This window comes from Schistocerca cancellata, chromosome 9, assembly GCF_023864275.1.
Source record: "Schistocerca cancellata isolate TAMUIC-IGC-003103 chromosome 9, iqSchCanc2.1, whole genome shotgun sequence".
Taxonomy (NCBI): domain Eukaryota; kingdom Metazoa; phylum Arthropoda; class Insecta; order Orthoptera; family Acrididae; genus Schistocerca; species Schistocerca cancellata.
Window position 1 is genome coordinate 136737783 of NC_064634.1, and position 72089 is coordinate 136809871.

At 39.6% G+C, this 72089-nt stretch overlaps 1 protein-coding gene across 1 annotated transcript; it reads right to left on the minus strand.

The window, feature by feature from the left end:
- Positions 1–22869: 22869 nt before the first annotated feature.
- LOC126101559 (actin-related protein 2/3 complex subunit 3) lies at positions 22870–59706 on the minus strand. Its single transcript, XM_049912197.1, has 4 exons — positions 59554–59706; positions 59247–59420; positions 35384–35579; positions 22870–25202 (listed from the first exon to the last, which is right to left on the minus strand). Exons 1-4 carry the CDS (start codon positions 59557–59559, stop codon positions 25045–25047), a joined length of 534 nt encoding a protein of 177 aa, XP_049768154.1. The 5' UTR covers positions 59560–59706; the 3' UTR covers positions 22870–25044.
- Positions 59707–72089: the final 12383 nt, after the last annotated feature.

Consider the following 72089-nt stretch of genomic DNA (forward strand, 5'->3'; position numbering starts at 1 on the left):
TACTTTCTTAGCGAATACCAATGTCAATGATATAACAGATTGCAAATCATCTTTCTACTTTCAAAAGTCAGCTAAGGTGTTACTCATGTCTTGAGAACTCTCAAACATCTCTTACAGCTGTCTTTCACCGTCTAGATCAGGGGTCTCCAAACTACGGCCCGCGGGCTGAAAGCGGCCTGCGAGGGCCGGCAAACCGGCCCACGTTAGCTGGCCGGACATCCCCAGTATCTGGCCCGCCAAATATTTGAGGTGGTACCTACACTGCCAACAATTGAGTTTCGAGGCCTATCACGACCAATACACCGCGACATTGTCGGAGCTCTATCTTTACAAAGCGGAATGTCTTGGTTAAACTTGTGGATATCCACAATAAACAGACAGACCATTCTCGATGCGATAGTGAAAAAAAGAACTGTTAACAGACTAGTTTGGCGAGTAAAAAAATTCTTTGCATTTTAGTCTACTCACGAGTCTGGTGCAAGTCTTTCAAATGGACGCAACTTCGGCGACTAGCCTTAGTAATCAATAATTACGGAAGAAGTGAGGTTTCACTTCCTTTTGATTACGTTGCAAAATACACATAGCAAGTAAATCGTACAAATATTTTTATTTAAAGGCATTTTAAAGAAAATACAATACCTGGTGTAGCCTACATAATGATATTGGATATTTTAGTTGTAACTGATGTATAAAAATAACTGTAATTAATTTATATCTTGAAAACTCACAGTGTTAGAGGATTCGCGTAAAGAAATTTAACATCTTAGTGATAATTAGTGACTTTTATGTAGCTGTAACTTTCCTTTCATAATTACCTCCAGTTGTGGATAATCATCAGACAATCATCAGCGACTTGAAATGCTCATCACTTAATTTTGATCTGTAAATACTTTTTGCATGTTTCATTTTAAAGAAAGGTTTTTTCACAGAACTTAGTAGTGACAAAAGCGGAAAAAAACCCATGGGCAAATTTATGTAAATTTGGGAAGTATGGATGGAAGGCAATTATAAAATTCCAGTAATGTTGACTTTGAATGTTTTTTACCGCGATGCAGTTCTGCGGTAACGCTTCTACATCGACGTCAAAGGGATTTTGAAATATCTTTATGTCGTTTGAATTTGCATCGAAATCTGAAAAACGTGATTCAAAATTAATTTTTAAAGCGCCCAAAGCTCCAATTGTGAAAGTTACAGGAAACGGAATCTCAGTTTGCTGACTGAATGTTTGGCATGTATTAAAATGCGTGCATACTTTGTTCAGCTGAGATTGAAACAAAGCAATCTTTTGTCAAAAGGACTTAACATGCATGTATAAATCAGGCAGAAGCTGGTTTTCACCTTGCAATTTTAAATTAAGGTCATTCATATGTTTAGTTAAGTCTGTATAAAATGCTAGCTTCCATAACCACTCACCGTTCCGTAACTCAGCCAGAGGGCGATTCCTTTCGTTCAAAAAAATTTCAATTACTGTTCGGAGTTTAAAAAAAAACGGGTCAGAACTTTACCGCAGCTAAGCCAGCACACTGTAGTATAATATGGCAAGTCGCTTTCCTCAGTATCTCCAAGAAACTCGCGGAACTTGCGATGACTGAGTGCATGGGATCTGATGTAATTAACAACTCAAATAACTGGCTTTAAAACGTCTTGACATATCTAAATGTTTTCCATACAAAGACTGTTGGTGAATAATACAGTGCACTACTAATGCTTTTGAGCCACCGTCATTTTCTACTGCCTTAGAATGGATAGCAACAACACCTTTATTTTTCCCACACATGTTTTTGACACCATCAGTTGTAATACATTTTAATTTCTTCCACTGAAGATTGTTTTTCTGAACTGCCCTTTCAACTCCTTTAAAAATATCTTCGCCAGTGGTCATCCCGTGAATACTGTGAACATCAAGGAGTTCTTCATACACTTCATAATTTTTGTCAATCCCTCGAATAAAAAGTAGTACTTGAGCAGTATCTGATACATCTGTTGACTCATCCACGGCCAAAGAGAACCAGTCTAAGTCTTGAATTTTGTCACGCAGTTATGCTGATATATTTTGTGTAATGTCATCTATTCTTCGAGCCACAGTGTTTACTGACAAACTTATGTTTTTCGATAAATTAACTTTTTCTGGACACATTTCTTCTGCTGTTGCAATAATGCAGTTCTTAATTAATTCATCATAAATTCCATCATAAAATCTTTAAAATCAAAAACATCTAGTGGGTATGATGAAATATCAACAAAGTTAATTAAAGAATGTGATTCTGAGCTAAGTAACATATTAAGCTATCTGTGTAACCAGTCGTTTATCAGTGGAATATTTCCTGAATGGCTGAAATAAGCTGAAGTTAAGCCACTGTTTAAGAAGGGAGATAAAGAAATAGCATCAAATTTCCGTCCAATTTCACTGTTGCCAGCATTCTCAAAAATATTCGAAAAAGTAATGTACAGTCGTCTTTATAACCATCTTATCTCAAATAACATACTGTCAAAGTCACAGTTTGGATTTCTAAAAGGTTCTGATATTGAGAAGGCTATCTTCACTTACAGTGAAAATGTGCTTAATTCATTAGACAAAAAATTGCAGGCAACTGGTATATTTTGTGATCTGTCAAAGGCATTTGACTGTGTAAATCACAATATCCTTTTAAGTAAACTAGAATATTATAGTGTAACAGGAAATGCTGCAAAATGGTTCAGATCTTATATCTCTGGCAGGAAACAAAAGGTGTTATTAGGAAAGAGACATGTATCAAGCTATCAGGCATCATCCAACTGGGAACTAATTACATGTGGGGTCCCACAAGGTTCCATTTTGGGGCCCTTACTTTTCCTTGTGTATATCAATGACCTTTCATCAGTAACATTACCAGATGCCAAGTTTGTTTTGTCTGCCGATGATACAAACATTGCAATAAATAGCAAATCAAGTGTAGTCTTAGAAAGATCAGCCAATAAAATATTTGTGGACATTAATCACTGGTTCCTAGCCAATTCTTTGTCACTAAACTTTGAAAAAACACACTACATGCAGTTAATAACTTGTAAGGGGTGTCCCAAGAGTATATGTCTAACATACAATGACAAGAAGATAGAAGAAGTGGACAGTGTTAAATTCTTGGGATTACAGCTTGATAATAAATTCAACTGGGAGGAGCACACCACAGAACTGCTGAAGCGTCTTAACAAGTCTCTGTTTGCAATGCGAATTTTGTCAGACATAGGGGATATAAAAATGAAAAAGCTGGCATACTATGCTTACTTTCATTCCATAATGTCATATGGGATTATTTTTTGGGGTAATTCATCAAGCCAAGCTAAAGTTTTCCGTGCACAAAAACGTGCAGTAAGAATTATATGTGGTGTGAACTCAAGAACATCCTGCAGAAGCCTGTTTAGGGAACTAGGGATACTAACTACAGCTTCCCAATATATTTATTCCTTAACGAAATTTGTCATTAAAAATATATCACTTTTTCCAACCAACAGCTCAATTCATGGAATCAATACTAGAAATAAGAATAATCTTGACAAGGATTTAAAGTCACTTAGTCTTGTACGAAAAGGTGTGCATTATTCAGGAACACACATTTTCAATAACTTGCCAGCAGCCATAAAAAGCTTAACAACCAATGAAATTCAGTTTAAGAGAAGCCTAAAGGATTTATTGGTGGCCAACTCCTTCTACTCCATTGATGAATTTCTTAGTAAAACCAACTGATTTATATATAAATACAACATAACTTCTGCACAATTTCAGTGCAGTAATGTGTTCACTGAAAATTTGTGTGCGTGTGTGTGTGTGTGTGTGTGTGTGTGTGTGTGTGTGTGTGTGTGTGTGGAATTTCTTAGTAAAACCAACTGATTTATATATAAATACAACATAACTTCTGCACAATTTCAGTGCAGTAATGTGTTCACTGAAAATTTGTGTGTGTTTGTGTGTGTGTGTGCGTGTGTGTGTGTGTGTGTGTGTGTGTGTTTGTAAGTATAATCTAACTTCTGCACCATTTCAGTGCAGTAATGTGTTCATTGTAAATAAGTATTACAGTAGTTGTATTACATGTTTATTACCTTATAAATAAATAAAAAACTTTATTTTAAATTCAGTGCAGTAGTATTTATAAAATGACTCTTAGTGGTCATTAAAAAATGACGATCATTCCACTTGGGACCTGTGGAATGGTACATTAGCTTATTTGTTTTAGTTGCAAATATTTGTCATGTATTGTTGTTTTTCTGACATGTTCCACATCCTGGAGGACCTCCTCACTATGGATCAATTGGAATGAAAGTAAATCTAATCTAATCTAATCACCGTCGGTAAATGGCTTACACTGTTTCGCTACTAAATGAGCTACACGAAAACTAGCACGAGTTGCTGCATGTGGTCCAGCATTTACTTTCTTAAACAGCGACTGCTGGGTTTTTAGCTGGCGTTTCAGAGACTCATACATTTCTGATCGTTTGCATCCTGTAAACTTGGAATAATTTTGAGAGTGCTTAGTCTCATAATGACGTTTTATATTGTATTCTTTGAAGACTTCATTGCAAATAATACACATTGGTTTGTTGCTCGACTCCACCACGAAATATCGACATCCCCCCTGCTCTTTAAAAATTCTACATTCACTGTCAACCTTTCGTTTCTTTTCGATATTTGTACAGGGCTTCACAAAAGATTGTAACCTGAAAATAAAATTGAGCTATTTAATACTAATAAAACCAGGGAGTAGTCTGCCTAAACAAAACGCAATGAATTTATTTTAAGGTACTTTAATTACTGAATTAAATACAATTACACTGTAGTTCCACTAAAAAATGCAGTGAAAAAATACTCAAGTCGTGCTATACGTATTTGTCTCTTCGAATTCAAACTTTGAATTGTCCCACACTTCGTCGTCTCACCTATAGTACAGCGCATAAAACACTAAAAAACTCGTGAGGCACTCGCAACATAGGCACAATCACGCAACAGAACTATCAAATATATGCTCTGGCTCTGCTACACGCTACAAGACTACATAATTAAACTTATTGTTGCGCCGCTTGAAATAACAATGCGTTGACATACTCTACCTCTGTTACGTCTTGCAGTAATAGTGTTGCTAACAATGATTTTGAGATTTCGTTAACTATGCAGGACGCTTTCGTGAGGAATGTGTAGTGACCTACTTTTTTGTCGGTGAAATTCGCCAGAATAAAATATGCCAGAATTTCGGTTAGGTACTTCCACCAATCAAAATTATGTAATTAAATAAAAATCGTACTTCGTTTCAGTGCTAGCTATTCCCACAACCTTAGATTTTTGCGATTTCATCTTTCCTTTAGCCTTACATTAAGGTTATCATGGAGTGCTAGTGTGCTTTAATCCCACTAGGTAGATCTTGGCCCTTATGACTTCGTGGAGGAGTCAATGTGGCCTGCGGACTAAAAAGTTTGGAGACCCCTGGTCTAGATGAACACACCACAAACGATGTTCTCTCAACCAAATAAAGATGGTAAATGTGTCAGTCAACCACATAATTTTCATGGAAGGAAATAACTGACCAGTGCAAATACATGCCCATATTGAAGCTTCTCAAATTTTCACAGACAACACAAGCAATCATTGGGGCTGCCCAATCCATATTGCATATTAGTGCGCCATTCACCCACCTAAAGGGAGACACAATTAGGTCAGCTGCAATATTGCACTCCGCGCTCCCGCATCCAAGAGAGAATGGTCCTAGTAAATGTGACTGGCAAAAACGTGATTTCAGGGCAGCACTCATCTTCAGGACATAAATACCAACTAGCGCCTGATTCAAGCATTCTTTCCATTTTCATGCTATTTCTATCAGAAGATCTGTTGAAATTTATAGCGCTTGAAACGAACCGATTTTTCAGTTTCACCATGGCAAATAAGTCAGAATCGGTTCACTCTCGACTATCCACCTGGAAAGATACAGGTTTTGAGGAAATCTATAGCTTCATTGGTATTTGGATTCTCATGTCTCATGTTAAAAAGTTGAGAATAAAGGAATATTGGTCCAGAGATGTACTTATGAGTACTCCAATTTTTGGCAACGTTATGTCCCGTGACCATTTTATGTTACTTTTGAGAATGTTGCATTTTAGTGACAACTCAGCCAATCGTGGAGATACAGTTTGATTAAAATTAGGAAAATAATTGCAACAGTTCATGTGGGATTCCGCAGTGTATTTAATCCATACAGAAAACTTTGTGTCGATGAAACCCTGTAATTGTTCAAAGGTCACTTATCTTTTAAACAATACATTCCTTCGAAATGAAGTAGATACGGAATCAAAACATTCGTGTTGTGCGACTGTAAAACTGGATATGGCTTGTATTTCATTGTATACACAGGCAAAACAACAGAAATTGAAGTCCATAATTTGGGGAAATTTGGTGATATTGTGGCAACACTAATGAAGCCGTATGTAGGAACAGGTGCAACTTTCCAAAGCTACAAAAGAAACTGAAACGAGGAGAAGCTGAGTTTATGTCAACAGACGCAATGTTTCCCATCAAGTGGTGCGACAAGAGAGAAGTGTTCATGCTGACAACCTGCAACACTACAGAAATGCGTGACATAGGAAAGACAAATAGGACAACTGGCGAAAAAGTAATGAAGCCGCAATGTGTTGTTGATTACAATGCCAATATGGGAGCAGTAGACCACTCCAATATGCTATGAAGCTCTGTTGCATCTGTGCGTAAATCTGTTAAATGGTACAATAAGTTTTTTTTATGTTGTGGACCTTTGTGTTTTGAATGCTCACACTCTTCATAGATCAGTGACAGGGAGTAAAAATTAGCAAATTTTCATTATGTCTGGTAAGAGAACTTGTGGAAAAATTTGCTACAGAACAGAGAAGAGATAGGAAAGGAACACACTCTGATGATGAGAATCCTCTCCGCTTTACTGGGAGGCACTTTCCACATGTCATTCCAAGTGACCAGTCCAAGAAACGTGGACTATGGCGTAGATGCGCAGTCTGCTCGAAACAGAATGCGCATCGAGAAACGAAATGTGAATGCAAAACATGCAATGTACCTTTTTTTGTTGACCCATGTTTTGAAACATACCACACAAAGAAGAACTTACAGCCAAGTGGCTACAGCTGGAAGATGAAATGAAGCCCTTACTTCTGAAAAAATTACGTAAAAATTTAAAAAAATTTAAATAATTACAAAAATTTAAAAAAATATTTTTAACTTTTCCGTTGATGGTCCAAAGGCCAGATGAAAAAGAAGGATGGGAAATATAACAGTGCAAAAAAAAAAAAAATATCGGCAAATTATCTGAGCTTGAAGAGCCTCTCCAGATGAAATACTTTGCTGACAAACACCTTATGTGCGAACATGTAAAACATTCAGTCTGTGCTGACAAACACAGACTGGATGCTTCAAATGTTCAACGGAAAGAGCAAAAATAAAAACTTAGTACAAATTTATGGATTCTTCCATAACTTCTTGGTAGAAGCTAAACCTTAACTTTGTGCAAATATCATTAATTAAACAAAAAATTCTAGCATTATGATTACAACAAAATTGCAGCCTGGGTTGTGGCAAAAGATACTTATTTAAGCGGCAACTAGTTTCGAGCGAATCCGATTTTCAAACCACCAAGTAAAACAAAGACTGTGACAACCACATTATAGCTGTTAATAAAGCCATAGAAGATGGATAGCTATCGACATTCTATGGTTTTATTAAAAGCTAAAATGTGTTTGTCACATTCCTTTTTGACATGGTTGTTTGAAAACGGGCTTCGCCAGAAACTAGACACTGCTTAAATAAACAACTTTTATCGCAATCCAGGCTACAATTTTCTGGCAACATTCAGTAACAGATTGCTGTCCTATTTATCCAGGACACTGGATTTGTGAAAAAATTCTAGGCCTACACTTGGAAAGGGTGTCTTGGCACACTTTAGTCAGTTGCACACACTCGCCTGTTACTGAAGCACAAAAGGTCATTAGGAATTAAAGGTGACATATAATTAGGTAGTTTAGAAACATGAGTATTTCCTTATCTAATTCTTAAACAAAAGTTATAAATCATTGTTTATTTCTACTACACAATAACAATTGCATCCCATGTACAAATAATTCAGAATTGAATTTTTGATTTTGTAGTTTCCTTGGGGATAATTTATTGGGTTAATGGTCTCAAAATATAGTGATTAGTTTCAAAAGTGTGTCTCAGCAACCAGACACCTCCCTTGAAAGTTGTCTGTGGGCGAATTATTGCGCTAGTACAGAAGAATGTCAATGTTTGGTCGTTGCGGACTCTACAGCATTTACATCATAAGTTTTGTACAAAAATCTGATAATTAAGTATCAGTATGCCAAATAAAACACAGATGTATACTGGAACCTTATGACGTTTCTAAAGAACTAATTGCAAATGAAAGAAAGCCTTTGATGAGGAGTTATATGTTAGCAGCGTAAGCAGTTTCAGTGTACATTAGCTCCGTTGAGCAATTCATCTCCAGATTCAAAGCTATGGAATAAGTATCCAGATATCCTGCATTTATTTGTAATGCCGGTGATCACATTAACTGCAAGACTGTCATGGCCGCCGTGGTTCCAGAAATACTCGGGCCAGAGCGAGGACGGCCAAGTGGAGAGCTCAGGCACACACAGTAGTCCGCGGAAGTGACTGCCAGCGCAGGGACAGAGATTAGGGAGCCGCAAGGGCAGGCTTGACATGCACGGACAGCTGCACTTGCTGGTGCAGCAGTCGTAGTGTTAACTGGAAGGTCCTCCATGTTGTGCTTAGGTGGCAGTCACTGTCCACGTTGTGGCTGTTGTTCTGCTGACATGCTAGGCGGCGACCATGTTGAACAGGGTACGGTTAGGCGGCTGCCAGTATGAACTGGCGTAAATGACTGTTCACTTTATAACCAAACTCGAAGGAGGTACACTTGTCCACACATGGTCACAATCAGCAGAAAAATGGGGCCCATTACACTTGCACCGAAAGTCACAGGTAGATCCATTGTGGCGTAAACAATGCAGCCTGGCACGCAATGTGAGTGAATGATGAAAACAAGTAAAAACAACACTGGATGAGACATCGATGGTGTCGGGATCACCACTGTGGTTATCACGGAAGATTAGTTGAGAGATAACGCACTTCAATATAAAATACACATTTATCGATCATTCATACATATAACAATTATGGCTCTTACACATCTTAACCACCGAAAGTTCACACAAGAATAAACTAGTCCAAAGAAGAAAAGTGCAAAAGATAGGGGGCACTCTGTGCCAGAGACGTGTAACTGGGTAACCTCTTTTGATGCTAGTCAATTGTCAGGATGAGCATTACTGCAAAGGGCATTTGATTCTAAAGCATTATGTCAGGGTGAGAAACACTAAATAAATTCCTTTTTCTCTCTTAACCACATGTGGTCAGGGTGGGTTCTTCCTTGGCTCGGGTATGAGGTAGAATGAAACAGTATTGTTACATAAGATAACTTTTATTGAAGATTTGTACAATGGTTTCCTTACTGGATTGTTCTGGCTGCAAGAGCGGCAGCTGTGTCATTTGCGAAGCCTTCTGCTGCGGCAGCGGCAGCGTCTGATTACACCTGGTGGTGTGTATCTCGTGTCACCATCTCACCCAGCTGACTGGAGATGCGCACCGTGCAGTGGCCCATTTAATTATTGAGAACGAAGTCGTGAATCAGATGGTGATACCTTGGATGTGGCGTCCCAGTGTTTCTCTTCTCTATGATGCTGCGTGTGACAGTGTTGTGCGTCGGCCAGTGGAGCAGCACGGTGGGGGAAAGCCAGTGTCCCGGACTCAAACAATGGACTCCAGCTTGCCCGTCTTTGGTTGTCAGATCTTCATCCCAGCTCACAGGTGGCTGCTGATGTGAGGCTGTCTCCTTCCCGTCCTCATGACCAGGTACGTAAAAATCAGTCTTCAAATATCTTCTAACTTCTGTCTTCTGGCGGCGAGGCTGCTGCCTGCTATTCCATTACAGCGACGGACTTGGTGCTTCTGTGTACGATGTAGTCTCTTCCTGCATGATGGTCTTCAGCACCGACTGAACTGTACTGGAATTGAACTGAAAAACTACTCTGTTGGGCCCACTGCGTCTCGCTTATTTATTTACTTCAGTTCACTGGATGTGAACGACTTCACGGTCATTGCCGCTTCTGTCACATTGAAAAGCTTCTCGAAGAATCTTCTTAACGTCGGTCATTGGCTCTTGGAATGTAGGCGAGGGCTTTTGATCACATGTGACAATTGAGAAACACGTGAGCCGGTTGGGAATTGCCCTGAGGGCTGAATCAACAGCGTCTGCTTATGTGGGGAGGGCGATGGCTTCTCCTGAATGTGCTGACTTCACGGTCATTGCCTCTTCTGCTCTGCCCGGTGTTTGTCAGTGCATAACTCTTCTAAACTAAACTAAGATTTTCATTTATTTTCTAATTTCTACTTCACTTCACATTGATTTCACTCATTTATTTACCTATCTTAAGTACCACTCAACATCCCTCCACTCTTCGGCGAAATTCGCCCTCGAATTTACCACTCAACAATCCTCCACTCTTCACACGGCAAAAGCACTAACACAAGCAATGAAAACTCTCGACTTAGACAATTACACATGGGTCACATTAAGTATGTTGAAATAGATTTACTAAAGCACTGTATGCTCATGAATCACATAGTTCACACATAAATCGTTATAATAAGTGTAACAAATCTTGATGACAAAGAATAAACAAAAATAGATATTTCACTTAGAAAATTATATAGCAACACCTGTTTAATCTACCCTATATTAATGCAAGAATATCTATTCTACAGTATTGTTTATTTTAATATGAGACTGTTTAATAAAGACTGAAGTACAATAAACAAAATTAACACACTAATGCTCAAAAGTAACCACTGAAGTACACCAGTGTGGTATCCAATTAACAGGGGGTGTATTATTATTTGGCTTATTTCTTGTCTTAAATTAAACAAACTGTACAAAGCAGAAACACCTACACAAAGGTTCCAGATATACCCATTCCTAGCATTATAATTTTAGTTTTGTGTTCACTTTTTAACTTTAAGACATGTTGCATCATAACATTGGCATCAATTTTGCCTTGCTGTCAGTTTATGAACATATCTAATGACTTCAGAAGGGAACTGTCAAGGGAGTCGTTGAGGTAGGATAGGTTTTGTGTAGGAAATGTTTGCATGGCGTTTTCTGCCCAATAAATTAGAAGTTATGGACCTACCAACCTAGTAAAAACAAAAACAAAGAAAATAAGGGATACATTGTTAACTACAAGATCTAAATGTTTCTACGTTCAACTTTTTTTCTTAAATAATAAACCATTACCACTTATTAATTATTTACATTTGTATACTATCCACAGTCTATTATGATTCAACTAGGACATTCGCACCCTTGGTTGAAGATTGTATGGCGCCATGCCTGTATGTTGTGCTGGCGTGGCCACCCTTTTTCCTTTTCAGGCACTTCCTCCACCCTTCGGAAAAGCAGACACTATTGTTGAAGGAATTACATCTGGAGCGCCCTTAAAAGACTTGCATGGACAATAGTAGTTCGGGTGGGCAGTTGCAGTTTAACGCTGACTGGTGACGTGATCTCAATAATTTGATAAGGACCTCTGTAGTTACTAATTTCTTCATTTTTCCTTTTGCAATGTATGGGGTTGACAGTATCACCCACTGGCCGATTTTGTAATTTGGATATTTAGCTTGGGCATTACCTAATCTTTCCTGTCGTTCCAAAGCCTTTGTGTTACATTTTTCTACTTTTTTCAGTACATCCTTCATCATTCGGCAGAAATATTTTACTGTTTCTCCGACTTTTCCGTTTTTCTGCCTGATGACATCAAAAGGGGATGGCATTTTTCTCCCATTGACCACTTCATAAGGTGACATGGCAGTTGCTTCATGTGTTTGGTGTTGTATACCGACACGATTATTGGTAAATATGTATCCCAATTAGAATGTTGTTCGTCAATATAATAACTAAGCATCTTGCCAATTGTCAGATGAACTCTTTCTGTGCATCCGTTTCACCGAGGGTGTAACAGAGTTGTGCGTAATTTACGTATTTTTACTAAGTGGCATAGCTGTTTCATTAATTTAGACATAAAATTGGATCCCTGATCTGTCATAACAGCTTCAGGTACGCCAAATTTAAGTATCTAGTTGTTAACTAAAGCTTGGGCAACTGTATTTGCTTGCTGATCTAGGAGACTCTGCATAGCTAGATAGTGTGAAAAGTGATCTATAATCATAAGAACATATTTATTACCAGCAGGTGTTTTATGAAATGGTCCGTAGATATCTACTCCACAGATTTGAAATGGACATGAAGCCTCAGGGAGTCTCTGTAAGGATATTTTTAAACGAGAAAGTTCAGCTCATTGTGCGCACAAAATGCAATTACGAACATACTGCGCAACATCCTGCTTTCTGGTTTGCCACCAAAATCGCTCTGCTACGGTTCTTTCGGTTGTCCGCTGTCCACCGTGTCCTGCAAGGATATGATAGTGGGCCTCTGCCATTATTTCTTGTCCAAGGTGTTGGGGAACAACAATTCGTGGTCCAGGTTTTGTTTTACCGCATAAAACACCATCTTCAAAGCAAAATTGCTTTTGAGTTGCATATTTTTTGCATTCTGTATCCTCATCTTGTGCCTTTCTCCAGTCCTCAGTATCTCGGCCTGTTGCTTCCAAAAGTGCTATTTTCCGACTTACGTAATCTGCATTCCTGTGTTTTTTGCCTGGTTTATGGATAACTTCGAAATCCATTCCGGAAAGACATAGGGCCCAACGGGTGAGACGACTAGATGGATCCTTTAACCCAAGCCATTTTAAAGCTGCGTGGTCTGTAATAACCTTGAATTTCCTACCATACAAGTAGCATTTAAAGTATTTGATGCCACAAAAACACTTAACAATTCTTTCTCCATTGTGGAATAATTTCTTTCTGCCGTTGTTAGTTGTCTCGAAGTGTAGGCTATGGGGTGTTCTGCGCCATTAATATTCTGACACAAAATAACTCCTACTGAATGACCACTTGCGTCACAGGATAAAATAAATTCTTTATTACGATCTGGGTAGGCTAATACTGAAATGCTGATTCACAATCTTCAGACCAATGAAATTTTGCACCCTTTTTCAATAATTGGGTTAAGAGTCGGGTAATTTCAGCAAAATTTTGAACATATTTTCAGTAATACGATGCGAGACCAATGAAACTTTGTACTTCCTTAATGCCTTGTCGTGTTGGGAAGTCCTTAACTGCTGAATTCAATCGAGGATCTGTTTTAATTCCTTTTTCACTAGTGACATGCCCTAGGTATGTAACCTCTGTCAATGCAAAACTACATTTTTCCATATTTAATGTTAATTTAGCTTTTCTAAGTCCCTGAAAAACGTTACGCAGACCCACAGCATGTTCATTAATGTCTTTGTAGAATACAATAATATCGTCTAGATATACATAGCATTGCTGAGTTTTTAGTCCTCGCAGTACTCCATTGAGTAGTCTTTCAAAAGTTGCAGGTGCATTTTTCAAAACGAAAAGCATTCTTTTAAATTGCCAGTGGCCTCCAGGGGTAGAAAATGCTGTTTTATGCCTATCCTCAGGTGCAACTTCCAATTGATGATATTCGGTACATAAATGGATTGTTGAAAAGTATTTACTGTTACCCAAACTGTCAATGATATCTGTAATGTTTGGAAGAGGATAAACATCTGTGAGAGTTTGTTTGTTAAGGTGTCTGTAGTCACAACAAAATCTATATCGTTTCATACTGTCGGGAGGCTTCTTTTGAATAATTACAATATTTGAATTATAAGGCAAATCAGAATATTCTATAATTCCATCTTTTTAGATGCTGTTCTAAAAATTCATCCAGTACTGGCTGTAAGTGATGCGGAACTCAATAAGGCTTCCTATAAGCTGGGGGGGGGGGGGGAGGCTATTTCCTGTTGTAATCCTATGCTGTGTGATATCTGTTGCTGGCATTAAATAAATCTTGGAACTCAAACAAAACTGCTTCTACCGCGTTTCTATCATTTCCTTTCAATCTTCTGGCATAATGCGGTTTTATAGGCGTCTGGTTTCTAACCATCAGTAATATCTGAGCAAATGAAATCTTCTTCTTCAAAAGTACTGACTGTAGCTACTAATATTCCCTTATGCAACTCTCTGTCCTCCACTCCGAAACTGTCAAGATGTACCGGTACTTTTCCTACTCCCTCAACGTCTTGAACCCGTACAACACTTCTACGTACAAAACAATGTGATACATCTAATTCCTCATTTGCCTCTAATGGCTCTATTAGACACACTGTATCTGTAGGTACCTCGGGGTCAATGGTCATCCAGAAAAGTTTTCCTGAGCCAAATGGTATCTTATCCCGCGAATCAACCTTCGAGGATGTTGCACGCAGTGTAGTTGATTTTGCCTTCTGGTTGGGGAAATCTTGCAGCAGCGGGCCCTTTGCAGCGGTGTCACCTAGCTGAAACACTATTCCGTTAAGTTCTACAGTTTGCTGTCTGAGGTAGATTTTAGCGTGATGTTTATTCAGGAAATCCAGCCCTAGGATCGCATCGTACCCGTCAGTTACCTTTGTTATCACTTCTACATCTTCTTCAAATTGTACACCGTGAATATAGAAAATCAATTATGTACATCCTAATGACTTCACTGTACCTCCTCCTACTCCACTCAATCTATATCTTGGAGGGTCATATTTCTTTTCTCCAATGCATTCATTATTCACTATTGATACGTTTGCGCCTGTATCCACCAGTATCCTTGCCTCTTTATTCTGTATGGTAGCAGATAACCAGCATTCCGCCTTCACATTCACCATAATGGCATGAAATTTTATTGGGAACGCCTCGCGGTGGCTCCGACATTCCCGTTTGAGTTTAACTGATTTCTATTTCCAAAAACTTTCTTAGACCTGCATTCCTTGAATGTGTGAGCTATTCTTTGACAATTAGTGCATTGAGGTTGTATGCAGTTTTTTGCTATATGTCCCTGTTGATCACACCTAAAACATCGTACTCCTGCTGAAAATACATTTCGCTTCCCCTTGTATCTGGTGGCAATGTCTATTTCTTCGAAAACCGTCGCCACAGATAAAGCTTCTACTGAATTTTTAGGGAACTCCGCCCTGACACGACGGGACGTTTCAGGAGGTAACCCATGTAAAAATGTATCCAGAGCTCTATCTTCTGCCTCTTGTAAAATAACTTTATTTGCTTCATCACTAGTTGTCAACTGATAGGTGTTAATATTAACTTTTCTAATCCTATCTACAAAGCTTTCTAACGACTCATTTTGCCTCTGAGTGATAGTGTTTAATTTTTCCCTATAAAATCTACAGCTGTTCTGTTTCTGAAAATGTTTAAGTAATCCTTTCTTCAATTCCTCAAATGTTGGAGCATTCCGTAGTTCTTCATGGTATAATACTTGTACTTTAGCCTCTCCTATCAATCTTAACTTTGGCATTTGTAAGATCTGTTCACCTGACCATGATCCTAACTTTGCAGCAGCTATTAAATCATCAAAAAAGGCTGTTATGTCCTCGCCAGGTTCACCTGAAAAAGGAGTTACCAAGGCTGCTGCTGAGGAATCTAGGGTGGGAGCAATTGAACTGGTTTGCCTAACCTCACACAACTGTTTAAATAATGTATTATTATCATTTTTAAGCTGTGCTATTTGATTAACAAAGCTCTAAATAGCTTCCTCAGTAGAAACCGCTTGTGGTGCTGACTCTGACTTTGTTCGATTTCGTGTCATCATTTTACACACTATTAGTTACACAATCTTACTACTAAGAATTAAAAAGTTTAAATATTTTCGACAAACACTTAAAATTATGAGAGAAAATACACTTCTAAATAAAAAAAATATTATGACTGCTATGCAAACCTCTATCCTTTCACACATTAAAAAATACTAACTGTGAACCTTTAGTACTGTCATTCACACCTCATATTGAGCCAAGGGTTTTTTCTCTGGCACCAAACGTACCTGTGTTTTTTCTTTTGGTGCTAGTCAATTGTCAGGATGAGCATTACTGCAAAGGGCATTTGATTCTAAAGCATTATGTCAGGGTGAGAAACACTAAATAAATTACTTTTTCTCTCTTAACCACATGTGGGCAGGGTGGGTTCTTCCTTGGCTCGGGTATGAGGTAGAATGAAACAGCATTGTTACATAAGATAACTTTTATTGAAGATTTGTACAATGGTTTCCTTACTGGATTGTTCTGGCTGGGAGAGCGGCAGCTATGTCGTTTGTGAAGCCTTCTGCTGCGGCAGCGGTGGCGTCTGATTACGCCTGGTGGTGTGTATCTCGTGTCACCGTCTCACCCAGCTGACTGGAGATGCGCACCATGCGGTGGCCCATTTACTTATTGAGAACGAAGTCATGAATCAGATGGTGACACCTTGGATGTGGCGTCCCAGTGTTTCTCTTCTCTATGCGGCCACATGTGACAGTGTTGTGCGTCGGCCAGTGGAGCGGTGCAGTGGGGGGAAGGCCAGTGTCCCGGACTCGACAACGGACTCCAGCTTGCTGGTCTTCGGCTGTCAGATCTTCATCTCAGCTCACAGGTGACTGCTGATGTGAGGCCGTCTCCATCCCTTCCTCGTAAGTCACCCGGGTATGTAAAAATCAGTCTTCAAATATCTTCTAACTTCTGTCTTCTGGCGGCGAAGCTGCTGCTTGCTATTCCATTACAGCGGCGGACTTGTTGCTTCTGTGTACGATGTAGTCTCTTCCTGCATAAAGGGCTTCAGCACCAACTGAACTGTACTGGAATTGAACTGAAAAACTACTCTGTTGGGCCCACTGCGCCTCGCTTATTTATTTACTTCAGTTCACTGGACGTGAACGACTTCACGGTCATTGCCGCTTCTGTCACGTTGAAAAGCTTCTCGAAGAATCTTCTTAACATCGGTCATTGGCTCTTGGAATGTAGGCGAGGGTTTTTGATCACATGTGACAATTGAGAAACACGTGAGCCGGTTGGGAATTGCCCTGACGGCTGAATCGACAGTGTCCACTTATGTGGGGAGGGTGATGGCTTCTCCTGAATGTGCTGACTTCACGGTCATTGCCTCTTCTGCTCTGCCCGGTGTTTGTCAGTGTGTAACTCCTCTAAACTAAACTAAGATTTTCATTTATTTTCTAATTTCTACTTCACTTCACATTTCTTTCACTCATTTATTTACCTATCTTAAGTACCACTCACCAGACACACCAAGTACAAGTTTATACACCAACTAGCTCCACAGATGATGCAGAGATTGAAAGAATTTATTATGAGATAATAGGAATTATAGTTAAAAAGAAATGAAAATTTACTTGTGATGGGAGACTGGAATTTGAGAATAAAAAAAAGGAACAGAAGGAGAGTACAGGAAAAATGGATTGGGGGACAGAATGAAAGAGGAGGCCTCCTGGTAGATTTTTGTGCAGAGCATAATTTAACTATCACTAATACTTAGTTTACAAAGCATGAATAAAGGTTGTATACTTGAGAAAGACTTGAAGACAAAGAAAGACTTCAAATAGATTACATAATAAAAGACAAGAGGTTTCAGAGATTTTTAACTGCAAAACATTTCCAAGGACAGATTTGACAATGACAATAATTTATTGATTACGAACTGCAGATTCTGCAGATTACAGCTGAAGAAATTGCAGAAAGGTAGCAAATTAATTAGATGGGATTTAGATAAGATTAATGAGCCATGGGTTGATGAGAGTTTCAAAGGAGCGTTAGGCAATGATAAGTTGAAAAAGAAGTAATAACACAAAATAACATGGCTGGGTAGCTTTGAAAGAAGAAATAGTGAAGGCAGTAGAGGGTCAAATATGAATAAAGACAAAGCCTAGTAGTAATCCTTGGATATTACAGGAGATATTGAATTTATTGATGATTTAAGGAGATATATAAAAAAAACAGCAAATGAAGCAGATGAAAGGGATATGAGACTGACAGAAAAGAGAAGGTGCCAGTGGCCTTGCCAAAGTGGTACCACTGGTTCCCATCAGATCACCGAAGTTAAGTGCTGTCAGGCTGGATTAGCACTTAGACAGGTGGCCATCCAGTCTGACAAGTGCTGTTGGTAAGTGGGGTACACTCAGCCCTTGTGAGGCAAACTGAGGTGCTACTTGACTGATGAGTAGCAACTCCAGTCTCATAAACTGATACATGGCTGGAAGAGCAGCGTGCTGACCACATGCCACTCCATATCACCATCCAGTGATGCCTGTGGGCTGAGAATGACAATCAGTACAAAGCAAAGAAGGGAATGCTGAAACATGGAAGGAGTATATAGAAAGGATATACAATGGAAATGAACTTGAAAATAGTATTATGGAAAGAAAAGGTAAAGTACATGAAGAGGAGCTGGGAGATGTGATACTGCGAAGAGAAAATTTTATGGAGTACTGATAGAACTAAGTCGAAACAGGGCCCCTGTAGTAGATGACATTCCCTCAGAATTAGTGTGATCCTCAAAAGAACCAGCCACGACAAGTATTCCACATGGTGTGCAGAATACAAGGATACACTAGGCAGGCAAAATATACTGAAACTTTAAGAATAGTGTAATAATTCCAACTCCAAAGAAGATAGGTACTTGGTTGGTTTGGGGAAGGAGACCAGACAGCGTGGTCGTCGGTCTCATTGGATTAGGGAAGGATGGGGAAGGAAGTCGGCTGTGCCCTTTCAGAGGAACCATCCCGGCATTTGCCTGGAGCGATTTAGGGAAATCACGGAAAACCTAAATCAGGATGGCCGGACATGGGATTGAACCGTCGTCCTCCCGAATGCAAGTCCAGTGTCTAACCACTGTGCCACCCCGCTCGGTAAGGTAGGTACTGACAGAGGTGAATACTTTCAAACTATTATTAGTGCTAGTTCTGCAAGGTTCGCAGGAGAGCTTCTGTAATGTTGGGAAGGTAGGTGGCAAGGTACTGGCAGAAGTAAATCTGTGAGGATGGGGCGTGAGTCGTGCTTGGGTAGCTCAGTCGGTAAAGCACTTGCCCGCGAAAGGCAAAGGTCCCGAGTTCGAGTCTCGGTCCGGCACACAGTTTTAATCTGCCAGGAAGTTTCATATCAGTGCACACTCCGCTGCAGAGTAAAAATCTCATTCTGGAAACATCCCCCAGGCTGTGGCTAAGCCATTTCTCCGCAATATTCTTTCTTTCAGGAGTGCTAGTTCTGCAAGGTTCGCAAGAGAGCTTCTGTAAAGTTTGGAAGGTAGGAGGCGAGGTACTGGCAGGAGTAAAGCTGTGAGGACGGGGCGTAAGTCATGCTTGGGTAGCTCAGTCGGTAGAGCACTTAGCCACGAAAGGCAAAGGTCCCGAGTTCGAGCCTCGGTCCAGTACACAGTTTTAATCTGCCAGGAAGTTTCATATCAGTGCACACTCCGCTGCAGAGTGAAAATCTCATTCTATAATTCTGCTCTTTCGTTGAGTCTCTGATATTTAGCACTTGCTTAGGCGGTTCTGGAAGAGCTGCAGATATAACAACTGCTGTCAAACTGCTGTCAGTAACCAAAATTCTTCGCTTGTTGCATTTGTCGTCTAGTCTGGTTGATTTTCCAATTTTTACTCTCCTTAACTAGTAGTTTTGTTCTGTCACTTGGGCTAGTAATATCATTTCTTTCTATTAAGAAATGATCAAAAACTGTTTGGGGAAGTTAGAAACTGCTTGAACATTTGATACTGAAAGTGCTCACATCTGTAATTGACCTGTAACTTATATTCATGTGTACATCTACATTGACATCCCACAAATCACTGTGAAATGAATGGCTGAGACTTCTTCCCACGTAATTGTTTTGGGCCTTCTTCTCATTCAGTTCACTTATGGAGTGTGGAGAGAATGACTGCTTCATAATACCTATGACTGAGATATATTTGGGGCCGTAGTGTATTTCTACATTCCTTGGTTAATACTGATTCTTGAAATTTTGTAAGTAGATTTCCATGGGATAGTTGGTGCCTATCTTTAAGTATTTGCCATTCCACATTTTTCAGCAATGGTCACTGTTCTGCCAATGAAATTAAGTCTTTCACCTACCTTATCTACATATGAGCTTATGTATTCATTCTATCCCTACAAATTGTTATGCCTAGGTATTGTCTTACTATTGTTATAGTCATAGGACATTACATTTCTAAGGTTTGTTAGATGCACAATTTTACATTTTTGTACATTTGACACAACTTGCCATCTTTAGCCAATCTTAGAATCTTATCAAGACCTTCCACATCAATGCTGAACATCAACATACGTTGGATAGTTTTCCCCTCACAGCCACGTGTTGCCACTGCAACAAGCTGGGACCCCACCATGTGACATGTCCTTCTTTATGTAATCCAAGGCTGGTGCCATTATCTCTCTCACTGACAGAGCACTGCCCTTGGAAACAGCTTTTTCACCACCTCTCAGTTGTGGATGGTGTTATAAAAAGACAGATGCACTTCAAGTTGTTATTCCGGCGAAACTGCATCGTTGGGTACTGACTTAGCTCCACCAGGGATTTTGAGGTATGTTCCGCATGAAACCACTGGTACACCGCGATGTGTAATGGCCTGGAATCAATTGTGACATCAAAAAGACAGTCTAAAGTTGTGCAGCATGTGTCTGGCACCAGGTAGCACCCCCTCAGTCCTTTGCCCACAGGCCTACTCCTCGCCTCCCCTGAGACCACAACCGATTAACAATCATGGTCCCATGGAGCTGCTCCATGGTCACTAGCCTTGGACTATGCTTCATCTGCTGACACTGACACCTTCAGAACCTCGCTCACATCCCTCCCGACATTACCTCTGGCACGACAGTGTGGGCACCCTCCTATAGGAGTGCTGAGGCTTGGACGCCAGCAACGGTAGTGTATACCCAAGGGTGACAATTTACATCAGTCCAAATGCAGAAGGAGATCAAGTGCTATTACCACAACCAACTTCGACGTTCGACACAAGCATCCCCTCTGCAGCCCCCTCTCCCATCACCTTTGAGTGCCAATGTAACACAACGGACAGAACCCCTAACAGCTATCGTTGATGCCTAGTTGTGGCCCCAGCCCTTCCCTCTGGCTCCCAGTGGATCAGTGGTTCCCCTGGCATGCCCATCTCCAGCACTGTTCCCGTGGACACTGCCAGCTACACTTCCTCCCCACAGCCTACACCTTCATCCATACCTTTGTTTCACTTTACAAGGCACTGACTGGGGCATTTCTGCCCATATGCACCGGTTTCAGAAGGGGAGCAAAAGAAATGGCGGGGGGGGGGGAGGGGGGGTCTGGTATCAGGCTGTACAAAACTTGAATGCCTGCCAGGAGCAAATGGACCTCAATGGATCGTAGAGGGCAGGGTCGCCACAGTGGTGCTCTCGCCTAGTGAGTGCACCACCATCTTTCCATGTGAATACACTAGACAACAGTGTCCCATGTGCATAAACACTGTCACACCTCAACTCCTTAATCAGTCCTGTACTTCGTCTGATAGCAATCATTACTATCTCTACCGCACTACTGACTACTCACAATGACTTTGATTTGGTATTGGTTTTCCTCTTTGGTCTCGATTTGGATTCTGGCTCGTACAAGATCCGTTGAAAGCGTAGTGTCAAAAGTTCATTCTGCTTTATTCTAGCCACGATTCCTCTAATAGTGTCGAGGCCACCATTCGGTCTCCACTGTTGCTTAACTCCGGCTGAGTTTAAGTCCTGTTTGCGGGCTGTCCTCCCACCTTGTGTCGCCATCGTTCCTAGTTTTTCTAACATGTGCACCAGTATCGAGCAACTCATGGATAAGCAACTAAAATTACACTGACATCCAATGATGTCTTCCGGGCACCTCCACTTTTCTTGTCAGGCCGTGTAATACGTACACATTGGTTGGTCAAAAATGGTATTCAAATGTGTGGCAAAAACTTTCAATGGGAAATTAGTCTGTTCAATCTTGGTCTTCAAATTTTATATCTTTTCTGAATCTCTTATTTACAAACCACATTTTTTTTTCCTTTTTTCCCTGCCCAGGGATCTTGTTGAAAACTTATATATGTGAAATCAGATGATGTTTTGATAGGATCCCCAAAAGAGCCAGGTGCATTTGTTCCTTCAATCTTTCTTCCTATAGATTCTGGGGTCACCATGCTCATGCAAAAATAAGAACAGTGAGCATGTAATGTGTAGTTTTGACAAGGGTGTCCAAACTCCCTCTTGCAAACTACTTCCTACTAGGAGTTCTACAATGTAGGGGACAACTTTTCAATCAAGTCTTATGTAAAGGTATGTTGCTTTCATTGCATGCTATTAGTTTGGTTTGGACTGCATGGACAATTTCTACATCACAGCTATGATTTTGAAATGTAGTGTTAGGAAATAGGCCACCCTTACCAGTCTTATTTCCATGCTCTCATCTTCAACCAATGTAGATTTTCACAAATTCCCAACTTCCACATTTATCTCTTGTTTTTTCTAAAGCCAGTCTTCTGCCAGATAATTCCTGGCTACTGAGACAAGTCCGATGGCCTAATTATGCACCTTATGTCAACTAATCTGCTCGTAAGTAAGTATGGGATAATTCCAACCAGCATCAAATACTGTGCCTATCAAGTTACGGTTATTAAAATATAGCTACCATTGACACAGATCATACATCTGACACAAAATAGTATGTTGTGTAATTATGTCGCAGTGAATTGCTTTTCACTTGATAATAATTACTATAAAGTTTAATGAAAAAAATGAAAGTCATCAAGAACATTACTGTGAGTGTGATTGTCAAAACTTGTTACAAAAATTACACAACACTACGACTGAGAAGCTCACATTTTAATAACTCAGAACTATTAAATTTTCAAACATACATCACAAATTTATAAAAACTTTACAAATGATTAACCTTATTCTAGAACTCTGCACATATTTTGGGATGACAGGACACAGTCTTATCAGGCACTATGTACAGATACTCTATAACCAAATCCCAGTCCATGTGACCCATACATCATTATGCAGATTTAAACAGCAAACTAATACACATCTTACTAAACTTGATGATAGGTCAGCCACACAAATACAAGGCTTGGTTTGAAAAGTTCTCACAATCACTATGAGAGGTCAGCATTAGCGCAACTAGTTGTTCACATGATATTCATTGGAATGTTGCTTGTAAACATGTGCCATGTCAGCATTCTTGGAAGAGAGCTGTGGTGGTGACATGGCTCTGTTGTTGTTCCTGCGTAGTGGTTTGCAAAGATAGGAAAAAAAAAATTGAGATTCGAGCAGTGACTAAGTACTTCATAAAGAAAGGTATGAAAGCAAAGGACATTCATGCCGATTGGCAACTTGAGTGCACCGCTATACCCCAGGGACAAAAAAGCAGTGGAAACATACTGATTCTCCACCACCAAAGAAAGCAAAGACATTTCCTTCGGTGGGAAAGGTCATGGCATCAGTGTCCTGGGATGTGATGGGGATTCTGTTTGTAGATTATCTCTCCACTGGGCAAACAGTACTGGAGAATACTATGCTAACTTCCTGGACAAGTTGCAACAAAAGATATACAAAACAGGCCATGTTTAACAAGGAAGAAAGTCATCTTCCATCAAGACAATGCGTGCCTGCACACGTGCCATCACCGTGGCGAAATTACATGAACTAAGGTATGTATTGTTGCCACACCAGCCTTATTCACCTGATGTGGCTCTGTCAAACTTCCATCTCTTCCCAAAACTGAAAATTTTTCTTGGTGGGCAAAGATTCACTTCAAACGAAGAACTGATATTCGGAGTTGACATCTATTTTGCAGGCCTGGAGGAACCTCATTTTCGAGATGGGATCAAGGCACTGGAACATCATTCAACCAAGTGCATTAATCTACAAGGAGACTAAACTGAAAAATAAAAAAAAAGTTTCAGTGATGTAAGTACTTTTTTTTCTATTCCATCCCAAAACTTTTCGAACCACCCTTGTACTTTCAATAGTACATTTAAATACTGATAATGAATACGTAACTACACTACTTTGATTAAAATATTTAGCATCAAATAAACTCAGGAACAAGTATATAAAATCTTTCATTTAAATGAAGATTACTAAATGAATATGTTAAAAACAAATAAGTGATTTAATGTACAAATGGCGGCATTGGTAGGAGTAAGATAAAATGCTGAGGCAATATAAATAACTTGAGAGTTAATCAGATGGAAAACGAAGTGTGATAATATAAAATAAGATATTGTGGAGATGGCCAACTGAAAATGGAAGCAAAAATGAAGAAGACTGAATGAGAAATGAAATGGTATCAAGTAAGTATCTTTTTTTTCTTTCTTTCTTTTTTAGATTTTCATGATCATATACATGTATGTTGACATTTTTCCAGAGCTACAAAAAATCACAGCACAGAGCACTATAGCTAATGGCCAACGAAGAATACAAGTCAAAATTGAAATAAATAATCTTAAGCTCAAGGTCACATCTGATATACTTTTTTTTAACTATTAGTCATAAAACAGCAATTTATTCAGAATACAATATGATGCACGCTTTTGTACAAATTAATATTTTTGAGTACGAGCTGACAGAAAACTGATAGTTACAAAATAATATTGACACATACAGCCAGGAATGCATAATATGGTATTTACAATAAGTTAAACTAATAATCCAAGTGACAACACAGAATATAAAAATGAATGCCACAAAAGTATGGTATTCAATGTGCAGTAACAAGAACTTCTATTCCACCACACACTGTGTTTACCAACAAATTTAATTACCAACATAAATTTAATAATTGATGACCAAACAAACTGAAGCTTGCTACAGTGTGTGCAATTGTACTTTTTTTTGTTACTACTTCTGCAAAAAGGTCGTTACAGAAGTAAGATACAGGAGAGTACGATAATTAGTTAACAAGCATACTTCATAAAATGCATTGCTGTCACGGAGCACCTCAAATATGAATCTCATCACGTTCTCTCATCACTGCCCAGGACCAGAAAGGGACTTGTCCATGAACTTCTTCTTTGCGAAGCACAGCCACCACTTTGATGGTTTCCCATCATCACTAGAGAAAACTTTTTCACATACTCTTACACCAGTCTCTTGACGAAGTTGCTGTATATACTGCCTCATCAGGTCTGAAATGGAAATAAACATCTATTGTCCTACATCCAAAATTATACACATGGAAAACTACCGAGTTCTGAATGTAATTACATAGAGTAAAACCTTTCAAAATAAAATATGTTTAACATCTGTTATTTAATAAGTAAGTGCAAGGACAAAGTGATTTACATGCAAACTTAACCAGAACACAGAGTCTATCAAAATCTTTCAAGTGCTTAAAGAATGATAATGCCAGTTGTAAATATGAGTGGTTTACTGTTTCTGCAGCAAGAACTGCAAGGCAAATTAGGAAAAAAAAAAAAAAAAAAAAATGGACTGTTTGGTTGCAAAAATCTTGTAATCGACTCATCAAAATCTGGAAAAATGGGAAAGAATAATTTTCAACATTTCATTCAAAATGTGTTCCTACCAGATGAAGAAACTATTTCATTACTTTTGTTGAATTCATGTTCTGGACATAACAACACCTATTTTTTGTGGAGTATGACGAAAAAATCTGAAGATGTAATGTGGATTCTACCTGGAACTACTAGTGCAATTCAACCTCTTGATAAAGAATTTTTTCGTCAGTGGAAAGCATTTTCCAGGAAATTATCAGACAACATAATTTCCGATACCCCCATTTCAGGTTCATCAGTGGAACAATATTATTACGCTCCAGTCGTATGTGCCTTACCAGTTTTCTTCAGCACGCTTTACGAATTTGATCAAGTATGCCTGGCATGCAGTGCAATATGCAGAACAACGGCTAGGACCATTTCTGACTCCATCCTTGTTCTGTCCAAATAAAACTAGTGGTTACTGCAAAGTGCCTGATTGCATCAATGTTTCTTTTGTCCAGTATGCCTGGTGCAAGAAAAATGTTTGTTTTTGTCATTCAATAGACACTTCGCATTTTTGTGATGACTACAGGGAATAGACATTGAACTGTTTCACTGATAGTCAAATGTACAACATTCAAACATTATTATAAGGAATGGCCTACAGGAATTTTTATAAAATTTAGTACTGCAAGACACATTTCATTTCAACAAATTACAAGTCCTCACTGAAGGAAGTCATCTGTGACATCAAACACTGCCATGATTTTATTTTCTCTGCTAGCCACTTTTATCAGAATTACATGTGCAAGAATTGAAATGTCGATATGAAGTTATTCAAACAAATGTTTGTATAGTTTAAGCCAGGTTTTCACTGGAGCAAACAAGCTAATAAGCATGGGCAAAAGAGAATTCTGTATGGTGTACCCGGTAGGCCTCTCACAGGTCTTTCAACTGGATGCCAAGGCAGCTACGTACGTGTCCCTAACCTTCCCCAGTTACCTAATCGGACAATGGAGACTGGCAGCTTAACATGGAATTTGAACCACATGTCTTTTGTGGCCACTGCAACATCTGTGAGAAGTGAATACTCAGTTAAAAATCACAGTGAAAAAGTTGTGGTCTGAACGGGATTTGATCCCATGTTCACTGGATCACGAAGTGCACGCTTTGCCACTAAACCATTCCCCCCCCCCAAAAAAAAAAGAGAATATGTCCATTAGACCATACACAAATAGTGGAAACGCCAGCTGTGTCACCTCTCGAGATGATATTCAATGTCGGTAATTAGTGTTCTGTTTATAAATTTCCCTCAATGATAATGAGAGGCAGGGAAAAATGGCAGTTGACATACAAGGAAAATTTTGGACCAGTTCTAAGGAGAGATGGAGATGAAATTCCGTGTAAAGTGCACAATCTCCATGCATGTCACACTTCCATACAAACAGACACACTTAAATTCTTCCTTCCCTGCACCATTTTGCATACTCTATCAAGAACAGTGCGCTCGCCATGCAAAATAATCCCAATTGAATAGCAAAGTTTCACATTGCAGCTCTAATGAGATAGAATGCAGAATATTAGCTCCAAAAACTAGAAATTAATAACACAGCGTTCATCGGCGATGTTCGCTATCTCATATTCTCTTCTATTCCCTGTAGTATAAATGATTCTACCCACATACAAGCGAATGATACTGCATTTTCTGCAAATGCTCACTCGCAAGTGTTCGCTTCCATTCGCTCCATTGTAAACAGGCTTTGGGTGCTTAAAATTGGTGTCTGTGAACTCTCGATAATTCCACTATGTGGCACTGCGTTAATGATTCGCCAGGTCATGCACTAGGTGGGCAGGGCTGTACAAACCGCTGTTATAAGCTGTTCTTTGTGTGGCAAAAATGTGTAATTTCAAGATTTTTTACAAAATACTGGCAGTGTCTCTTAGCAGCTAAAACTTTTACAGTGCATTTCTTCCATTGTCTCTTTCCTGAGTAAAAAATTTCAGGGCAGTTTTCGACATGTCTTATTGGACCATTCCCTTATTAATAGATTATCTTCATTTTCTTGAATTATTATTTGATAACCTGTGTATAGCATAGTATTAAAACATTTTCCCTGTTGCTCTGTATGCCGTAGGTGATATTTTGCTCCCAATCTATGACTAGGATATCTATGCAGATATTGAATCCATTTGGAAAAAGGACACATTCTTGCCCAACTATCAGTGCTGCCAATTGTTTAAACAAGTTATCTCCATCTTCGATTATAATTTTTGTATCTTTGAAAAGAGCCCTTACAGCGTCAATTAGATGAGGTGGTAATCCTCTTTTGCCATAATCTGCTGCAATAGGTAGGTGTCTGCTTACTTTGTCAAAATATTTTTCACAACCTACAAATGCTATATGCATCTCTAAGTTAAATTCTTTCCTTTTTATTTATCAGTTGTTGTAGACTAAATGTAGCGCATTTGAAGGAGCATCCTTTTTTAAAACCTATATGCTATTATAATCAAAATGTATTGGAGATAGCGCACAATCTAACAATGGTAAATCCAGGATGGAATAATGATGAGCAAGGAGTGTGGTTTGGAAGGCAACAAGCGAAATACAAGAAAGAAGGGAAAGAAGAATGGACACTGAGTATAGTACGAATGGCCTCTGACAAACTGTGGATAAGAAACAGCTTGACCACACAGTTGCTGAGCATGCTGCACAAAACAATGTTCTTCATTTTCACTACCTGGGCCATCTGGATCCTTCCTACCAATGCCAGCTTTTCTGGATTGTACATGTGGGAACTCTCCTCGCAATATATCCCGCATTTCTGTAACTCTCCTGGCCTCGAACTTCATTAGTCATTGTCCCTCACGTGCCTGTATCATTCCCTGTTCCCACTTCAACACTACACAGCCCTCTATTCCACAGGCTTTTTACCCCCCTCCTTTCTCTGCTCCCCCCTCCCCTCCACTGTTTAACTTTCCAACTGCACCTACTTGCCCTACACTCTCTCCTCTTCATCACTGTATACTCTCAAAAGCAGCACTTTATCATCCCCCACCCATAAATCCTGCTATGCCTCCCCTTTCCCGTCTCAGTCTCCTCCTTCCCTCCACCATCCAGACTGCTTCTCTCACCATGCACAGTTGCTTGCAGTCTGGCTTTGGCAGCCAGACACTGTGGCCGTGTGTGTGTGTGTGTGTGTGTGTGTGTGTGTGTGTGTGTGTGTGTGTGTGTGTGTGTGTGTGTAGAGTCTGATTTGGATGAAGGACTTTCCAACCAAAGCTTACTTGTTTGACCATCTTTTTGATGAATCTATCTGTGACTCAATATCTCCACTATATGATGAGTAGCAATCTAATACTGCCATAGAGCACAGTCTCCTGTTTAAGATAATGTTATAGATTTTACAGCCTACATTAATGAGGCTAATTCCTCTACAGTTGTTTGTGCTGCTTCTCTCTTTAACATGGAGAAAATTTTAGCCAGATTACACTCCTCGGGTATCTTATCCATAGTCCAACATATGTTAATGACAGGATAAAGTATCACTGTATATTTAGAATCTTTATATAGGATTCTAAGCAGTACAGAGGTCTGTAACACGATGCTGGCAGATATGAAGCTATAAATTGGCAATTATGTAAATTCAAATGAAAATTAATAAACTACTGCATTAGCAGCCCTTCATAAAATTTATCTGGTTACCTACATACCCAAACCGAACATTTCATTTCATAAACATAATGACAAGTTGCAATGTTCCTTTTCAAACATGCCTGTCAAATATTAAGGTATGGTAGTAGACAAGAAGCATCTATTCGGTATTTTTGAGAAAGGAACAAAGAGCCTTTTCATCAATTAAGGCTCTGTTGTAAATTTTATTATGTTCACTTTGGTTAGGATGAATGCAAATGGTATGTAACTGTTCTGTGACTGTAAATTACTAATACATTACACACAATTAGTTTTTGACAGCTGCATCTCTTTGTAAGAGTACACCCTGGTTCATCCCTGATGCCTGAACACACTCCAAGGTGAGATCTATGGAATATATTATGTTGGTGCACAAGTTCGCAGCATTCTTCCACTAGTTTAATAACCATGAAGATACACATACCAGAGAATTTAGTCATCAATAAAATTTTCTCCTTCGCTGTTTACAACAGTCTACCAATGCTGGGGTAACTTCTCGATTCCGCAGTTGTAGAAATCGTGTGGTTTTGAGGAAAAGAACTTATCAGGCCATGTTCAGAGAGCACTTTCATCTGGAAAGGAAGTTTCTTTGAAGGTTGTTCAATAGAAAGCAGAAAAGTTTGAAATCTGAAGGTGCTCAATGTCAGGTGAATAAGGTGGGTGCTGAATAGCTTCCAACAAAATTCACATATAATGTTTTTTTGTCAGTCTAACAGAATGTGGGCAGGCATTATAGTGGAGTAGCATCATTTCACAATCTTCCTGGTCATTGTTCTTGGATTGCATCTGCGAGACGTCTCAGTTGTTGACAACAAAGGCAAGCAGCGACAGTTACATCTCGGAGAAGCAATTCATAGTAAACCACACTGTCGCTGTTCCACCGGGTGCACAACATTTTCTTTTGTGGAAGCATTCAGGTCTTTGCAAGGAAAGTTGCTGCTTTGTTTGGCCTCAACCATTCCTTTCTCTCCCTTATGATAGCATAAAGATAACACTTCTCATCACCAGTAATGAGACAGAATAAGAATGGTGGTGGTTGTTTATGAGCTAACTGATGATGGGCAAGCAGATATCTACATATGGCCATCTACTGATTTTTGAGATATTGGTTTGGAACATGCGGTACCTATACACCCAATTTTTGAATCTTCCTCACAAGATGCCAATGGCGCATGATGGTGGAATGATCACAGTTCATTACATCTGCCAAGTCTCAAGTACATGACATGGACCACTGAGGATGATAATGTTGAAATGATCTTCATTAAACCCCGAATGTCTTCCTGAACATAGAGAATCACAAATGTTTAAGAATGATCATCCTTAAAACGAGAAAACCATTATCTTGCCATGCTCTATCCAATGAGCACTATCCCCATACCACCGCATATGTTTCTCGATGTATCGGCTGCTGTCACCCGTCTACTGAACTCAAATGTTTGAAACATTCCGATTTCTCCTCTTGGCACTCCATTTTCTAGTGTCCGCAGCTCCATTCACTACCTCCAAATGAAAAAAGACAATATGTAAACTCAAATAGCATCAGTAAACTACAAATAAAAAATTACAATTGATAAATAACCCGATCACCCCGGGGACTATCACCTTGACGACAGTGGGGTGGCTTAGTACCTAATGAGCCAGACAATCAACAGGTTCGCTAGCTTGCAGGTTGGTCGGAGGCAAGGGGAAGCTAAGAATACTCCACAATGAAGAATAGGACATCCCCTAAAAGACATCCTGTGACTCCGAGGGTGGAGGAGGAGTTGTGGGAAGCTCCCAACAGCCAAGGAGGCGACAAAGGGTCCCAGCTCACAGTTATGAGTGAAGACCTCAATTGAATCCACAGCAGAGAAGATGGACTTCAGAATGCTGGAGATTGCAGAAGAGGCAGCCCAGTACACAGGGAATAGTATGAGTGCACTAGAAATCAGCAACATCTGTTCATCATGTAAGGGGCAGCTTCAATGGCATCTGTTCCCCATGTAAGGGGCGGCCTGAATAATTACTGGCAGTAGCTCTAAAATGCCTCTGGGAGTGGTGACCCTATTGTAATCAAAGCTCCTGAATAAGTTTCAGAGTAGCCAACCCTGAAGGCTTTCAGCCTTCTCCCCTAGTACATCCCTTTACTAGTTCACACACAATGATAAACGACGATGAGATGTCACTACCCCAGGGAGTATCTAATTTTCCGTCACCAACGGTGGTGCATTGAGGCCTTCGTAGTCTGGGGAGCCTGATCTCATCGTGCAGGGAAGTCGGAGTTCCCTAAAACCATCAACCGATTGAGACCCAAAACTATCACACTCTTTGGAACTATCAATATTCAAACCCTCTGTAGGACCGGAAAACTCAAGCAATTGACTGATATCCTGAATAAACACAAAATTTCAATAACAGCTGTCCAAGAAACCAGATTCACTGATGATATGGCTTTTGAGTCGGAAGGTTATAGAATAATTAAAGGGAAGCTGGCATCTAAGAACACATATAGCTCCAGCATTTTTGGAACTGCCTTTTTAATAAGACATGATATGATGGATTCTGTCATTGGATTCACATCAACTGGCAAACGCATCTCTCTGTTATCCCTAAGATGCAGCAACAAGGGATACTCTATTGTAAAATGCATAAACTACAGTTACTAATAACAAGAGCAACCCTGAAAAGGTCCAAAGTTTCTGGCAGATGCGAGAAGACGAGATCAGTAAGGTCCCCGATCACCAAGTCAGACTACTGGTAGGTGACTTCAATGCTCAACTGGGGAAAGAACAACAGTACCAAGACATACTGGGGCCTTACACAACACATAGATGAACAAATGCTAACGGAAAACTGTGAAGGTTGCATCAGTTGGAGATCATTGCCATGGTATTCCCTTGAAAGGTAAGATACCAGATGACTTGGCAGTCACCAAACACTGCTATTGGATCATTTCAAATCAATCATGTTGCAATCAGTGTAAAGAGTAGGAAAGATATCATGAATGTCAGAGTATGCAAAGGTTTGAATGTTGTCTCTGACCACTTCTTCACACAAATAAAGACCAGATTACTACCTAATCGAAAGGTACCTTCTAACACAATGCCATCAAGGATTGATCTCCAATTCTTTATAGAGTATAAAGAACGCTTTAAAACTGATATCATGCAAAAAGAAATGAAAGACTGGAACCAACTGAGGTCCACTGTAAGTGAGGCAACCAATACCCTCGGACATCCTCGAAGGAAGCGACGTCATAGGTGGTGGAATTCTGAATGCGATCTTGCATATGATGAGCGTGCCATAGCCTGGAGGAAATGGAACTCGACTGAATGACAAAAAGACTGGGAGAATTTCACAATGGTGCAGAAACTGACAAGCAAGACCATCAGGTGTGTGAAGAGATCTTACGATCGACCAAGACTGGAAAAGTTGGATGAAGAATTTAAAATGTACAAAACTTTCATTGAGCCTTCAAAGAGGAACTCTCAGGGTATAAATCACAATGCCTTCACTTTAAGAATATGGCCAGGGAGCTGGTGTGGATTACAACACACACACTCTCATCAAACAGACACTCACGGATACAACCTCTAAGGTGAAGTTCAGAGGACAACTATCTCGGAGTTTCAACATCAAAACGGAAGTACGACAGGGTTATGGTCTATCACCCATTCTGTTTAATCTGGTGCTTGATAAAGTCATCAAAACCTGGTTATGTACGCTGAGGAATCTAGGAATCAAACCAGTTACCACTGGAGCTGGGACCCAAAGAAATGTGATAAGGTGCCTTGCTTTTGTAGATGACATTGCAATGCTGTCATTTCTGTCCAAGCCCTGCATAAGACAGCGGTGAAGTCAGGGTCAAATATATCATATGACAAGACCAAATAATTAGAGAACCGGCACTCCAGTAACATCCCTTTGGCAACTATACATGGAATGATTGGGAGGGTCAATCACTTTTGTTATCCTGGTGAATGGGTCCACCCCAATGGTAGAGATGGCACATCCATCTTAGAAAGGCGTAACAAACTCAAAGCAGCATACCATCCGTCCCATAATCAGTACAACAAGAAGTGTATTTCAAAGAATGCTAAGGTCTGTCAATACAGAAGTGCTGTCAGACCACAGTTTCTGTATGCCGCAGAGACCCTTTTGATGAACGGAGAAGGCACAATGGATTACCTGGAGAAAGCCGAAACACATATTCTCAGAAAAATTCATGGCCCGAGATTGCTCCCAAATTGAACCTACCGACTGAAGTCTAATACTGAACTGTATCAACAGTTAGAATCAGCCAACACCAGTATGTGGCACAAGAGGCTGAAGTTCTACCAAGAAGATCTTCTCATTGGTTAACAGCTACAAGACAGGAAGCCTGTGGCTTAATGAAGTACTAAAGGACATGGATTCAGCTGGGATCTCTGATCTTGAGGTAGAAGACTGTTCCAAATTTTGTGCTTTGGTAGAATCTTGGACCCCACCACCTAGAGTCCCTAAACGTTGGAAGCCCCTTTCACAGGAGAGGAAGGAGAAATTACCAGCAGGGCTCAAGAGATATTGGCAAGGGAAGAGAGCATCGAAGAAGAACTAGTCATAAGCATTCCTTAAGTTGGCTTAAATAAATAAAAAAATAAAGCCATAGCAACTAAAATACCAATCTGCAAAAGAAAAATGCTACAAACTTATGCACCACCTAATAATTAATTTACGAACACTTAGTGCTTTTAGAGCACAAGGAACTGCATCCCCCCCCCATCCCATATTTGATCCCTGATAACTTGTTGCTTACCATAAATTTTGTCAACCACTTTCTCTAAATATACAGATGTTATAAATGTGGGTTAGTCTTTCTTTAACCTATATTCTAATGCAAGTCATGCTGCTTTAATGTTTTTAAATCTTTCTGAAACCCAAACCGATTTTCTCCAGATTGGCCTTCACTAGCCATTTCATTCTTCTGTACATAATTAGTTTCAAGTATTTTGCAATCATGACTTATTATACTGGTGGCTTGTAATACACTTGTGAGCACCTATCTGCTTGGTATTTGGATTAGTGCATTCTTCTTGAAGACTGATAAAGTATTTAACCTGTACATATCTCATGTATGCCAGATGGAACAGTTATGTCATGGCTAGTTCTCACAACAGATTTTAATGTTCTGGGGGAATATCACATCCATCTCACTGCCGGTCACTTTCTTTTTCCTCTCCATAATGTTGTTGTCAACTTTCTTTCCTTTATTCCTTTCATCATTCTTCTCCTTTTTTGGTGTTGGTTTGTCATCTGACCTCTTGATGTTACGTTAACTGTTTTTCCTCCCTACAAATGTTCCTTTAATTTTCAATAAACAGCATCTACCTTCCCTAAAGTCATGCAGTCTTTTGCAGCTTTGCAGTTGTCCTCCAGTCATTTCTGCTTTGCCATTTTCTACTTTCAGAAAATCTCATTTTTTATTACCCTTTTGCCTTGATTTATTTTTACATTTTCTTCTCTGATCTGTTAAATTTAACATATTGTGTGTTACTAAAATATTTCTGCTGGGCCCAATCCTTTTGCCTTGTTTCTCCTCAACGATCCTCACCCATTTTCAAGAGAATATTATCAACATTAAACAGTGCCATATATCTTCAAGGAAAATAATGGCTGTAGTTTCTCCTTGCTCTCAGCTGTGCCACAATAGCAACATTGGAAGGTGATACCCCTCTTCAGAAACCATGCTAGTTTAGCCTCCCTGCAGGTATCTAACAGACAGTTGAATCAGCAGTTTGCTGTCTCTATCACTGATGCGTGCAAGCCTGCCCACTGCAGAAAGGAATTCAGCTTGTGTGGATTTAAATACATATACAGTGAAAAGAAAGACAAATATCTGAAAAACGAATACAACACTATTTTGCAGATTCCAACTCCGATATATATTTCACATTTTTATCTGCTTTTCTTTTTATACTATCCTGAACACCTGTGAACTATGTGAGTCATTCTCTCCAACAATATCCTTTATTTCTGGCGATCTTTCTCTAAATGAGAGAGCTTGTGGACTTCAACCTTACGAGTGCACATAACTACAGGTCACTTAAAGTAAACTTTTCTTTTTATCTGATCCCGATTTATATCACACAGCAAAATTAATTGAAAATTATGTTAAAACTAATACACTACACAGTTTCATATTGTTGCTGTGTGTACTTACCTGCCTCACTAGGACTGCTAGGTTTGGCATATACAGAATTAAGAGGAAATCCTGGCTCACCAGGGATGTCAAACTTAGATATTGCCAATGCATACATTTCCTGCATCCCTTGCGCTTTAGTACTACATTTTTGTAGCTTCTTCAAACACTCCGTTATATACAAGGTAATGTAAATAAGCACTCTATCAGCTTCATTCTAAATAAGTGAAAAAGAAAAGACATAACTTTAGGTGAAATACATAGTTATTGTACAATTTATGTAAGAGCAAGAAATACTGGCATTAATTTTGAAGCATAAAATATCTGAAAGTTATAATTACAGACACTAAAAACTGGTAAGTCTGATTAATGTGGAAATTCCCCAATGTTGACATAATTTGTGAATATCATGACTGAATACATTCAAAAAGTCACGAAAAGCCTGATTACAAAATGCAGCAATCCAAGTAAAACATTTTAAATGTTATTTTGTTGTGAAGTGGTATAACACCTCAACTTATAGACAACTTCCATAAAGATCTAAGCACTAGTTACCATTAATGCACCACTGTACAATATTTCAGAAATATTCCTTATTCTAACAGCAGTTCACAGCAGATTTCTTTACATTCAATAGAACAGTTGGCATTATGGCACAAATACTTTTGAATGATGTTCAATATTCACATACTATAAAAATATAAAGGGATAAAAAATTTACGCTAAAACACACTGTGTGTGTGTGTGTGTGTGTGTGTGTGTGTGTGTGTGAACTGTCAGTCAACCTAACATAGGCCTCAAGCTACACTACAGATCATTATTTTGCCACAATTAAGAGTTCATATTCATGTTCTTTGGGTTCCAACTCACAAACAAAAGTCACCTTTCAGCTTAATCTATAACTCAGGCTGCACTACAGAACCATCTCACATTCCAAAATATAAGAGGGACACAAGAAAAAACTTACTGTCATCATTCTGTTCTCTTTCTGTTTGCACATGTACAGCATTACATGCCATATTGTTGTCATGAGATGATGAAAATTTTCATTATCGTTAGGATCAGTTGACCTGAGAGGAAAACATGTAAGCCGCCCATCCAAATCCCACAATCAGCCATCCTGATAATCATCTGATTCAGATGACAAGTAGTCATTTGGCTATGGTTGCAAAAATTGGTTGCATGGAGTGAACCAAAACATTTGATATTGGTTGTTAGCTTTGACTCTTGACATAACCGTGTTGTGTTATGTGGTGTCATGGTTGCAGCAGTGTATTTGAAATGGACGGTGTTTGAAGTGGATACATGGTGGAGCTCTCTGGGAGTGAGTGTCAAGGTTTTAATGTTGCATTTGAGCATTGCTTTTGAGTGACTGGACTGGTGCAGTGTTGTTTGTCAGGTGTTGTGCAACTGGGATGACTCAAGTCATGGGTTAGTGATATACACATACACGGATAGTAGTAGTATTGCTTACACAGGGTACAAAACAGCAGTGCATTGGTGAAGCTGTCATTTGAACTCAGATGATTCATGTGAAAAGGTGTATGATGTGATTATGGCTTTTAACATGGAATGATATATGGGGCTGGATGCTAGGAAATTCCATTTGGAAAATCATTAGTAAATTCAATATTCTGAGATCCACAGTGTCAAAAGTGTCTTGAGAATACCAAATTACAGGCATTACCTCTCACCACAGACAATGCAGTGGCCAACGACCTTCACTTAGTGACCAAGAACAGCAGCAGGGTGTATACGTGGACAAGGAAGAAACATTCCCAGATTACCCGGTTAAAAATACACTTTCTCCCGGGTGAAAACATGCTTTTTCCGTGTTAAGTGACAGTATATTTTCCCTTATCGATCCTTTGAATGGTTAAGGTTTTACACACGGCATAGAACTTCCCAGCACTTTAGAAAACGTAACTCAGAGAAAATGACACGTTTTGGAAATATCTTTCATATGTTGCGTATTTTCGTATTACAGAAGTATAGATTGGAATTCCACCAAACACCGCATGTTACTTTCCAAATCATTGAAATCGAGATTGTGATGCATTTCTGTAAGCCAGTCATAGCTTATGTCATGTGATCTCAGCAGCTGATAAGAGTGGATATTCAGAGCATGGGACACGTGATGTAGTCAGCCAACAGCAACATCATCACTGTTACATAGCATGAACACACAAACAGGGAAAGTTAATAGTTTAAATTAATATACATAGCGTTGCTACACGAAAAGCAAAGCTTTCACATATAATATTGGTTTCTAAGGTAAATAAGCTGTAAGAGAAGTTAAGATTTCGCATATAATGTTGATCTTTTTGCGAGTGTTACACTTTAAGACTCACACAAATGTGCCAGTAAAATTTTTAATAATGACAAATGTCTGATCTTCAGGGTTCGAAAATCTTCGAAATGGCTCATCATCAAAGAGCTGATTTTTAAATGATGGTCAAATGCTCTGTGATTTAAGAAATTCGTGGTACATTCTCACACACGGTTCAACTTACATAAAAGGATATTTACTTTGAAAGTAATGCTTTTCAAACCACCATTCGCAATATTTTCCCGCTAACTGTTAGAAATAGGTTCGTTTCAGCAGTTGCCAGAGAGTGCAGATAACAGGCGACACCGTGCCTGCACAGCTACCATGACGCAGAAAGCCCATATGTACATACATGAAGAAAGATCATACATGTATTTCATAAAAGAAACAAGACGCCAGAGGATACTCAAGAGCATCGGAATTTCGTGAACCATACTAAAATGTGCACATTTAAAGTGCATACTTAAAGTGCACATTCGTATGTTCAGATTCCCAATCAAGCAGACCTCGACCTGATATTAAGATTTTCAGTGTGGTTTTCGGGATGTAAATTTTCTTGGAGCACCAGTACTGTATTATATTATGTTTGGTTCTTTATTATGGCATAATGCCATATGTGCTAGAAGATGAAGACGTGCACTTGAAATGAAGCGAAAAGTTGAAACTCGCCAGTACTGTGGAATTAAACAATTCATTTCAGATACATTTTGCTTCAAATACACTGACTACCTCTGCGGAAAAGGTTAATGAAAGTCAAATTTCTTTAGCAAACAGACAAAAATAACTTCATTGTTAAGCAGGGTGATTAATGATTGACAGTCAGAAAGGTGGAAATAAAGTCAAATCTGAAACTAATAACATATTTTGGCCATCCGTAATTATGTGAATGTATTTTAATTCACTTGATAGCTCCCGGCTACAGATACGTGTTTTGTTTTCATTTGACAGGAGAGTAAACGAAGGGGAAACAGCAAAATTGCTAAATGTAAACACAGGTCACGTGGAGACTATCCACTGTAACTCAGACTGCTCTGCGCATCAGCCTCGGATCTACGATATTTGCGATCCGGGTCAATACTAAAAAAATTGAATTTTCAAAAATATGTTCATCTTGTAGCGCACATCTTTCTGAAGAGTCTGAACCATAAAACGTGTGTTCAAGGAAATGTAATACATGTTGTTTAGTCTTAAGTTTGCCAAAGTGCAGTGCCACGCCTCTTCATAAACCATTCTTCTATCGCACATCACTGTATTTCGCTCTGTGGAATTGAAACATGTGTATTTTGCAATGAATGCCATCAAACTATATTCAGGACAGTGGAAATTGAAATGTCCTGTGGTGCCTCTCCTGCACCCAGTCGGCCAGTTTGACAGCCTGCCCATCTTTAAAAAAAAATCTCCCAATTAATAGTGGATGGGATCATTTGTAATCTGGAGAACAAGAACTCTTCAGAAAATTTGCACTCTTTATTGCCTATTAGCTAACAACTTGCTGTTTTGTGTGACATAAAATTAAATATAGGATACATAAAACCAATAAAGAAAAGAGACAAGTAAGAAAATACACATTTCTTCAATCCTTAGCTCCTAGCATTTTTTTCCTCTCTAATCTTGCTACAGCTTTACATGGCATGCTTACCTTTCTGCGAAAGAATCTATTACCTCATCAAAGCTTGTCAAACGATTCGCTACATGAAAAATCGAAATGTAGTTATCTAATACCGAAAAAGCTGTTAAACACAAATAATACCCAAGACTGGTATGTCATTTCTCGATCTGATTATGTTTATTTTGTCACTGTCTGCTAGATAAAACAAAAGAGGCCTTTCTAATATTGGAACAATTTTGTAAGACTCACCAAATAAACTAGACTCTTTTGGCACAAATGGCCATTTTCATAACACGACAGGATATATAATTCACGAAGAGCCAATATCAAATGCCTATTAGGCCTACTACAAGCAAAAAGCTTTATATTAGGAAATAGTTTCACATTTCATTCATACACACCAGCTTCTCAAGCATAAGATCGAAAAGTAGCATCAAGAAATTTTTATATAAATTTGGAATTGTCTTATTCTTCCATAATTTGTGTGATGTCCCCGTTTCTTCTCCTTCCTCGTTCTAACAAACAATCTTGTCATCATCAATTCTGCAGCTATTCCTGCCATTGTCAAAATTTGTTTGCCAATTAATTTCACTAACCCTGCCAGAATCACAGGTTTAGTTATCCCACAAATGTTCTCCAGTTAGGCATTATTACGTGTTTGTACAACACGTTTTCCGTGCTACTCCCCGAATAGAACTTAAGCGGCTGCTAGCCGGGGACTGTACAATCTGGTCCTTACTAGTATAGTGACCTGGCCAAAAATTTGTCAATATTTCATTTTCTTGGGTACACTGAGAAGATAATACGTAATCTTTCTAACCTGTTATTCCTATCAGTCATTTATTTCCATTCTGGTAGCATGAATCTATGAATTTTGCTAGTAGTTATAACAACACTGACCATTCGCAAACCCAATCAACGACATAATCAGACAGCGATTGGCATTCATCCATTCGGCTTTACTCCGCTCAGCTTATATAGCCCCGTCCCCTTTTGTCTGCAGAAAGTTTATTTCTAGATGCAACGAGGATTCTCCTGACAGAGACATCACGTACACTATGCATGCTTTCAAAATGAACTTATGATTCATTCAGAAATCAGCTTAAAATGTGTTCAAAAACCAACAAGGATGCGGTTCAAAATCATATGTATAACTGATAGACAAACGTGCGCTGGATGCTAGGCGCTTTGTGAAACAAGTTTTTTTTTTTCCGTAACCAACATGGAGTTGATCCTCTCGATCTTGAACAGGGTTTTATTCACCCCTTTTTACAAAGAGAGAAAACCACTTTATGTTTATCTCATGCTAATTCACTAATGGTATGACTACATCCTAAGTATTATTGACACATTTGACAAGTTTGCTTGGCTGTACCCTGAAACGACAGGTTCAACAAAATTGCTTGGCACGAGCCAAAGGATATGCCGACATCATCAGCAACGACGTCATCACCCTTTGTAAACTTCTTTATAAATTCTGGATCACTGTCAACTTCATTCAGCAATTCCCCTTCTCGACCCTCTCTGAAATGCTTATACCACTCATAAACTCTTGCCTTACCTATAGTAGATTTGTCAAAAGCCACAATCAAAATTTCGAATGTGGTGCTGCACTTTATTCCATTTCTCAAGCAAAGTTTAAAGGAAATTCTTAAATCCAACTTTTTCTAAAGTGAAAAGTTACCAAGCACTGGAAAACACATATAAAAATTAAAAAATTCCCATTACTTTTTGATCACACCTTGCATAATTGTGATGTGAGGCTTAATCTGTGTATGCATCTTAAATAAATGAGAGCATGGTATTTTCCCAACATTTCTGTGGTATAGTGAATTAGAGATATGTTGAACTGATAGTACTGTTTTGTACCATTTTCTGTGTTTTCATCTTTGTCATTGTGATCGTTTCATTGCTTTTTGTTACTAATAATAACTTTACACTAGTGCCTACGCTAAAGCACTGAAGATGATCTTTATGTCATCGGAAGTCGATTTTGCTGTCAATAAATCATCAAAACTATGGCCAACGCTGACGCTCCTTCTAATTTAACAAATAAATGTTTCACTTTCAACATCAGTCTCAACATACTTCTAAAATATTCCGACTGTTAGTTTTCCCAAATTGTGTCAAGATCATATCCTTACCCCACAATCTTAGACCATCCATTTTCTTGTAGTTAGTTATGTTGATCTTCAGCGTCAATGACCACCTTCTCCTCTTGACTGCACTGTTGAGCTTTTTTAAACATAAAACTGGTGACCCTCTTCTTAACATCATTTACATCCCCTTTTTGGATTCTTAGTTTGATTCCTTTCCTTCGTGCATTCAGGCAAGACATGGCCAAACTCACTGCAATTACAGCATCTCTTGCCCTTGCTTCTGTGCTTGCAATAACTTTATTTACGGCTGCTGGCACAATAACTGAAACACTACTAGTTCCAAATCAAATTGCACTTTCAGTACTCGTATTAACTGAGTCTTCAGCCTCTTTGTTGCTGGTGTCCCTTATAGTTTGATTGCCATAATTACTGTCATTTCCTCCTGCAATGACTTCACATTACTTCCATAGTGTCTCCTTTATTTCCTTGCATTTTTTTGTTGTGCCACAAAGTATTACATTGGTGCATAAGTTTGTAGCACTTTTGTTTTGCCTGTTGGTTCAAATGGCTCTAAGCACTATAGGGCTTAACATCTGAGGTCATCAGTCCCCTAGACTTAGAACTACTTAAACACACACATCCATGCCCGAGGCAGGATTCGAATCTGCAACCATAGCAGCAGCACTGTTCCGGACTGAAGCACCTAGAACCGTTCGGCCACAGTGGCTGGCTGCTATGGGTTTATTTATTGATTATCATATTTATTTGCAGTTCACTGCCACTACTTGAGTTTACATATTCTCATTTTGTAATTTGGAGATCGTGAGTGGAGCTGTGAGCACTAGAAAAACGGGTGCCAAATGTAGAAATCTGAACATTTCTGATGTATTCTTCTGCTCAAGCTCAATAGAGCAGTTACAGCAGTGGAGGTGGCCAGAATCATTTGTGCCATGTATGGGGATAATGCCATTTGACAGAGCACAGCAAAACAATGGTTTACTAGTTTTTAGGAGGACCATTCTGACCTTAGCATCTCTCCACATTCAGGACTTCGGGGTTCAATGAAGATTGTTTGAACACATTAATCCACAATAATTCATCACTGGCAAATGTGACAGTGATCAATCCATGAGTATGTGATAATTGCATGCAATGGGGAAGATTCAAAATTTGGGCGTAAGGTTATTGCATGCTCTAGGTAAAAAATCACACAAATCAGCAGGTGGCCATATATGCATCTCTGCTTGTTTGTCATTAATGAGCTCGTGAACAACACTGACCATTCCTATCCTATGTCATCACTGGTGATGAGAAACAGTGTCTTTATAGTAACATAAGGAGGAGAATGAAATGGTTGAGCCCAAACAAAGCGGCAACTTCCCTTAGAAAGACCTGCACGCATCTACAAAAGAAAATGTTATGCACCTGGTGGAACAGCAATGGTGTGGTGTACTACGAATTGCTTCCCCGAGATGTAACTATCACTGCTTACAATGATTGTCAACAACTGAGACTTCTTGCAGAGGCAATCCAAGAACAGGGACCAGGAAGACTGCATGAAGTGATGCTACTCCACTATAACACCTGCCTTTATTATGCTAGACTGAGAAAAAATGCTATACAGGAGTCAAGTTGGAAAGTCATTCTGCACCCACCTTACTCATCTGATCTAGCGCCCTTAGATTTTCACCTTTCCTGTTCTCTATCAAACAACCTGCAAGGAACTTCCTTTTCAGATGAAAAAAAAAGTTCTTCGCCTCAAAACTACATGATTTCTGCAATCACAGAATCGAAATGGTACCCCAGCGTTGGTAGACTGTTGTAAATAGTGAAGAAGAATATATTATTGAATGACTCAAGTCTTTGTTAAGTGTATCTGTTGTGTTATGAAATTGATGGAAAAACACTACGAACTTATGCACCAGCCCAATATAAGTTTTGTGACTGAATGGTCTCCTCCCTCGTCTATCATGTAAAGGAATGATAAGCCATTATCAATATCTTTTAGATTGGATCTCTCTCAGATTATGACAAAATACTTGTGAAGAGAGACTTCCACTTTCTTCTTTCGTTGAGACAGTTGTTTGTGTATCTCTGTAGCATTGGTCTTCGCATCAATCTTCTATCCCCCAAAAGCAGGCATTTGCAATTGGTTTCAAAACATTAAAAAGGCAGTCCACTCAAAGACCCATTTCTCACACTGAGTATCCTTCACTGCCATTAATTTCTTTTTTAAGTGTTCCACCAATGTCATGACACAACAGCGAAAATTTTCAATAATTATGTGGACTGATATGAACAACAACAACAACAATTATTACTACTGCATCATCATCAATTTCTATAGTCAACACTTACTTTTTCAGTTTTGTATAACATCATCATTTCTACATATCACATCAATTTACTTACAGTTCACTTTTCACAAGAGTGTAAAACTGCATAATCTTATCTGTTATAACACCCTAAAATTAATGCAAAGGTAAACTTGAGAATTCCTACACAGAATTCCAGGTCCAAACATATTTTGTGAAAAGTGTTTTGTTTCACTGGATACTACACATTTCCTCATATCAAATACAATATATCTTTGCTATATTCAGTTACTGCTACTTCTCATTAAAATGTGAAATCTGTCTTCAAATAACTTCTCATCTAAAACCCACAAAAAACACATTGATCCAGACAAAATGACAGATGAGAATTTCATTGTAACCATCATAGATAGGCAGCCAAAAATTATATCATTATTTGTTCAGTTGATCTAGCCTCCCAAATTTGCAGGAATGACAGTTCCAAATTTTAGGTAATTATTTATTATAAAAAAGAATACATACACAAATCATAAAATGAAAAAAGAGAACATATTGCCTCTCTACTTTGATCATACAGCTACTCATCTCCCATTTGTCTCTGGCGAGTCTGGATTACTTGGCTTTGTGGCACATCTGCTCTTCATTGGCATGAAAACCTCTAAATGCCCCATCCTAGTCCAATTACTGTGTCTTAGAGAAGGTCTTACTACATCTATAAATACCTACTTATATTAAAGAAAAAATATTTTGTTAAAATTTGGCACACAGTAACTGCTATGCCGCATGGTTGGATAATTCACTAGGTATCTATACTTCAGTTCTAATCATCTTTCAGTTCACGATACAGCTCATTGCACTTGCCAGCCACTTGCACTTGCCTGCCTCTTTTGTGATAGGTTTCAGCACTGTCACATCAGTTCACTATGTGCTCTTGGGAGGTAATGCAAAAATGAATTTGTTGGCAATGATCATTTTAAAAGAGATCTAACTGAATTTATGCGCCAATTTGTTGATAAGGACAAGACATCAGTGCACCACTTCATGTCTAAAATTAAAAAGAAATCAAAGCAATGGACGGACACAAGTGGCCATGCACCAAAAGAGTGCTGATTTCATGTTCTAGAAAGTTAATGCCAATGATCCCTGGTCAGCAAACTATGAAGATGAAAGGTAAATGAGTCTACACCTAGAAAACATTCACCAATGCCGAGTGGAGAATTTTCCACATCTCTTACAGCTTCAGCAATGAAGTCAACTAACAAGAAGAATTATGAGGGATGAATGAAAGGTAATGCCTCTACCTTAGTTAATTGGGTTTGGATGGGATTATTTTAATAAATCAAATGCAGAAATAATCCTCAGAATGTGATCTTTAATCACAAATATTCACTTTTCCACCTAATCACCAGCCAGTTGGATACATTTCTGCCAATGATGAACAAGTTTTCTAAAGCCGTCACGGAAGAAGTCGACACTCTGTCTCCACAACCAAAGTCTCATAGTTCTCTCAACGTCTTTATCAGAAGCATAATGATTTACCCGCAGTTTGTCTTTCATTATTGGAAACAGGTGGAAGTCAGACAGTGCTAAACCTGGACTGTATGGAGCATGCCGTACGGTGGTGAGACTCAGTCTCTGAAGTTCCACTGTGGTGGCACATGAAGTGTGTGGTTTAGCATTGTCATGCTGCAGGGTAAACATTTCCCTTTTCCTTTCGAACCTTTGTTAGCCATCGTTTCAGAGTTTGCAATGTTGCGATGTAATGCTCTGAATTTATTATTGTTCCACGATCAAGGAAATCAACACGGATAACAACATCTGCGTCCCAGAACACTGTGTCACACAGGTCAGATGTTCCTGCCTCAACATCTTTAAACTTAATTGCCCAACGACGCACAGTACTCACATCGACACAATCACCATAAACTGCTTTCATTCTCTGATGTATCTTCTTTGGGGTGACACCTCCTGCTGTAAAGAATTCAATGACTGCACATTGCTTAAATTGCACTGTCCGACCGTCTGCGCAGGATTCCATACTTTACACTGTAACAACAAAACCGTTCAATGCTAAGGCTTCCCACCAACTGGAGCTGTAGAGAAGAGGCAACGGAACAAGCCAGTACCTCCCGCATACCAATGCTGCCAACTGTTTAAGAGTTATGATGGTGGAGGCATTACTTTTTGGTCAATCCATGTACATCAAGTCATAAGGAATGAAACAAATGCATGGCACTGGCATCCACCCATTGCTTTGATTTCTGTTTAATGCTTGGCATGAAGTGGTGCATTGATGTCTTGTCCTTAGTAACAAATTGGTACATAAATTTGAAGTCTCAACTAAATTTCTTCTTGTGACATCAAATCTTTTCCACATTGCAGCAAACTGCTCCCTCCCCCCTCCCCCAGAGACTACAGGACCAATAACCTAAAAAAAATTGAAATGTTTCAATTGTAATTCAGATATTATAACAAGATGATACTGATGAGAAACAGAACAAGATGGAACACAATACCAGGCCAAAAGGATCATGCCTAACAAAGAACTGCTGCTTTTTAATGTCTTCAGCCTCATTTACAGTCTGGAGCTGATATGCACCCAAAAAATACTGTAAGCCTTTGTAATATAACACAAGCAGAGAACCAAATATCAACCGATATTTCCCAAAGCTACTGCAAATGGATAAAGTCTACAACAACACAGATAATAACAAACACAACACTTTATTACTTCAGAAATACTGGTATTGTAAAACTCTTGCCATGTAGTGGCTACCCTACTAGTCCAAGACACATAGGCTAAATGCAAACATATTACCGAGACTGGCCGGGCCCGACACTCTAAGCCTTTGGCCAGCCGGTAGTGTGCACTACGGAGAGGTTATGCATGCATCCATCCAAGAGTGGAGGCCTCTGCCAGGGCTAGCATGTTGCGAATTCTGTGGCACACAATACAGCTGCATGCCCACATCATGGGTATGGAATTTTACGCAGGTCACTACACCCCTCACCCCTGAATAGTAACTTCGGTAGTGGCCAAGGGGCACCGGGCTATGAATGGAAAATGTGTCAATAACAATCAGCTAAAACACGTTCAGAAATGAACCTGCAAAATCCACATGGAAGTATTCGCAGGGCTGGTTTGCTGGCTGCCATGGGGAAAAAGAAGCCTTGAGAGCCACCTATTAACCTGGATTAGAAGTGCAGCCTGGATGACGAGTCAACCAAACCTGCTGGACAGGGTGGACAATCTGCTCGAAGCGGGATCAGATGCAGTGCCCTTGGTGATCCAAGTACTAGTGACCAAAAAACCTATTGCTTGGAGGGACGCGACATAGAAGTGAAAACACCCGAGCATCTCCCTGTCACACTTGGTGTCCGGACTGACAGGCAGTGTGAATAACGAGTCCACACAGGCATGGCACCCAGAGTGGCAAAAATGGATGTCACAGTGGTATTTGGAGAGAAACAATGCCCACTGTTGCAAGCCATGGGCCACCTTATTGCGGTCATGGGCGGATAGACTGAATAATGAAACAAACAGCTTGTGGTCCATAATTTGGTATTTGGTGCCATACAAGAACATGTGAAATTGCATGACCACATATGCAATAGTCAGAGGCTTCTTCTCAACCTGAAAGCAGAGGACCTGTGCTGGACTCAAGAATTTTGGATGCAAACACTAGTGGCTGCTCTCAGCCATCTGCATCCTAATGGGGGAGGACTGCCCCCATGCTGTACTACAAGGTGTCCGTAGCCAAAACCAATGGTTTTTTAGGATCAAAAGTAGCTACACACAGCGCTGTCCTGAGGCGGGCCTTCACCATGGAAAAGGCCTCACACCTTGCCAGAGACCAGACAAAGGAAGCACTGTTATGGAGAAGGAGGTAGAGAGGCTGGGCAATGGTGGATGCCACGGGGATAAATAGGTAGTAGCAGGAAATTTTACCCAAGAAAACCTTAAGTTCATGCAACAACAAGAGACAGGGAAAGTCCGTAATGGCCTTGACGAGACTCACCAGGGGTTGGACACCCTGCCATGATATGGTGTGGCCCACATACTCAAGAGAGGGTTGGAAAAATTTAGACTGCAATGCAGACCCATGGACTAAAGTGTTTTGAAAAGGGTCCAGAGATTGTGCAGGTGGTTGCTCATAGTACATTTGGTAGTGACAATATCATTTAGATAATTGAAATAGTGTGGAATAGTCGATGTGACCTGTTCTGAACAGTGCTGAAATACTCTGGGGCATTTGCCATGCCAAACATTAACTGTAGGTATTGATACAGGCCAAATGGTGTATTAAGAACCGTGACATGCTTGAACACAAATTTGGAGAAGAACTGACCCCTGCTAAGCGTGTGAATAGCTCTTCCGGGCATGGCAATGGGTATGTGTTGAGCACAGACAGTGAATTCATAGTGACCTTAAAATCATCGCAAAGTCACAGTCTACCACAGGGTTTTATCACAATGACAAGGGTTGTGGCCCATTCAATAGAAGGAATGGGAACCACAATCCTGAGAGATGCGAGCCAGTCCAGCTCCACATTGACTTGGGAGTGGAGGGCTATCAGAATCTGCCGGGCGATTCAAAGTTTGTGTGCACCCGCTAAAATATCCTGAAATTTGGAGCACACAGATTCAACTGATTGATAGAGGACATCTGCAGATAGCAACTGTATCAAGTTCATGACTGAAGAACCGAAGGCCTGAAAGGCATCAAACTCGAAAAGATTTGCTGAACTAGCATTGTGAACAACAATAAAGATTCCAGAATGCAACAATAAAGATAATAAGCAGAATTACTGATCTATAGGTAACATCACTGTACATTGGTGAAGCAGTGTGATAAAGTGGAAGACTGTGGAGGATGTGCAGTGGGTTGACCCAACTGATACTGGACATCAGCTTTGACATATGACGTAGTGATGATGTGTCACTTGACATTGTACGAGCACTAACAAATGTCAAATAGAACCATGAGAATAATCTTTTTCCAACTACATTATCTTTTAGTATACAGTGTAGGAGCCCACTAGAAGCACTTCCATATGTGAATATCAGATAGACAAGGAGGTGCATTACAGAAGAGCATTGTGTCTGCACTGCACAGTTGACTAAGTGGTGAATCAGGTGTTCCTGATGTTCTCTTGCATACTATATGATGTAATAAGCTCTATGTCTGTTTGTACTTTAGTTCTTCCAAATCTTGACATTGGTTATGCCACTATCAGATACTTGGCGGTTGTGTTCCACTCAGAGCTGCCCTAGCCAGTTCAAAGAAAATTTATTCCCACACTCAATTACTATTCTGCTGTGCAACACGAGGTTGTTGTTGTTGTTGTTGTTGTTGTTGTAGACTAATCTGGAGCATAGCCTGAGGTCCAGGTTACATTGGAATGTGGCTGTTCAGTTGTACATTGGCAAAGTCAATCAATGTGGATACAGACTCTTAGGAGGTGGTAAAGTACTGATCTTCTACTAGATTTAATAATGATGTACAACGCACCTAGCATAACTGTTTTCTGAATGCCATTCAGAGACAATCTCTGTGGCATAAGGAATATGAGATCAACAACATTTTGATTCGAATTTCAGGGAATACAAGAGACTGGGAAGAACCATTACGATGACATCCAAATCAGTTTTACAGTGCTTATTTGGTGGCACCTAAACTAGGCATATAACAAATTTTACACAGATAACTACAGTAACCAGAACTGCTTTAGTAAACACAATATACAAGGACACCCCTCATATCTTCTGATACAATTTGCTCATACCGTGAAAGATATGTATATGTCTTCAGTAAGCATAAGCAAACAAGGTTGTTTTAACATATTCCAGTCTAGAGAACGATTTCGCTCACCAGTGTATTCTTTTAAATATGACATCATATGTTACATAACTGGAGTCCACAATGTTTGGCTAAAGATTAGATTAGAGCCAGTTACGGTGATTTTTCTCTACTGTTCACAGGTTGGCAGTACTTGTTTCCTATACCCAATGCAATGATACTTTCATATAACCATATTTTACATAACTGGAGTCTGCAGTGTTTGGCTAAAGAGTAGATTAGGGCCAGTTACGGTGATGTTTCTATACTGCTCACAGGTTGGCAATGCTTGTTTCCTATACCCAATGCAATGATACTTTCATAAAACCAATGAGTGGCAAGAAAGGGGGCAATTAATTTCTACTGCCAAACTAGGAACCATTCTGTCTTCTTTCTGAAAATTATAAGGTGGTTGTTATGATAGGATCTAACAGCACAGCATATATTGCTGCAAGTGACACTAGCAGCAAATTAAACTTTCTATCTTAATTGACTGTTTCTACTGAATGTGTTATAATTTCCAAGGCAGTGATATACTGACACGTGGAAGCCATACTATTCTTTTGCCTCTTATTTCAAAACAGGTCACTAGTCAACTGCTCTCATACTGCTTGCACAGAACTACCAGGTGGCATCCTTTTTGTTCCCATTATATATCACGCCAAGTGCTGACGACATTGCTGCACAAAATATTAAGTACTCCAATGACCATGAACTAGACTTTTGATTTGTTTGTATGTCTTAGGTTACGATCACAATGGCTCCAATATCAATGGATTCTGCTGCCGACCGACATCGGCCGGAGACGGACGATCTCTTCAAATCAGTATGCCACTACATGCACGGTCTTACTATAGCTGGTCTTATCACCTGAACATACATACTTTGATGGCAATCGGTGAAATACATTTTTTTTTCGGCCAAATCAACCGACGTTCTCGCGCATAAAATATGAAGTGTAAGAAACTGGTAAGTGCAGTCCAAGAAAGAGTGAGATTGTGGCATCCTGAGGATGAAAATATCAAAATCAGAATATAGTTCAGAATCTAAGGATAGAAATTGCAGGTTTATTCAAAACCTCAAATAGGTAAAATTTTTACTGGAAATTTTAGGTGTAAATTATAACCTCAAAAAATAATTTGTTCAATGGAGAGGGTGGTTGATCTTACAAGCTTATAGCTACTATACAAGATGTTTTATTGTGGTAGGTTATCATTAGTTGTCCACAATTATTATTGCTGCTTACTGGCGTTTTATGCCAGTAGTTTAGTGACTGTTAATATGAAATGGTTTGGAAATGTAGTGTATGGCACATATTTCCATTTTTAAGTGCTTTATGTTTTCAGAGTGTCTTATTCTACACTTTATGGTTGATTTTTACTTGTGTGGTAAATGACAGTCATTGAAGGTTAACTGATGTGTGACTGCACAACTTTAAACCAGTACAGTGAAACAGAGTGTTTATAACTTGCTTTTCGAACACCATGAATTATCTTGGGTATGTAACAGAACATATATCCCATCATCGCATATATTGGTCTTGGTGCATCTGATAACCTCCATCAGTTTTTGGCTGGGTTGAGGTGGTAGGTTAGATTTAGATTTTAACCTTTCAGGGTGAGGTGGACACCATGATGCCACAGTGTTTCAATATGAGTACTGCATAGCAGCTTTTGCTATTAAAGAGAAGCCGAATGCATGTGAATGAGATTTCCTGTCTCATAAAGAACATGGAGAATATTGTACATACTGTTCTCAGTTAAAGGCCTAACCAGACAAGTTCTACGAATATGTGAGATAACAGGAAAAATGTTCTGTTACATATTCAAGATAATTCTTGGTGACCTTGAAAAGCAAGTTATAAACACTCTGATTCACTGTATTTATTTAAAGTTGTGCTGAAGTATGTCAATTAACCTTCAATAACTGTCATTCAGAACACAAATAAAAGACACACAAAAAGTGTAGCATAAGCTACGCTGAAAACCTAAAGCAATTAAAAGTGGAAATATGTAGCATACAACAAATGTACACTACCCTACTGGCATACAAGGCCAGTAAGCAATAATAATAATTTGTAGACAACCTACCACAAAAAGGATCCAATACAGTGGTTATAAGCATAAAAGATAGACCACTCTTTTCATTTGAACAAATTAATTTTTGAGGTTATAATCTATGCCTAAAATTTCCAGTAAATATTCGCCTATTTGAAGTTTTGAATAAACCTGTGATTTCAGTCTATAAAGTCTGAACTATATCCTAATTATATCTTCAGCCTCAAGATGCCACAAACTCACTCTTTACTGGACTAAACTTAACAGTTTCCCACACTCCATATTTTGTGTGCAATAATGTTGGTTGATTTGAATGAAGAAAACCGATTGTCGTCTGAAGTCTGTGTGTTCAGGAGATAGAATCGGCTATATGGTCACTGTGCATACAGTGGCATACTGTTTTGGAAAGATCAGCTGTCCCCAGCCAATGTAAGTCATCGGCGGAATCCACCAATATTGGAGCCACTGTGACTGCACCCTTAATTGTAACATCATTCGTGTTCTTCAACAAAATGTAGTTTATCTACTATGGGTGGCAGTTTATATTGTGTCATATACTACACCTGTCAGTATAGGGGTCTAGTGGACATAATGTGTGTATTGAAGACTATGATACTGCTATTACGCTTTGCATTTATATTTAATGGATGTTGAGGTGACAGACTGAACGAGTGCACAGTCTGATGTTTTGGTAAGTTTGGAAGGTGATAGTTAGCTGTTAATTGGTGAAGCTAATAAGTGTGGTGTATTTATTTTATTTTATTTATTTCTTTAATGAAGACACTGGTGACAGACTGCTTTGCAACTTTTGTTCTTTGTATATACACCACTGTTTCACAGTTACAATTATGTCCATGCTGAAAAACAATTTTTCCACTTTCGTCTGATATTTTCACTTTTATAATATGTTTCAAGGTCTGTTAATTCATTGATTTTTGTTTTAATATTGTTAGTGACATCACCTATCAGGCGTTTCTTGAGGGTCTTACCTTTACCATCTTAAAGAGGTCACTCGTCTGTCAGCGCAGTATCACACTGTTTATTAATTCCACAAAACACACTCTTATCTTCTAACATAATTAAAATACTTCACTTTTTTCACATAGGAGGAGAAGTTATGTCAAATAACCACAAGAAGTTGCATAATTCATACCAGGAAGACTTACATGAATGCAGAAATTTCTAGAAATAATTTAATTTGTAAAATAATTTTCACAAGGCAATAAATAAACTGGCACTGAAAATTACTCAGACTAGTATATCCTTAAATGAGGTATAGATAGTGTAATTTCTTGGCAGAGGGCATCACAGAGAAATAACTGTCACATTGTGAAAGTATTACATAAGGTCACCAGATAACAATATTCATATATTAAAAACAACTACTGCCTGATCAAATAGTGTCTGCCAACGAGCACAAAAGTTTAAAAAAGAAGGGAAGGAAAGCTATGTTACATCTTATTTATGTCAAAGTTGTTAGGTTTGTGGGATCATCCTATCAGAAAAAGGGAATTATTTGTGGCCTAGCTGAATAAACAAATCTATCATTTATCGACAATAATATAATGGAGCCCTGTGTGAGACCTGTGCCTTTATGTGTAAGTTAAGACTTGAACCGCACTCCCCAAAACAGTAGTTGCTGTACTGACTTCTGCAATATCTAATTCAAGTATTATCACAATATACGACTCCAAAAGGACACTGTGGAATTCTTGAACTGTGTTTCTATCCTGAATATCATCATCATCATCATTTAAGACTGATTATGCCTTTCAGCGTTCAGTCTGGAGCATAGTCCCCCTTACAAAATTCCTTCATGATCCCCTATTCAGTGCTAACATTGGTGCCTCTTCTGATGTTAAGCCTATTACTTCAAAATTATTCTTAACCAAATCCAGGTACCTTCTCCTTGGTCTACCCCGACTCCTCCTACCCTCTACTGCTGAACCCATGAGTCTCTTGGGTAACCTTGCTTCTCCCATGCGTGTAACATGACCCCACCATCTAAGCCTGTTCGCCCTGACTGCTACATCTACAGAGTTCATTCCCAGTTTTTCTTTTATTTCCTCATTGTGGACACCCTCCTGCCATTGTTCCCATCTACTAGTACCTGCAATCATCCTAGCTACTTTCATATCCGTAACCTCAACCTTATCAATAAGGCAACCTGAATCCACCAAGCTTTCACTCCCATACAACAAAGTTGGTCGAAAGATTGAACGGTGCACAGATAACTTTTTCTTGGTACTGACTTCCTTCTTGCAGAAGAGAGTAGATCGTAGCTGAGCGCTCACTGCATTAGCTTTGCTACACCTCGCTTCCAGTTCTTTCACTATGTTGCCATCCTGTGAGAATATGCATCCTAAGTACTTGAAACCGTCCACCTGTTCTAACTCTGTTCCTCCTATTTGGCACTCAATCCGTTTATATTTCTTTCCCACTGACATTACTTTCGTTTTGGAGATGCTAATCTTCATACCACAGTCCTTACATTTCTGATCTAGCTCTGAAATATTACTTTGCAAACTTTCAATAGAAACTGCCATCACAACCAAGTCATCCGCATATGCGAGACTGCTTATTTTGTGTTCACCTTTCTTAATCTCACCCAGCCAGCCTATTGTGTTCAACATATGATCCATAAATAATATGAACAATAGTGGATACAGGTTGCAGCTTTGTCTTACCCCTGAAACTACTCTGAACCATGAACTCAATTTACCATCAACTCTAACTGCTGCCTGACTATGTAAAGACCTTTAATTGCTTGCAAAAGTTTGCCTCCTATTCCATAATCACGTAGAACAGACAATAACTTCCTCCTAGGAACCCGGTCATATGCCTTTTCTAGGTCTATAAAACATAGATACAATTCCCTGTTCCACCCTTAACACTTCTCCATTATTTGCCATAAGCTAAAGATCTGGTCCTGACACCCTCTAAGAGGCCTAAACCCACACTGATTTTCATCCAATTTGTCCTCAACTAATACTCGCACTTTCCTTTCAACAATGCCTGAGAAGATTTTACCCACAACGCTGATCAAAGATATACCTCTGTAGTTGTTACAATATTTTCTGTTTCCATTTTTAACGATTGGTGTCATTACTGCTTTCGTCCAGTCTGATGGAACCTGTCCCGACTCCCACGCCATTTCAATTATTCTGTGTAGCCATTTAAGACCTGACATTCCACTGTATTTGATGAGTTCCGACTTAATTTCATCCACCCCAGCCACTTTATTGCACTGCAATCTACTGACCCCTTTCTCCACTTCCTCAAATGTGATCCTATTTACATCATCATTCCTGTCTCATTGTACATCGAAATCTGAAACATTACTGATCGTATTTTCACCTACATTGAGCAGCTCTTCAAAATATTCCCTCCATCAACAGGATTCACCAACAGTTTTCCTGACCTGTCCAAAATACTTGTCATTTCCTTCTTACCTCCCTTTCGAAGACTGCTAATTACACTCCAGAATGGTTTTCCAGCAGCTTGACCCACAGTCTCCAACCTGGTTCCAAAGTCTTCCCAAGATTTCTTCTTGGATGCTGTAATTATCTGTTTGGCTTTGTTTCTTTCTTCAACATAACTTTCTCTGTCTACCTGAGTTCTAGTATGTAGCCATTTTTGATATGCCTTCTTTTTCCTTTTACAGGCTGCCTTGACTGTGTCATTCCACCAAGCTGTTTGCCTCATCCTACCTTTACACACTACTGTTCCAAGACATTCTTTGGCCACTTCTAGTACTGTGTCCCTGTACCTTGTCCATTCCTTTTCCAATGACTGTAATTGACTAAATTCAACTAACTGGTACCTTTCTGAGATCGCTGTTATGTACTTGTGCCTGATTTCCTTATCCTGAAGTTTCTCCACTCTTATCCTCCTACATGTGGCCCTGACCTCCTGCACTTTCGGCCTCACAATCCCAATTTCACTGCAGATTGAATAATGATCAGTGTCATCAAAGAATCCCCTGAATACACGTGTGTCCCTCACAGCCTTTCTGAATTCCTGATCTGTTATTATATAGTCAATGACAGATCTGGTTCCCCTGCCTTCCCAAGTAAACCGGTGAATGTTCTTATGTTTAAAAAAGGAGTTTGTGATTACTAAGCCCATACTGGCACAGAAATCCAAGAGCTGTTTCCCGTTCCTGTTGGTCTCCATATCCTCTCCACATTTACCCATAACATTTTCATACCCTTCTGTTCGATTTCCAATCCCGGCATTAAAATCACCCATGAGCAGAACACTGTCCTTGTCCTTTACTCTAACAACTACATCACTGAGTGCGTCATAAAAACTATCCTTCTTATCTTGATCTGTCCCTTCACAATGCGAATATACTGACAGAATCCTAATTTTCTTGCTAGACACTGTCAAATCTATCCACATCAGTCATTCGTTTACATACCTTACTGCAACTACACTGGGTTCCATTTCTTTCCTGATGAAAAGCCCTACACCCCATTGTGCTATTCCTGCTTTGACTCCTGACAGGTAGACCTTGTATTCTCCCACTTCCTCTTCTTTCTCACCCCTTAACCGAATGTCACTAACAGCTAAAATGTCCAATCCCATCTTACTTGCAGCCTCTGCCAGCTCTACCTTCTTCCCAGAGTAGCCCCCATTGATATTAATAGCTCCCCATTTGGTTACCATTCGTTTGCCGAGTTGTATCTTAGGAGTCCCTGGTTTGTCAATTAGAGGTGGGACTCCGTCACTTCCAAAGGTCTGAGGCATTTTGCTCTGATTGTTGCCAGCATCATATTTATAGTACCAGGGAAGCAGGTTGCTAGCCTTTCTTGCCCCGGGTCCCATTGAGTTTTACCCCTAATGGTTGAGGGACTAACCGGTGGATTTGGTAGTCTTTGCCGTCTGAGCACAAAGGTGGCCACGACTCGTAATATGTCCGATATGCCCAGCCTTATTCCAAAGTAACTGGTATCCTGACTGTCAGGACCACTTACTTGGCCACTCATACGTTGCCCGTGGTTCATGAACTAGGACATGATAGCAGGAACCCACACCGTGAACCACCTATCCTGAACATAAAAAGAAAATTTACATTCGAATGACTTCACATCTACAACAGATTAACATAGAAGCACCATTCTTTGAAACTATAATGAAAAGGCAAAGGTCCCGAGTTCGAGTCTCGGTCGGGCACACAGTTTTAATCTGCCAGGAAGTTTTATAATGAGGATATTTATGTATTTCCTATATGGCTTTCAACCTACTGCTTGAAACGTTTCATAATCTGAAGCTTTCTTAGAGTTTTCCTCAACATCCTAAAACTGTTTACATTATTTATTCCAAACCATTCTATGGTAAGTAGAACATGGAAAAGTGCATAAACAGAATATTAGACAAATAACACATTTCATTAATGTAATACAAACATTGCTTGACTGGTTGCAATTAACAATTATGAACAGATAAAAGAAACATACATGAAAAACAATGGGAATCAGAGATAAGCTGCAATGAGAATTTTTCAGAAGTAACACATCATTTCAAGCCTTTTCAAATATATCCACACAATTGAGAAACTAGTATTTTAGTCTTGCTCACGCAGACAAGAGAACAGGTGCTGTTAATTTGTGAAAGACTGAGTCTGTTTCACTACACTGACATTCAGTTGTCCATTGACTGTAAAATAAACAATGCAATAAGCACTATTCACTTTCTTTATAGGTATTCCCCATGTCCTTGGTACGATGTTAGTTATTATGCCAGGACTTCTCTCATACGACAAAACAATCATAGGAAGAGCAAGCTTACCAGCAGCATTTGCTGTGGCAAGCGAAGTCAGATTTTCTTACTTATCTATCCCAACAGAGTATACAGCTATATTCCTCTTACATGCAATCACTTTTTCCTTTAAGCAGGAGGGGGGATATCCAACTTTGTTGCTCACAGACATTTTCATGGGAAGATAAGTTCCATGTTATTCCCTCACTTGAAACTGGATGCCTTTTAATAAGTAATGTATATTATTTTCTGCCTTGTCTGCCATCAGTAATTGGTTCTATCATTACATTTCACTTCTTCCTGTGGTGTCACCGCCAGACACCACACTTGCTAGGTGGTAGCTTTTAAATCGGCCGTGGACCGCTAGTATACGACGGACCCGCGTGTCGCCACTGTCAGTAATTGCAGACCGAGCGCCACCACACGGCACGTCTAGTGAGACGTACTAGCACTCGCCCCAGTTGTACAGCCGACGTTGCTAGCCATGGTTCACTGAGAATTACGCTCTCATTTGCCGAGACGATAGCATAGCCTTCAGCTACTTTTGCTACGACCTAGCAAGGCGCCTTATCCAACTGATATTAAGATTCTATTACTGTATCATCAAGAGCGATGTTCTACAAATGTGGATTAAAGTTAAGTATTCCAGAAGCTACGTACTTTTCTTTATAGCATTCATTACGTATCCTGTTTCAGACCTCACGCCAGCCTGCATGAGCATGAGCTTATAGCGTGCATTTCGGTCTCCTCGTACAAAACAGTGTTGGCACTTCTGCCGACACATCACTTCCCTAGTGTACACTGTCCAGCAACATGTCTTTTACGACTGGATAGTGCAATTTTCAAGCTGAGGAAAGCTGCTAGACTACAATATTTTCTTCATCCTCAGTCAGCGTAGTGCATGAGTTGACATCTTTGCTGCTTATTTTGAAACACAATATCACAATCTGCACATCAAACTATTTGGCTGCAAAAGCCATTATAATGCCTGCCTGGACAACTTCTACCCCTTTTGCAATTTGTTCGGGCTTGTAATTTCTCTTGTGCCTCATATCTGTAACAAGATGCTTGTCATTAGAAGCCAGTTGTTCCAGTGACTGACTTCCACTGGAACCACGATTTACAGAAAGAGAATTCCAAGATAGGAATTCATAAATTAATTAATTTTGGCTACTGATAATATGTTCTGAACTCATTGTAAAAATAAAATCATTCTACCAGTCATTGACAGGGAGTATCAAAGACCAGATCATCAAAAAACATAATGTAACAGTCTTACAACCCAACCTTAAAATTAGCAGGTACAGTTGATATTATTTTTAACAGGTTGCTTTACTTCATGCAATATCATAGGTCAGTTCCATGTAATACTATTACTAAACTTAACTTGTAAATATCACACACCAGGCAATAGAGAAGAGGTTTACCTTAACATTTGTCTTAATGAAAGTAGGGTACATTTGCTCTCAACACATCATAAATCATTTTACAATTTATTCTCCTTACGACAAAATCTGGTGTTCAGGATTTCCTAACCTACGGTGATGCCACATATAGTAAGACATAAAATGTCCTGTACGTGTATATCAAGGAGATAGGTTTTACTTTCCTTATTATTTCACACGCCTGAGGTAAGTGTCAATTACTGGAATACTGTCAAAGACTCGTTCTTCTACCTTACTCAGTTTCAGATTTATCACAATTACACATAAAAATGAGCTCAGGAATACATAATTTTCCACTGCAGAATTAGATTGTCACTTTTCATAAATCAAAGGCAGATATGCAATCTATATTTACGTTTATTATTATACTGTGGATTCCTTTGTTCTTATAACATGGCAACTATTTTAATATTTAAGACTTGGTTTACCTTTATTTCGTACGTCCTAAAGAATACATTTGCTTTGAAGTAGTACAGAGCTTCATCAATGATGTCTGTATCCTTTGTGAATGTAGGCGCTGGTCCTCTAAATTGTGTTCTAAAAGGTAAAATTGCCATGTTACCCACGACTTGGCTAAATTCCGTAAAGCCTGAATGATACGCCTGAAAAGTGACAACAGCATTGATAAGGTGTCACACCCATTTCTTGAAACAAAAATAAAATGTCGATGTCATCAAGTATTACTGATGTTGAAGATATTGTTAAGCCAGAACGGGAAACAAAATTTTAGCTTACCGGCATTATGACGACTGCAACTTCAAAATTGCTTTACAAACTACACAACACACATCAAAACACAAACCACTTCCGCACATCAACACAGTATTGTATATTGATGATCTTTGGCGACGACTTTTGTCTTCTCAAAGTTAACAGTGGTAGAGAACAAACCAACGAGTTGGAACAAACGATAAGAATTCTGCTGTGAGAAATGAACGACAGCAGTGACAATGGTTCCCTGAATAACAATTAATGCTTGCAACAGAATAATTTTCAAAAAAACTAAGAGTTGAATATTATTAAAAGTTTTGCAACGGTTTATGGGAACTGGGCGCTATGTTACAGAATACGCTACATTTGGACTGGCACTAAGAGTTTTGTGCCTGTAGGCCTATTTCGTAAATATAATTTATGGTAAGTGGTTCCAGAGAAATATTACATCAATCGTGTAAAACATCGCTCTGGAAAGAAAATTTCAACAGTAAACGTGAAGAGGGCTATTCAAGGAAAGATACGTTGGAAACTATAAGTAAGTGTAATTAAGTCTTCATTCCTAATGCACTGGAACATGAACGGCCTAAATGCAACATGTCCTAACGATAAAACCACCAAAATTGACGAGCTGCAAATTATTCTTTCACAAGGAAGAAATATCAGAGTCGTTTGCCTAAAGGAAAACTAGCTCACGCAAGATTCAATCACAGTTTTAAATAAATTAGAAAACTTTAGGATAGCTAGTTGTGTTTGTAGGCAAAACAGTTCTCGTGGAAGCTCCTGCATATTGATTAACAATTTGTAGGAATAGAAAGAAAGAGACAAATTTTAATTTCTAAATGAAGAGTTTGTATTTGAAAGTTGTTGTGTAGAGCTAGAACAAAAGAATATCATCATTATCTCTATATACAGAATTCCAGGTAGTGACCTAAATACATTATTCTTATAAAAATTCCAGTGTCTCTTATATAAACTCACTAAAGAAAATAGGGGAAAAATTGAAATTGCTGCTGATTTTAACGTAGATGCAGCAAGCAAAAGAAGCATGTCAACTAAGTTTTGTCATTCAAGAACACGGCTATAGACTAAATTTCACTGTCTTCACCAGAGTAAATGAGCGGACGGCAACATGCATATACAATATTTTAACAAATTATACATTTGAGGGCACTGCCAAATTCGCTTTAAACCTACGTATCTCAGATCACTCTGCTCTGTTTTTAGAATTAAACTTACAAAAAATTAATAGAAAAAAATGGGAGGAGATGCTTCATGAAAAGACAGTTCACTGAAAAAACCATAAACTTGTTCTTATATCAAGTCTTCACAGGTTGTCAGCCTAATAATGTCGTCGTCTCGTAGCAACGTTTCGATCGAATGCGTCTACATCATCTTCAAGCGAAGTGTCGGGATATCGTCGGTCGCAGGCTACTATCTCCGCTGGAGCGAGATGCTTCCCGCCGCCGGCCAATCACGTGCACACGGAATCTCCCGATGCGCCTGGAGCGGACGGTGGGGGTAAGGGTGAAGGTGGGGGACGCAGGTGTTCGTGTTCGACCGTCGAGGTTGGGGGGGGGGGGGACGCATGTGTGGAGTTCGTGTCCCGGCGTCCGTCTCTCCCTGCTCTGTCCGTGACCCTTGGTGGAACGGAACGCTCTTCTCTGCTTTTCCTGATTGAAGGCTCCCAGGCTGTGCTGATATGGTACCCACTGCTGCAGTTGATTAGGTTGTCATGTAACTGTATTTCTCTGGACTCTGATTATTGAGTCCCCAAAATTCGTTTATACTGCATATTTTCTTTGTGTCCTCGAAATCGAAGTTGGGCTTCTCGTCAATACTATGTTCTGCCACAGCATATTTGTTGGTCTGACCCAAGTGTACATGCCTGATGTGTTCATTGCACCGCTGTGAGATGTAATGCTGCGTCTGTCCTATATATTGCATCCTACATTTGCATCTGGTCTTCTACACACCAGGTGCCGTCAGACCTTGGTTGAACCGAAGAGGTCTTAGATTTTTCCCACTCCACAGAAAACAGTCTTCACTTTATGTTTCTTGAGAATTCTCGCGATCTTGGCAGTTGGAGGACCCGCATTGGCTAGAATGCACAGTCCATTGCTTCGTCATCATCTGGTCCCTCTTCTCTCTTCTTGTGGTCGGTCTTCAGGGCTCTCCTTATTTGTGTCTCACTGTATCCATTTTTCTTGAAGGTGTCCTTGGGGTGTTGGATTTCTCCTGGCAAATTTGCCTTATTGCAAATGGACCTGGCCCTGTGCACTAAGGTGTTGAGTACAGAATTGCATTGCACAGGGTGGTGGCAGTTGTTGGCAGTACAATAGAGGTCCGTGTGTGTTTTCTTTCTGTACACTGCATGTCCCAGGGAGCCGTCCTTGTTTCTTGCGATCAGGATATCCAGAAAGGGTAAGCTTCTGTTCTCTTCTATCTCCATGGTAAATTTGATATTTCCATGTATACCTCTGTGGTGTTGATGGAACTCTAGCAGTTTGTCACTGCCATGTGGCCAAACTACAAAAGTATCGTCAACGTACCTGTAGAAGGCTTTTCTCTTGTGTTTAGCAGTGTCCAGTGCTAGCTTTTCGAAGTGCTCCATGTATAGGTCGGCTACGCTTGGTGCTAGGGGGAAGCTCATAGCTACATCATCTATCTGTTTGTAGAACTTCCCACCACATTTGAAATAGGTGGTGGTTAGGACATGGTGAAAAAGCTTGATTATGTCCTCCTCACAGTATTCTTTGAGCAAAGCCAGGGAGTCTTCTATTGGTACTCAAGTGAATAAGGATGTCACATCGAAACTGACTAGTAGGTCATCATTTTCTAGCTGCATGCCCTGTAGTACCTTCACAAACAGCCGAGTTTTTCACATGGTGTGAACCATAACCCACCAAGGGTTTTAGCATCTGTGATAAATTCTTAGCAATACTAACCCAGCACACGCGTCTCCCACACCATCTGCCGCTCCAGGAGCATAGGGAGACTCTGCGGGCATGTGATTGGCCGGCGGTCGGAAACGGACAGCGGTCCAGCAGAGATATCACTCTGCGACCGACGATATCCCGACACTTCGCCTGAAGATGATGGAGACGCATTCCATCGAAACGCTGCTACGAGACGACGACGCTACTCGGCTGAAAACCCGTCAAGACTTCATATATGAAATTCGCTGAGAAAGCCGGCACTCATATTTAACATACCTCTATGGAGAGGATATATATCGCAATTACAAGAGACTGCAGAAGCTATGGAGCAAGAAGGGGAAGCTGCTCAGCAAGTTGGCTTCCTTACTCCGATGTCAATATAAAGAAGTGAGGCCTAAGTTCGCCAACTTGCGGCATACCGTCAATACCAACAGGACGAGACACATCTCACGACAGCCGAGAGCGTCCCTAGTAGGAGCACAAAGAGGGTCACAAGACTGGAACTCGACAAGAACGCTAGAAGCCTACTTTCTCTACACCACCTATTGGCTTCCTGTCTCCCAGAACACACCTGGGACTGGACAGAAGGCAATACCTTTGCCAATGGCGAATGGTCCAAGAAGAAAGCCACCAAAAGGCAGTGCAAGAAATTCCTTCGACTTCTGGAAGTGCGACAACAGAAAGAAAAACCATCTCCCAACAAGGTGGTCATTAATCTAACAAACAAGGAACTGGACGGGCCAACACAAGAGGTGCTCTCCAAGGGCCTAAACTTTGCCCCAGTTCCGAGAACCCTGCCGAAACGGGACATCATAAGTGGGGTAGAGCAAGCCATAAGGAGACTACCTGATGAGGCTGCAGAAGAAGTAAGAAGAGACGTCTGCAAAGTACTAGACAGAGCAAAGATACCGAAGAATAACATTTAGGAGGCAGAACACAAGGCACTACGGGCACTCAGGGAGGACCAGGACACAGAGGTCTTGGCAGTGGCCAACATGACAGTGCAGCTTAAATCAGAATACTATTGGCGAAAAATCGACGCCCTCCTGCAGGATCCTGCCTACAAACGACTAGGGAAGGGCCCCAGCACCACAGTGATTCGCAAGACCGTTGAGATGCTCAACAACTCGGGACTAGAGAAGAATATCATCAGGAACTGTACCTGAGGGCACCGGCACCACCACGTCTCTATGGGCACCCAAAAACAAGGCGTCCCATTACGACCTATTTTGAACACTATTAACTCGCCGACATATGGAATTGCTAAGCATTTATCACTGATGCTAAAACCTCTGGTGAGTTACGATCCACACCATGTGAAAAACTCAGCTGAGTTTGTGAAGGTACTACAGGACATGCAGCTGAAAAATGAAGACCTACTAGTCAGCTTCGATGTGACATCCTTATTCACACGAGTACCAGTAGAAAACTCCCTGGCATTACTCGAAGAACACTTTGGCGAGGACATCATCAAGCTTTTCACCATGTGCTAACCACCACCTTCCAAATGTGGTGGGAAGTTCTACAAACAAATAGGTGATGTGGCTATGGGCTCCGCCCTAGCACCAGGCATAGCCGACCTATACATGGAGCACTTCGAATAGCTAGCACTGGACACTGCTAAACACAAGCCAAAAGCCTTCTATAGGTATTGTGATGATGCTTTTGTAGTTTGGCCACATGGCAGGGACAAACTGCTAAGGTTCCAACAACACCTCAATGGTTGTCGTTGTTGTGGTTGTCAGTCCTGAGACTGGTTTGATGCAGCTCTCCATGCTACTCTATCCTGTGCAAGCATCTTCATCTCCCAGTACCTACTGCAACCCACATCCTTCTGAATATGCTTAGTGTATTCATCTCTTAGTCTCCCTCTACGATTTTTACCCTCCAAGCTGCCCTCCAATACTAAAGTGGCGATCCCTTGATGCCTCAGAACATGTCCTACCAACCGATCCCTTCTTCTAGTCAGGTTGTGCCACAAACTCCTCTTCTCCCCAATTCTATTCAGTACCTCCTCATTAGTTATGTGATCTACCCATCTAATCTTCAGCATTCTTCTGTAGCACCACATTTCGAAAACTTCTATTCTCTTCTTGTCCAAACTATTTATCACCCATGTTCCACTTCTATTCATGGCTACAATCCATACAAATACTTTCAGAAACGGCTTCCTGACACTTAAGTCAATACTCGATGTTAACAAATTTCTCTTCCTCATAAATGCTTTCCTTGCCATTGCCAGTCTACATTTTATATTCTCTCTACTTCGACCATCATCAGTTATTTTGCTCCCCAAAAAGCAAAATTCCTTTACTACTTTAAGTGTCTCATTTCCTAATCTAATTCCCTCGGCATCACCCAACTTAATTCGACTACATTCCATTATCCTCGTTTTGCTTTTGTTGATGTTCATCTTACATCCTCCTTTCAAGAAACTGTCCATTCTGTTCAACTGCTCCTGCACGTCTTTTGCTGTCTCTGACAGAATTACAATGTCATCGACGAACCTCAAAGCTTTTATTTCTTCTCTATGGATTTTAATACCTACTCCGAATTTTTCTTTTGTTTCCTTCACTGCTTGCTCAATATACAGATTGAATAACATCGGGGAGAGGCTACAACCTGTCTCACTCCCTTCCCAACCACTGCTTCCCTTTCATGTCCTTCGACTCTTATAGCTGCCATCTGGTTTCTGTACAAATTGTAAATAGCCTTTCGCTCTCTGTGTTTTACCACTGCCACCTTCAGAATTTGAAAGACAGTATTCCAGTCAACATTGTCAAAAGCTTTCTCTAAGCCTACAAATGCTAAAAACGTAGGTTTGCCTTTCCTTAATCTAACTTCTAAGATAAGTCGTAGGGTCAGTATTGCATCACATGTTCCAATATTTCCATGGAATCCAAACTGATCTTCCCCTAGGTCAGCTTCTACTAGATTTTCCATTCATCTGTAAAGAATTCGGGTTACTATTTTGCAGCTGTGACTTATTAAGCTGATAGTTCGGTAATTTTCACATCTATCAACACCTGTTTTCTTTGGGATTGGAATTATTATATTGTTCTTGAAGTCTGAGGGTATTTCGCCTGTCTCATACATCTTGCTCTCCAGATGGTAGAGTTTTGTCAGGACTGGCTCTCCCAAGGCTGTCAGTAGTTCTAATGCAATGTTGTCTACTTCCAGGGACTTGTTTCGACTTAGTTCTTTCAGTGCTTTAGGAAACTCTTCACACAGTACCATATCTCCCATTTCATCTTCATCTACATCCTCTTCTATTTTGATAAAATTGTCCTCAAATACATCGCCCTTGTATATACATGGAAATATCAAACTTACCGTGTAGATAGAAGAGAACAGAAGCTTACCCATTCTGGATATCCTGATGGCAAGAAACATGGACAGCACACTGGGACACACAGTGTATAGAAAGAAATCACACTCAGAACTCTGCCTTAATACCAACAGCTGCCACCACCCTGCACAACGCAATTCTGTACTCAACACCTTAGTGCACAGGCCAGGTCCATCTGCAATAAGGCAAGTTTGCCAGGAGAATTCCAACACCCCAAGGACACGTCCAAGAAAAATGGATACAGTGAGAAAGAAATAAGGAGAGCCCTGAAGACCGACCACAAGAAGAGAGAAGAGGGACCAGATGATGACGAAGCAATGGACTGTGCGTTCTAGCCATATGCAGTTCCTCCAACTGCCAAGATCGTGAGAATTCTCAAGAAACATAAAATGAAGATTGTTTTCTGTGGAGCAGGAAAAATCTAAGACCTTTTCGGTTCAACCAAGGATCCACTAGGTCTGACGGCACCTGGTGTGTAGAAGACCAGATGCGAATGTGGGATGCAATATATAGGACAGACGCAGCATTACATCTCACAGTGGTGCAATGAACACATCAGGCATGTACGCTTGGGTCAGACCAACAAATATGCTGTGGCGGAACATAGTATTGACGAGAAGCCCAACTTCGATTTCGAGGACACAAAGAAGATATGCAGTACAAACGGATTTTGGGGACTCAGTAATCAAAGAGTCCAGAGAAATACGGTTACACGACAACCTAATCAACTGCGGCAGTGGGTACCATATCAGCACAGCCTGGGAGCCTTCAATCAGGAAAAAAAGAGAAGAACGTCCCGTTCCACCAAGGGTCACGGACAGAGCAGGGAGAGACGGACGCCGGCACACGAACTCCACACCTGCGTCCCCCCCCCCTCACCCCCGCCCCAACCGTCCGCTCCAGGCGCATCGGGGGATTCCGCGGGCACGTGATTGGCTGGCGGCGGGAAGCATCTCGCTCCAGCAGAGATATCAGCCTGCGACCGACGATATCCCGACACTTCGCCTGAAGATGATGGAGACGCATTCGATCGAAACGTTGCTACGAGACGACGACGCTACTCGGCTGACAATCTGTGAAGACTTCATATATGAAATTCGTCGAGAACGCCTGCACTCACATATAAACTTGTTCTGTTATAGATTAAATGAGGTAGACTGCTCATTACAACAAGAGAACTAATCTTCAGTAAATTTTGTTAAGTTTTTAAACAGCTTTTTATATGTATTCAGTGAAACATTTCCATCTATAGCCTGTCCAAGAACGACAACAAATAAACTGAAGTCTATTACCACTGGCATAAAAATATCTAGTAATAGAAAGAGAGAGCTACATGCTTAGCTGAAATCAAATTAAATTTCTGAGTTCAATAACTATATTAAACCGTATAAAAAACTATTTAAGAAGGTTGCAAAAGCAGCAAAGGAAAAGGAAAACACCAAATTCATTAAAAACACACACACATAAATCCAAAGCAGTATGGACAGTAGTCAAATCTGAACTTGGAATCAAACCTAGCGACCAGGAAATCTCTAAAATAAAGGTACAAGACAAAATAATTGTACATCCTGCACAGATATCAGAAAATTTTAATAAATTCTTCATAAATGTAGCAAAATCTGCTGTTGATGCAGAGTCTTATGAAGATAATGTGCCGGCTGCGGTGGTCTAGCGGTTCTAGGCGCTCAGTCCGGAACCGCGCGACTGCTACGGTTGCAGGTTCGAATCCTGCCTCAGGCATGGATGTGTGTGATGTCCTTAGGTTAGTTAGGTTTAAGTAGTTCTTTAAGTAGTTCTAAGTTCTAGGGGACTGATGACCACAGATGTTAAGTCCCATAGTGCTCAGAGCCATTTGAAGATAATGTAGATTTGTTTGGCTTAAGTCAGAGCAAGAAAGAGAGCCTAATTCAATTTAACAGAGCAATAGCAAAAGACGCAGAAAAAAATATACTAAACCTAAAAATATAAAAATCCTGTCTCCTGCCAATAAAACACAGTCTTTGGTCACCTTTCCCACAACATTTTCTGTGTGTTCCTTCCAATTTAAGTTGTATGTAATTGTAATACCTAGTTATTTAGTTGAATTTACAGATTTTAGATTAGACTGATTTATCGTGTAACCGAAGTTTAAGGAGTTCCTTTTAGCACTCATGAGGATGACCTCACACTTTTCGTTACTTAGGTCCACTTTTCGCACCATTCAGATATCTTTTCTAAATCGTTTTGCAGTTTGTTTTGGTCTTCCGATGACTTTATTACTCGATAAACAACAGTGTCATCTGCAAGCAACCGAAGACGGCTGCTCAGATTGTCTCCAAAATCGTAAATATAGATAAGGAACAGCAAAGGGCCTATAACACTACTTTGGGGAACACCAGAAATCACTTCTGCTTTACTCGATGACTTTCCATCAGTTATTACGAACTGTGACCTGTCTGACAGGAAATCACAAATCCAGTCACATAACTAAGACGATATTCCATAAGCACGCAAATTCACTACGAGCCGCGTGTGTGGTACAGTGTTAAAAGCCTTCCCGAAGTCCACAAATACGGACTCGATCTGAAATCCCTTGTCAATAGCACTCAACATTTCATGTGAATAAAGAGCTAGTTGTGTTTCACAGGAACGATGTTCTCTAAACCCATGTTGACTGTGTGTCAATAGATCGTTTTCTTCGAGGTAATTCATAATGTTCCAACACGATATATGTTCTAAAATCCTGCTGCATATCGACGTTAACAATATGTGTCTGTAATTTAGTGAATTATTCCTACTACCTTACTTGAATATTGGTGTGACCTGTGCAACTTTCCAGTCTTTGGGTACGGATCTTTCGTCAAGCGAATGGTTTTATATGATTGTTAAGTATGGAGCTAATGCATCAGCATACTCCGAAAGGAACCTAATAGGTATACAATCTGGACCAGAAGACTTGCTTTTATTAAGTGATTTAAGTTGCTTCACAACTCCGAGGATATTTACTTCTACGATACTCATGTTGGCAGCTGTTCTCGATTCGAATTCTGGGATATTTACTTTGTCTTCTTTTGTGAAGACATTTCGGAAGGCTATGTTTAGTAACTCTGCTTTGACAGCACTGTCTTCGATAGTTCTCCATTGCTATCGTGCAGAGAAGGCATTGATTGTTTCTTGCCGCTAACATACTTCACATACGACCAGACTCTCTTTGGATTTTCTGCCAGGTTTCGTGACAAAGTTTCGTTGGGGAAACTGTTATAGGCATCTCGCATTGAAGTCCGTGCTAAATTTCGAGCTTCTGTAATAGATCGTTAATCTTGGGGATTTTGCGTCTGTTTAAATTTGGTATGTTTGTTTCGTTGATCTGCAACAGTGTTGCAGTGTGTTTGTGTACCAAGGAGGATCAGCTCCGTCGTTTGTTAATTTATTTGGTATAAATCTCTCAATTGCTGCCGATACTATTTCTTTGAATTTAAGCCATATCTGGTCTACACTTATGTTATTGATTTGGAATGAGTGGAGATTGTCTCTCAGGAAGGCGTCAAGTGAATTTTTATCTGATTTTTTTAATATCTATATTTTTCGCTTATTTTTCGAAGATTTGGGGATTACAGTATTCAATCTCGCTACGACAACTTTGTGTTCACTAATCCCTGAATCAGTTTTGATGCTCGTTATTAACTCAGTTGTTGTATCTATAGCCAACCACATTCTGTTCAGCTTAATTCAACCAATGGAAAAGCAAACTTGTGCTCTGCCTTTAGTCGAGGGATAAACTGTTCAAACACCTGCTGTCATAATACCACTTTTTTATTGAGTCATCATCAGTCTTCTGACTTGTTTGCTGCTTGGTGCGGCCCACCATGAATTCCTCTTTTGTGCCAACCTCTTCATCTCAGAGTAACACTTGCAACCAATGTCCTCAACTATTTGCTGGATGTGTTCCAATCTATGCCTTCCTCCGCAGTTTTTGCCCTGTACAACTCTCTCTAAAGCTATGGAAGTCATTCCCTCATGTCTTAATAGATATCCTGTCATCCTCTCTCTTCATCTTGTCAGTATTTTTCACATACTCCTTTTCTCTCCGATTCTGAATAGAATCTTCTCATTACTTACCTTATCAGTGCACCTAATTTTCAACATTTATCTGTAGCAACACATCTCAAATGCTTCGATTCTCTTCTGTTCTGGTTTTCCCACAGTTCATGCCCCAAATGTACATTCTCAGAAATTTCTTCCTCAAATTAAGACCTATGTTTAATACTAGTAGACTCCTCTTGGCCATGAATGCCCTTTTTACCAGTGCTTTTTGCTCAGTCGTCATGGGTTATTTTGCTGTCTGGGTAGTAGAATACCTTAACTTCAACAACTTCCTGACCATCTATCATAATGTTAAGCTTCTCGCTGTTCTTATTTCTGCTAATTCTCATTACTTTCACCTTTCTTCGATCTACTCTCAGTCCATATTCCATATTGTTCATTCCATTCAACAGATCATGTAATTCTTCTTCACTTTCACTCAGGATAGCAATATCATCAGCGAATTGTATCACTGATATCCTTTCACCTTGAATTTTAATTCCACTCCTGAGGCTTTCTTTTATTTCAGTTATTGCTTCTTCCATATACAGATTGAAGAGCAGGGGTGAAAGACTACATCCCTGTCTTACCCTCCTTTTAATCCAAGCACTTTGTTCTTTGTCATCCACTCTCATTATTTCCAATCGGCTCTTATACATATTATCATATTATACATATTGTATATTACCCATCTCTCCTTATGACTTACACCTATTTTTCCTAGAATTTCGAACAGCTTGCACCATTTTGCATTGTTGAATGCTTTTTCTATGTCGATAAATCCTATGAATATGTCTTGAATTTTCTTTAGTCTTGCTCCATTATCAATCACAAGGTCAGAATTGCCTCTCTGGTGTCTTCACCTTTCCTAAAGTCAAAGCTGACAATTGTGATAACTATCGCACAATCAGCTTCAGAGCTGATGCATCCAGTAGACCAGCTAATTATGTCTTCAGTATTTTGTCATTGCATAGCGTGAATGAAACCTCGACAAATGCTAAACTATCAAGTCACGTTTCTTTGTTAATGATTGTGCCAAACGTCTGACCCAATCATTTCTTATATGAAAATTTACTGGACAGTCAGTTTCACTGTGCCTGAAAGTCATGCCCATGTGAACATGTCATTCATATGTGAACATCAAAGTGAACTGTGGTATGTAGGCAGCATCATTGTAGTTTAAATTCACTGGTAATTTGCGATTTTGTTTAATAACAAAATATTTTTGAGGGGATTTATAACAATGCCAACAAGGAGCCTATCCTTCACCCTGTGACTGTAAAGGCACACTTTGTCATATTGTCATTCCTAGACATTCATTTCATCCAATTAATTCTATACAGAAACGATACTATGAATGTAGTTTCAGATATTTAAAGATGAAAAAACTAGCTACTTCAGATCGAAAATGGGTGAAAGCCGATTCTCAAATTTAGGTATCTTGTCGACAATGACATAATCAAAAAGTTTACTTGGTCAAGCCCAGGAAATTCAAAGTAAAACTGCAATAAAACACAACTGCTGGAAAAGAATATTTTGTCACCTCTTAATTACAGGTCTCTTCCTTTTACTTCTATTGATAAATTAAGCATTATTAATCATTTATGAGAAGCCAAAAAATTCTGCTCTTTAATATGGGCCTATATCACACTAAAGTCAATGCACAGTAGCTGTCATTATCATTAAGACAGATTTTTTCCTTGAGTTTTTGTTAGAAATTATGTATAGTTAGTAATTTATTTATTAAAAATATTTATTTGGTAAAAACATTTCTAAGCCAAAATCGCATCAAAATTTCTTTATTTTCAGCATGCGGTTTTGACAGTGTTTACTGTATCTTCAGGTCTTCAAAACTTTTGTTACAAAATGTGTTCATTTTGAGTTGGAATCTCGTCCACACCGTCATGTTAATTGATAAAATGTAGCATATTATATAAAAGGTTTGTCTGAGTGTGTTACATTTTCTGCTCTAAGATGAGAATTTGGCTTGAGGTTACATCTCACAATGGACAAATTTTGTAAAAAAGATTTGAAGACCTGAAAATAACAGCAATGTCCTTCAAAACTGGTTGTGGAATATAATGGAAAATTTATGCTATTTCGTCCATTGGAAAGTTTTTACCAAATGTAACAGATCGCGCCTTCTCATTTCTCAACACGATAAAATTCAAAGATTTATTTTTATTTTGTGCAGTATTTTTCATCAATAT

Coding starts and splice junctions, on each gene's coding strand:
- LOC126101559 (XM_049912197.1), bottom strand. Junction 35,580..59,246: donor TTAGGACGTACGAAATAAAG/GTAAACCAAGTC, acceptor TCACTTATTTAG/AATGAAGCTGATAGAGTGCT. Junction 25,203..35,383: donor TAGCAGTCCTAGTGAGGCAG/GTAAGTACACAC, acceptor TTTCCATTTCAG/ACCTGATGAGGCAGTATATA.